This window comes from Cariama cristata, unplaced genomic scaffold (assembly GCF_000690535.1).
Source record: "Cariama cristata isolate BGI_N322 unplaced genomic scaffold, ASM69053v1 scaffold1550, whole genome shotgun sequence".
Classification (NCBI taxonomy): Eukaryota; Metazoa; Chordata; class Aves; order Cariamiformes; family Cariamidae; genus Cariama; species Cariama cristata.
The window spans coordinates 1-53,433 of record NW_009592726.1 but is presented as its reverse complement, the minus strand read 5'-3'; the positions used below and the strand labels follow the sequence as shown (position 1 = coordinate 53,433).

The window sequence follows — 53,433 nt, the reverse complement described above, 5'->3', positions numbered from 1 at the left end:
GCGCTGCCGTCCTCCGCGTTCGTTTAACCCCGTGTAGGAACGGCACGTCCCGAGGGGAAAGGGAGGCGCCCAGCAGAGGCCTGTCCCGCCGTGAATGCCCCTGCCTTCCGGCACCTGGGCTTTTGGGGAGCTGCCGCTCTTCTGGCAGAAGCGCAGTGCCTGGGAGATGTGTTGTCCGCATGGCTGTGTACAGCTTTCTCCTCACGTTCCTGTTCGCCCGGAGGCTTTGGTTAGGAGGTATCCGGTAACGACAACTGCTTTTAGAAGTACCTTAAATGTCGAGGAAACTATGCCAAAAGCCTTCCGAAGCGGCAGTGTGCTGTTTGCTTCTTGCTTGTAAATCCTTGTTATAGTTGAATACTAGTTCAACTATGTGAATAGTTCAGCCCTCGTGCCACTGGCAGGGCGTTCCCGCGTTTGTTCGTGAATGAAAAGTCTGCCTCTGAGACGTATAAAGAGACCAAATTATAAAAAGTTGTGTTTTTTTTTCTGAGTACACATTAAAAAGAACAACTGTTGCATTTTCTATGTCGATACACAAAGGACTAAAAACTAGGCTTGTCAGCAGAAAAACTTTACCAATGGTTTGTGTGAGCTTGACTTTGCAATTAAAAGGATTATAACTAGCTGCATAGTACATGAAGAAAAGGAAACGTAAAAACAGTCATGCAAAAGAGACGTTGCTCTTCAGAGCTATATAAGTTTATTTACATTATTATAAACGTTTTGAGGTGAAAGCTGCTGTGTAAATCCTCTTATTGCTATTGCAGTGAAGTTTATGGAGTGTTCACAGCTGCAACATTTAACATATGCTAAATATCTGTACAGTTAAGGTCAGCACTTATCAAAAGCATAGTTCTATGCATTCTGATTATGTCTTGAAATTTTTTTTGTATCAGCTGTGATAATAATGATGGTAGCTGCAGAAACTAATTTTCTACGGTTTAGGTGTTGCATATAGAGTGGTTCAATTATGTTATTTTAGTATCTTACACAAGTTTATTGAAAGTATTGTGACCTAAAAGCTTTTGTGCGAATCCTTTATCCCTATTGCAGTGAGACTTATGGATTACTCAAGCTACTGAATTTAACATACACTAAATATTTTTATAGTTAAGGTCAACACTTACACAGAAGGTATCAAATTATGCTTCTTATGTCTTGCTATTTTTATGTTATCAAATTCTGTTATTGAATGGTGGCAGTAGCTGTAGACTCAACTCTTTACAGTTGTGTTGCATAGAGAACGGATAAATTAAACTTGGTTTAATATCACCATACATATCCCGACCAAGGATGTTGAAGGTGGGCAGACTTCCAATGTGTATACAACGCTTGCCTAAACACCTATCAGCTGTGCTATTATGCATCTTCTAATGAAGATCAATATTGAGTGGGCATCAACATATAGTGGAGTAATTCAATACAGGAATTAGAGCCTAATTCACAGTTAAGCTTGTTATTTCTTCATTGTGAGTTGCATGCCTTTGAGGCTTCTTCCCAAGGAAACAAATATTTGTTGGGTAATTTGATTGTAAACTTTACATTAAGCAAAAATTCACTTGTCTTTTCTGCAAAGTTAAGAACTAGAGGCTGGAATAGTTGCAGTCTTGCACTTGAGGATACCAAGATGGGATGGCTTACTGCTGCACTCTGTTTTCAATCCTCAGACCATTTATTTCAGCCTCTGAAGAGATGGAAATACTTGGTCAGCAAGTGTGTATCTAAGCATTGAACACTTTTTCCTGGTTCTGAGTTGTGTACTGTGGATAAGAGGATTAACTCAGGACAGTTTAATTTCACATACAGCCTAAACACTCATTTTCCAGTGTGTGCGATTGCAGTAAATATTGGTAGTGTGATTTCCATTCAGGACTGAATTAGGAGAGCCATGAAATAGGTTCTCTAATAACCTGTGGTTTAAAATTCTGTCTGTATATGAAGTTATAGCTCTGTGTTATATGTATAAATGTATGCAAGTATGAAGTATAGAGATAAATTAATTGACTAAAGAACTGTGGGTTTAGCAAAGAAAAGAATGTTTATCTACTTGATTTTGTTTTGTTTTTCAGGTGATGAAAAAAGCAGACATGATCAACAAAAACATGGTTCATCAGGTCCAGGCAGAGAGGGATGCATTGGCTCTCAGTAAAAGTCCTTTCATTGTGCACTTATACTACTCACTTCAGTCAGCTAATAACATCTATTTAGTAAGTAAATAAACAATTGTGGTGTTTTATGATAGTGTTGAGAATGGAGTGCAGAATTATATTCATGTCTGAAAACATATTTTTATGGTAGTGAGTGGATATTCCTTAGTTGCTTTTACTTTCTTCTTTCTCAGAATGGTTGAACAAGATAAATGCTTTTCTCTTCCTGGTGCCTTTGAGATCTTTCCACTTGTGTTCCTTTTGTTTACGGGAGAGTTTTTTCCAAGAGCTAATCTGTCTTAGGAATATGTAGAAATCTTGGAAAACAAAACAAGAAACCATTCTGTTCAAGCAGAGTCCAAGTGACTGAAAGATACCCTGTGGCTCATTTAAAGGAAGTCTATTTTACTTGTTGCCTGTGCTCAAAATTCATTATGGCCTAATTGGCAAAATTCAGTTGGCCTAGATGACAAGAGGATAACTGAGCAGCAAAACTAAGTGCTAGCCTACATGGAGCACTGTGGAGTACAGTAGAACTTGAATACGGTTTTATATACTGCGTCCACACAAAGGTAGTATGGATTAAGACTGTCTGCAAAGGGTCTGGCATCATTTTGTCTGGCTTGCTGTAAGCACACACAGTGAACAGCTTGGTTAAATTCTGAGGCGAGGTTGCTATGTGCTCCTACAATGCATTTTGAGTGTAAATGAAGGCTTATTTTCCTGCAATCTCTAACTGTTGTGTGGAGTAGAGGAGTTCAGGATTAAGGATTTCTAAAGGAGATGTTAAAGCCATATGTATGGAATAGTATTGTATATTGGAATCTTAAGTACTGGTGAGATTCCTTGACCAAAACACCGTAAATTCACTCTTGTCATCGAAAAGTGAGTTTCTGAAACCCTGCTGCCTTTTTTATCTTGAATGTGACATGGGCCATAATAATGGTAGCATTTGCATATTTTTTAGATGTGAGTATTTTTTTTAAGCACTCTTTCATGTCTTAAATGCATAGTAGCTCTTGCTGTATACATTTCTGCAAACTTATGCTTATTTAACAAGGCTCAGGTCTGAATTTAATGTTGTGTATAAACAAACAAAATAAAATCATTGAGATACCTCTTCTATACAAATCAAAATATCAGTGGTCTTTGGCTTCGGGCCTTGAGTTTCACAGAATTACTTTGCAATTTATTTTCTATAATATAGGAATCTTTCAGAAGTTAATTAAAAAGCTGACTACGGTAGTTTTTTGAGAGCTGACTACAGAAAGTAGGCTAGGCAAATAACATAAAAATAAGTAAATGGTCTATTGAAAGAAAATGTTTCCTGTCATCTGAATCTTTGATTACTTTGTCCAAGTGAAAAGTAATGTGTGGGAAATGAAGTTCGCACAAGGAAGCTTCTGTAGCTTCTGCTCCTTGAAATTATATTTTCTTCGGGATGAAAGATATTTTATATTTTACTTGCAAATTTGAAATGTGTTTTAAAATGTTAAATTTAAAACACTTGAATGGCAGGTGATGGAGTACCTTATTGGTGGAGATGTCAAATCTCTTCTCCATATTTATGGATATTTTGATGAAGAAATGGCTGTTAAGTATACTTCTGAAGCAGCATTGGCTCTTGACTATCTTCACAGGCACGGGATAATCCACAGGTAAAACCTTCTTTTTCTTACAAATAAGTACTTAGTAATTTGGGTTTTTAATTGTTTTCACTCAAGCATGTAACTAGTCACCACTTCATAGTAACAGCTACCTCATTTGCTAGAGCTTCTTGAAGCTCTTTTTGCATGTGTATACTGCAGCAATGTCATGAAACAACATCTAAAATAAAATCTGTCCATATATGTTAAGCAGCCAAATAGACGCTACTTTCCCCTGCCTGCATGCTCTTCTCCCAGCACAGTGGTATATCAGCAGCTATGTGGCCTTCTAGGTCCACTCTCTCTCTGGCTTTTAAGTGACTCTTAGTTCAGGAACCCTCTGGATACTGCAAGTGTGTAACTGTAGGACAAAGGGACATTGACTACTCTAATGCTCCCCCTGAGGTGAGTGTTCTTTGCTGCATTCAGTAGTGCTACGGAGAACACACATGAACACTTTTACTACAGATTTGCTTGTCATGTGTAGGAGCTACACATTAGTAAATGTTATGGTAGTACTCATGAAGAACAGTTGTTAAACCTGCTGAAACACAAAATGTATGACTCTTGTGACATGCATCGTGGTTTTTACAAGGCCTGAGAAGTTTGTGCAATATTTAGTGCTAGATATGTTTAATTGCTTTGGTATATTCCTACAGTTGGAATCCTCTGCTCGCTAAGAGATGTTACTGAGAAACAGCTATAATCAATGTTTTGTATTGAGTGTTTCTGGTCAGTTAACTTTCTTAATATTTTTTGTTGTTGTTGTCTTTTTACTGACTTCAACTACATTCATGTCTTCAGGGATCTGAAGCCAGACAATATGCTTATTTCTAATCAGGGCCATATAAAGCTGACAGACTTTGGGCTTTCAAGAGTTACTCTGAACAGAGGTAAGAGTTTTCTGTATCCTTTTGGTTGTATTGGAATGTATTTTTGTGTCACGTTCCTGTATTTTTTTAATGCTTTACATGTGTGTGGAGGGCAGCTTTCAATTAAATAATCCCAAATGTTGCATTAATATCTGATTTCTAGTAGGTAAGTACCGATAAGGTACGTGCTAGTAGAGGGTCTGCTCTATGCATGGCCCTTGAGAAGCTAAAATATTTATTCTTTGGGACGAGGGTGTATGAAATACAATCCATTTCTCTTGAGGGGTATGGATTTCAAAGTTTTCTATGAAATGCCCTAAGAGAATTCAAAGGATGAATGAATAATTCTGGCTTTATTGGTGTTTCTCTGGCTATTTCTGTCTTTCAGTTCACGTTTCTCTGTCCTTGTATATATTAATTTCCAACCTGAACTGGGAGCTTCCAGACATTAATGTGAGAGATGGGGAGGTGGCGAGCCCCTAACAGAAGACTATAAATTGATGCTTTAGCAGATGAACATACTGTTTTCAAGTAGCAGAAAACATAGCTGAATAGTCAAATAACTGTTTGGCACAGGCAAGAGGCTGCAGGTCTTAAGGTGAATAGCCAGTTTCTGAACTAGTTTGCACCTCCAACCCCTTAGCTATATCAGCCAAACTAGTGCTGCACAGCAGCAGTTTAGTTTTAAGACGGCTGCTGGTGGGTACATCCTTTCTATATAGCTAAAGGAATGTAGAAACTCAGAGTTGTCTGTGGAGTTTCTGACTCATGGTTTTAAGAGTATAGAGGAAAATCCTAAGTATACTGTGTTTTCTATAATATAGTACTTTAAGTTCTAATGGAACAGATTATTGTGTCTTGTTGGACATGATACGTAAGCTATAAGCCTACTTACCTTTAGTAAGCAAAAAATAGCATCTAAGGTTAAATTTTCACCTGTGAAAAATTAATCTGTAGGTTTTTTTTGAAATGTCTTTGGGAGAGAAGGCAGCCTTTGAATCTTAGGCCATAGGCTGGAATTGCTACCTAAAAAACAAAGCAGGTATCAAGTTAGAAAATGTAACACAACATAGTATGTTGGAAATGAAATTGGACTTTTACAGTTTCTGTATTTATAAACTGTAATTTTATGATGGATGTATAGGAAGAAACAGCTTGTGTTGAATAAGAATGTATGGGTATCTTCACTTGGGTTTAGTGGCTTCTTTTGTATATTTGTTCAGTATGTGCCTAAATTTTTTTCCCATCTTGATAAAACTTTAGTAAATGCCTGTAATTTTGCTTGTTTAATAGCAAAAGGAAAACTTGAGCATCTTTATATTTTTTTTGTCTGTTTGTAGAGATAAATATGATAGATATCCTTACTACACCATCAATGTCAAAGCCAAAACAAGACTACTCACGTACTCCAGGACAATTGTTGTCTCTTATCAGTTCTCTGGGTTTTGTAAGTAATTTTCACTGTCTTTGGAGTACTTCATTCTTTTAGTTTACTTACTATCTTAAATGTAATAATAGGAGTGATAAGGCTACGTCTTCTGCCAGCTGGTAGAATGACTTATATGTGTCCAGTACCTTGAATTTCTGAAGTGATTACCTTGGACTATATTTTAAATTGCCAACTATCATTTGCGCTTCAAAAAACTTGGTAAATGGGCATGGCTAAGCTCCAATGCAAATATAATAAGAATGTGTGAAGTTACACTCTCAATCCTGGATGTTTTGTTCAGTCTCTGTTAACTCTTTAACTGTGCTTCCTCCTGCTTGATAGTATACTCCTGTTGGAATGAAAATGCCAGAGCGCAATTCAAGTCAATCTTCTGACAGTCTGCATGGAGTGGTTTCTCCCTTACCTATGGTCCAAAAGGAAAATACCCCTCTTTCAACTAAATTATTCAAAACATGTGAGTATACCAAGCCTTGTACTGAGTAATACTTTGACTGTAAGGTTGTGGTCTTTTAATTTTTATGTGAGTAGTTTGGACCCACTTAATAAAAGGTGTACTTTCTATCTGTGTCTTGCTGTCTACCATTTCTCTGGTACTTAAGGTCCAACATGTTTTCACCTACACTATTTAGGTCATCTTTTGATTTTTTTTTTCAAGTGTACAACCACTGTATTCAAAATGACTGTTAAGATTTTACAGAAGTAGTGTCAGTTCTTGCCATACTTTCATTGAAAATTATTTAATGTAGTGATGTGTGCTTTCATTTAAATTGTCTTATCTTGCTGCTTTCTCATTTCTAACCTGAAATGAGAAAGAAGGCTACTATGGTGCTAATGTTCATAATGCTTTTAAATTCTTGGCAAGTCCCTACTTCAAAAAATGAGTGAATTGACTATGCAGGAAAGATGACAAGAGAAATTATGATGTCACGCATAGCTTTCCATAACTTCCTTCTGTGTGAAAGCTTGACATAGGGTGAAGCTGTTAATATGTTGCCTATTTGTATCAACGTTTGAATTTTTTTTTTCCTCTCAAGATCTTGATACTTCTCAATTAACTCCTGTGATGCCAGTGAGAAGTTTAACTCCTGTTCTACTTCAGTCCAGAAAAAGGTTTGGTACCTCCAGTGCCAGTAGTCAGTCGCACACCTACCTGTCCAGTATGGAATCGGAATGCTGCAGCAGCCCCAGGTGGGAGAAAGATGTAGAGGTCAGGACTGTTTCATCTTCCCACTATAAACAAAAGTTAGCTTGTACTTGTATATGCACTGTTGCAGATCTCATCTACTTACTTCCCCCAGTTATTTTAAGTGTAGAGAAGCTTTCCTACAGGAGAAGGAGCAGGGATTTTAATCCTTGCTGAGTAGGAGTTTTGGATTAAACTAGTGTTTTTTTCTTCAAACAAATAGTAGTCCTGTGCAACATAACAGGAAAAGCAAATGCCGTTTAGCCTGCAGCAAAGGAGTGAAAGAGAAAGCTTCTACTGGATGGCACTGGTTAAGCCCTGTTCTTCAGAAGGTGGGCGATGCTGGGAGCACTGGCCCTTTGGAAGCTGACCTTATCCCCTACAGTTGTTTTTTTTTAAGCTCAGCATGCAGACAAAAGAATTTCTTTAAAAGGCAGAACTTGGGAAAAATAATAAACAAAATACTACTAGCTATTAAAAACTGAAAAAGTTTAAGGTTTATATTACTGAAGGGTTTTGTATCAAGTAACCTAATGCCAGTAACTATAGCTGATACAAAATAGTTTATTTTAAACTGTTAATGAAACTCTGCACAAATACAGACCTAAAAGAAAATACTGCTGTGCTATTTATTCCCTTGCCATGATTCCTATTTAGATCACACACAAAAACTTATGTTTAAAACAATTTATAATTCTTTGTTTTATCTGTTCATTTCCCAAGGCCTTGTTTTTAGTATTGTGTTACCAAAATAGTAGTAATACCAGATTTTCCTTTTGTCATCTCTAAAGTATAACATGTCACAGGGTAGTATGATGGGTTCTTTGGTTTGGGGTTTCTTGGAAACCGAGAACTTCTGTAGCTTAACTTCTAAACATAAAACTGCAAATGCAACTTTAATTGCTATATTTCTTCATCCTTAGGCATTTAAAAATACTGCATTTTATATTGTCTTCTAGCAAGCTTATTTTATGGTCTTAAGGTCAAATTATCCCTAATCTAGTTTTGAATTTTTTTGAATGTAGTTTGTCACTGCTAGTGGTTATAAAGAATAAGTAATGCCTGGCAATTTGCAGTTCTTATGGAAGTGGAAATAAGGTATTTTAAAGGACACATTTCTATAATGCTGTAATCCTGTCTTTCTTAATAGTCAAATCTTAATGTGCTCATTTGCAGCAAAGTGAAGATGAACTATGTTCTACAACAGGCAAAACAAGTAACAGTGGGTCAGCTCTCCTTCCAAATGTAGAATTACTGAATAGCAAAGGTATTAAAGTTTTAAAGAAAAAAGAACTGAAGTCTGCCATTTCTCCCATCAGCAGCAATGATTCTGGCAATAGGCAGAAACTGGGAAGTGAACATGCTGATAGAACAGATACTCCCGTGACCACACTGGATGTGAAAGGCATAGTCAGAAAATGTCTTTCTGAAAATAAGATTTGGGAAGAAAAACTCTTCGTAAATAAAAGAGATATGACTAATGAAACAGCAGAAACTTCCAATCAACAACAGTCACCTTCAAGGCAGAATGAGCCTGTCAAGCCTATCAAAGAGGAAGAAGTTTTTGAAAAGCCAGGTGTAAAAAGAAGCTTTGAATTAGTTGACACTAGTCCTTGTCAGGAACTTAACTATGTTAAGAAAAGCAATGCAGAATATAAACGTGGCTGTCAGATCTCAGAATTCCCAGTAAACAAAAGGACAGGTTTGACAACAGAAATTCGATCCTTAATGCTTTCTGATGATGGATACCTACGTAACACCTGCAAAAGCAAGGAAGAAATCAAGAGTTTTATTGGTAACCAACAAACAGTAGAAAGATCACTTACTACAACTATAGCCAAAAATCTTATGTGTGATCTGGATGCAGACTACGAAAAGGATGATAAAAAGGAGTACATGAACTCAAGTTTTCTAGGCACTGATGATGAAAAACCTTTAGGAATCCTCAGTGCAGATTCTGACTTATCATTTCCTGAAACATCTGTTACAGACAGCCATTTAGAAAAGCAGCTTTTAGATTTGGATAAAAGTGTTAAAGACCTCTCCTTTGAGGAACCAAAACCAGAAGGCATGCTAATAACATCACCAGAGTCCCAAGGTCCCTCACAAAATGGAGAGGAAGCACATACTATCCAGGACTGCAAGCCGTTACATGATGAAAATGATAGTGACCAAAAACACAGGGGAGAAACCTCCCTGGATACAGTATTTTCTCCTTCAGGAAAGATGATGGAAGCACTGAGTCTCTTTAAAAAAAATGCTGTTGTTTTTCGAAGTTATAATAGTCCAATTGATATATCCAATGTATCTGAGCCATGTAGCATGGCTTCCTTAGATATAATGGATATTTCACCTGCTTGTAGTGGCTCTTACCCAACAGCTCTTACTCCATTACAGAAAGGAAGACCATATAGGGTGTATCAGGTATGTAAGGAGACACGTAGAAACTGTGCATGCATTAGACACTAGTAATCTGAAATTATTTCAGTTGTTTAATTTAGGGAAAATTGAAGTAGTTTAAGGTAGTGTGGCGAAGTGACCTTTGACAGGCTTTCACTTCACTTACATGGGCAAAACGGTAATTTCTGTAAGAGCTTAGCAGTAACTGTGTGTCTACTGGTTTGCCTCTAGCTCAACATGCATTGTCTGTCCACCTCTCTGAGAAATCATTTGCTTTTACAGTGAACTGCTAAAGAAAGCCTATGCTATTTTGTCTCATCCTACTTTTAGTACAGTGTGGTATTTCCTGTGAATAATTATAGGTTTTCTGATTTAATAGGAAGTCTTTGATTTATTTTTTTTTTCTTTTTGTCCTGCATCCCTCCCAAGATAGTCTGCAAATGCTGTTCAGCTGCTAGTAACTGCTATTGTGCCTGTTTTCTTTTTTTTTTATCCTGGTAAAAGTGATGGTGTAATGTGTACTGTCAAGTACCAATTACAAGCCTATTACAAAGACTGATGTAAACAGGAGTAGCTGCTTGCAGGTTATGAAGCTTTTGCTTTGACCGTTTTAATCCTTTTGATATTCAGTAAAAAACTGATTGTCCTAAAGTAAATTAGAGCCATGATGTGGGAAAAGTAAACTTTTCAATCAGTGTTTCATGTTTCATTTTGGCACAGCTTTACAAGACCTTCATCCAGTTACCTAGGTTCTAGTTGCAGGATTAAAGCTTTGACAGAACCAGCAGTGTGTTGAATGATTTGGGGTACCAAAAGAGGACATTAAAAACGTTATTTTTGTGAAAGCCTTTTTTCTGAGGTGTTTGTCTGCATTGCTAGCTTCTGTTTCATCTGCATAAAATTTTAATTGGCTATGAAGCTTAGCTTGCATTCAGCTGAGCTGGAGTCAGAGTAGTATGCACTTCATCTCCTGAGAAATAACTGATGGCATTACATGGTTTTGTAACTTAAATTTGAACAAGACAATACCTTTTTTATATACTTTTGATTCTTTTTAAAATCACAACATTGCAACCTAATTAACTGTTTTCTATTTTAATAGTGGATTCTGTAGCCTTTATGGCGTAGTCATAATGAATTGATCTCTGCTGCACCAAAGATGTTAAAAACAGAATTATACCAGATATATGGGAATTAAGGGTATATTGAAAGATAAAGAATGACATTCTCTGCAAGATAATTTAGTAGTATCTCCAGGTCATGTCAGGAGATTTTCATTTGCAGTCAGCCTATTGATTGTGAGAATTTATTGATCTCTTTGCAGGCTTGCATATTTTATCTTCAAATAATGTCCCAAATTACCTTCAGAAGGTTTCTGTAACTGTAAACAGTCACTAAGTCTAACTTGAGCAGAACTTCATCTGCAGGCATTATACAACCCATAGGATACAGCTTAAACAATAAAGGGCTCACTTAATATGTTTTGAGTACAACTGGTATGCAATATGTGAGAAAACTGGATTTTTCTTGTTATTTTACAGGTATGTGACATATATGCATGTTTTCTATTGGCTAGTATTAAGAACTCAGTGCTAAAATTGAAAGCTATTTTGACGTTCTGTTTAGTAGGTTATCTTCAGATTTGAATTTGAAAGAGGAGTTTAAGATTTGGTTGCTTGGGGTTGTTTTTTTTGGGGGGGGAGACATTACTTGCAGATTTGATGCTAGAGGAGGAACTTAGGGAAAAGTTTCTTAAAGAGCAGACATTTTCACTTTTTATGCTTCAAGATAGTTGAGATAAAGAAACAGAAGCACACTTCACACATACTTTTTCAGGGAATGTACATTTTGTGACATGTTCTTGACTTCAACTTAAGTATCAACTGTTATACCAGTTACTAAACCTGGAGATGGGAGTTTCTCAGCTGGTTTTGTTTGACATCTGAAATCTTTGTTGCATCTTTTAAGATGCCTCATCAGGGAGATGCTGGCACACCATATAGGACTCCAAAGAGTGTAAGAAGAGGAGCTGCCCCAGTAGAAGGTGAACGTATCCTAGGGACTCCAGACTACTTGGCACCTGAGCTGCTTTTGACAAAGCCTCATGGTAAGACAAACCAAACATAGAGTTTGTAAATACCTGAAAGGTGACATACTTATATTTCTAAATGTCTCTAGAGCTCTAAACCTTAAAGCTCTAGAGCTTAAGTAATATGATAGTGAATTCTTTAAAAATACCTGGTGCTTAGCTTTTGCCAATATGAATGGCTGTGTTTGCTTCAGCTGCTCCTTCTGCTTACACTTTTTTTTTTCACATGACTGGAGGTTTTGACTGTCTAATGGTCTTGCCTGCTGCTAATCTAATGCATTGGAACCTGGATGTAGGCAGCCTGAGACTTGTATGTGGCTTAGGAATCACAACTTGGTCATCCTAAGTGTCCTTAAAGATTCTTTGCAGTGGGGTAGGGAGAACTTAGTGAAATTTAGTATGAAAGGATTAAGCCTCCAATTCTTAGAATGCATTCCATGTTTACTGATATCAAAGTGTTATGTGTATCCAGACAAGTTTGTAAAGTTGTATTAAAATGAGTTATTGAGTTGAGTGACCTCATGAAACACTTAAGATTTCTGGTAGGATATTCTATATAAGTGGACAGTGGTAGCCATCAAATTTTTTTTTGCAAAATACTGTAATAAAATAACACAACTTTGAAGTGCATAAATATCTTTAGCTCAAGTCCTGAGCTCCACGGAGATGAACAAAAAGTCTGAAATATTTTCCTGCTACTTGCAGGAACCGTTGACAAAAAATAAATGCAATGTATCCCTGATATACTTGTATTTATAATTACCTTTTATTTCCATCTCAAAAGTATACTTTTATAGAGCTAATAGTCTTAGGAAAATTATGAGATCTTCGTTGAGAAATAGTGATTACTAATCTGTGGAACAATAAAATTGTATATTGGCTGCATACAGCACATTAACTAAATCTCTTCGTGCAGTTTTAACAATTTTACTGCAATGACTAAAATTACTAAACATATATAGTTGTTGTTTCGCACTTCTATTTAGGGATCCTGCTTATTTGGCAGACATTAAAACTGAACAGTAGTTTGGAAATGTAATCAATGCTACTTAGACAATGTGAAACTTGGTTGCAAGGTGATGTCTGTGCAATTATTGAGTGTTTTCAGGACTTAAGTGATAACTTAGGTTTTATGTCAGGAGATGACAAATCTCCTGTTGCCTTCAGTGAAGCCAGGGTTTTCTGGCTTTGGAACTCAAAACTTTCCCTCACTAAATATTTCTGGTGTTGTTTACTTGCTTGTAAATGTAGTTGTAAATCTAAACTATAATCATATATTTTATTTCTGTTTTTAACTTAGATTTAACATTGCAATCTTTCTTTATTGTTGAGGTACTACCTTAAGAAAAAAACCTTGCATTCCTGTGCCTTCAGAGAATCATACTTGATGTTTGTAGTTTGTATTTCTTGGGTTTTTTGCAATAATTGTAATGTTCTTGCTTCGTTGTCTTTTCATATGCAGGGACTCTGGTCTCTGGTGAGTTTGCTATATTCTGTGCAGAAATGGAGTGTTCAGCATAACCGTGAACAGTCAAAGCATAACTAGATCACAATTTCAAAGAAAACTGTTTGGGTGAACAATGTTTCTATATAAAAAGATATAATGAGTATGCACTCCACATAAGAATGTGTGATGCTTCCACCAAATATTTGGGAAACATCAGTATCACTGACTGGGCTGTCAGAAATCACACATGTAAGCCTGTACTTCAGGAGTAAAGTCAGCATTCTTAAAGGCATTGTGTAACAGGAAATAAACCAGAGACACTTTTTCTCATTACTTCCTTTCACTTTATGCAATCAATCTGATTCACTTTGTATGAGTGAAAAAAGGCTCTGGTGCTCAAAACCTGGTATTTCTGTTTCTTGCTTTGCATATTGATCGACGCAATTTAGCAGTGATATGGTACGAGTTAGTTTAATCTTTTGTTAAACTTTGGGTGGGGAAAAATTGCGACTGAAACCTGTATTATTACATTGTTCGGAGTTGTGATCTTATTAGACTTTGACTGAAGCTGGGAATATTTTATCTGAACATCCAAGTACCTCTAACAACAGTGGATGTGATCTCACTGCTTTGATATGCTTAGCTTGATGGGGCACTCTTACTGCTGTTAGAAGTTGCTAAAAGTGAATTAGACTACTAGTTATACATTTCAGTTTTCAGCATTTCTCAACTGAGTCAATAGTCCTTTTGAAATGGCTCAAAGTGCTTGTTTTCTGAACTTGGAGGTGTCTTGGCTTTTTTGGCATATAAAAAAATTAAGAAAAATTACACTTATTCTTCCAAATAGTTGTTTTTTTTTTTCTCAGCAAGTGTGACATCTCTTCTTTATACAGTGGAGGGGGCATGGCTTGAAGATGCAGGAAGCTTAGAATGCCTGCAGTTGTGTTTGGGATTGCTTTGCCTGCTTAACTAGGTTATCCTGGAACATGGAAAACCAAAATTACTTAATAACAAAGGAGAGATAGCTAGTAACTGTGTGTTGCCCTCGTCAGTTTTAGTGTAATGGAAAGTAATTCCAGCTTCTTGCATGATGGCTTATCTCTGCAAGCTGTTGTCAATATTTTGGCATAAATTTAGGCAAATGAAAATTAAGTTCAACAGTTCAAATTCTTGGAGTCTTCTCAAAAAACTAAGAGAAAGATACAGGTTACAACATGGAGCACTCATCCAGGCTCTCAAGCAGGTGTTAGACAACTGTTTCCTATCACAAAACAAATCTTGGAGAAGTCAGCTCCTGGATTCTCTGTGATGGGAGCTGATAATTAGATTGTTCTCAAGAGCCTCCTTGCTCTTATCAGTAAACCCCAGTATTATCTATGATGAATTAAGGAGCAGACTGGCTTTAAAAAGCCTTTCAATATATTTTTAATTTTCTGCATGATTATTAAGTACAACTTATTTTGTCTCTTCTTTCACTTCCAAGAAATTTTGCAGGATTTAAACACTCTTCAACTTCTGCCATAGCTAAACTTCAAATCTTTGCAAATATCATTTGTGTTGGTATAATGACCTGGATTTCTCTTATCAGGTTCTGCTGTAGACTGGTGGGCCCTTGGTGTTTGTCTGTTTGAGTTTCTGACTGGAATTCCACCTTTTAATGATGAAACACCAACACAAGTCTTCCAAAATATTTTGAAAAGAGGTAATCTGTTTCAGTAATTGGGGACAGTGTGTATTTCCAACACTTGTCTTATGGTTTGAGTTACTGACTCACCTGCATTTTTGTCTGTAGATATTCCATGGCCTGAGGGTGAAGAAAAGCTGTCTGATAATGCCCAAAATGCAATAGATATTCTTCTAACAATTGACAGTACTAAGAGAGCTGGACTGAAAGGTTAGTATTAAAATTCTCTTGTGTTATTTGCAGCTCATTAAAAACTTCAAAGTGGTGATGTCCTCCTCCTGAAACTTAAGACTACTGAACTTTAATGCCTTTTTAGGTTCCATGTGTAGTACCAGAACACTTAAGAAGTTGTGGTATTTTCTGTATTTCTTGTGGGGTTTTGCCCTTTTGAATGAGGGAATTTTGGGACTGGGGGGGGGCGCGGTTTATTGAACTTTTGTTTTGCTTTAATGCTGTTTCAGTATGGATGTTTAGTGTTTGTCATCTGACGTACCAAAGTTCGCTCTTATCTAACTCAGTAACAGGTATTTGGGGTTTTTGACCGAATTGATTTTTGGGAACCCTGATTAAAAGCCTATAGTTTGGGAGAAAAGCCTCCTACAAAAGTTAATTCAAAGGATTTTTTTCTTAGGAATCAGCCTGTCTTTACTGAACGTATAGGGGAACACAGAGTTAGACAATATACTATACAAAGTCTCTGTATTTTTTTTCCCTTTAGAAGGACTTAAACATTTACTGTTGTAACAGTGACTATATTTTATTAAAAAAGAATGTATAACATGAAGGACGCTTAGTGAGATCTTTTGGCAAAAAGAAGTCTTATGAGAAAACTGCCCAAGAAATCACTAGAGAAGGAAACTATTATCGAAATGCTTACTCAGACTAAAGGCTAGAAGCTGAAACCAGACCAAATCAAATTAGAGAAGGCACGTGGTTTTAAATGAAGATCATGATGTCAACAGGGAATTCTGTGGCTCCTTAATGTCTCCCAAAAAGCATCTAATGTCTTAACTAAAACACCTTCAAATTAAACACAAGTTACTGTCTTTATTCCTGGATATCAGGGTGAAATCTAATTGCTTGTCATGGATAGAAATTTAAACCAGATGATGTAAGTTTCTTCCCATCTGAAGTTCTTGGAAATTCATTCTTTGTCAGGACCTTTAACTGTATCTGATCTCTTTATCCAATTTATAGGCCATTGAAGTGAGGTTGGATGAGTAGCTTTTAGGACAACCATTAAGTTTTCCCACATTGTAATTGAATTTCTATCACTGTCTGTCATCTTTGCTCCCTTCCCCAAAACACATGCTCTCCCTCTATTTCTCCAGTGTGAAGGAGTTATTTCTCCTAACTCACTGAGAAATCCCAGTTATGTCATGTCCAGATGTGCTTCTGGGAGTTCAGTCTTTCCAGATAACAGAAGCTTTAAAGCACTACTTGGCAGAGAACACTGGTGTATCCAATGTTTGGGTTTGTGTTTTACCCCCTTCTTTAGAGATGTGGGCAAGAGCGGACTGCCAGCTATGGTACACATTAATGCTTCTAGGGAAAAGACAAGGAAGTGCACTCGCCTTTTCAGCTGAAGGCAGCTTTCAGTACGGGAGAACTGAAAGAGCAGAACTACATATAGTTCTGAGATAGCAGATCTGTGCGGTGTCCTGTTGCATGTATGGTTGCTGAAGCTATTAGAAGGAGTTAGTCTAAACTCTGATTTATTGCCTTTTGTCCAGAATCAACTTTAATATTGTGTTATATTTGATCAGGAGATGTAGAAATGATAAACAAATGTCAATGTCTTACTGGCCATCAGCTAAATGCCTGTGATCTCAAATTGCGCCACAGGAGGTTCAGGTTGGGTATTAGGAAGAATTTCTTCACTGTAAGAGTCGTTAAGCATTGGAACGGGCTCTCCAGGGAGGTGGCGGACTCAGCATCCCTGCAGGTGTTCAAAAAACGTTTAGATGTGGCGCTTCGAGACATGGTTTAGTGGGCATGGTGGTGTTGGGTAGAAGGTTGGACTTGATGATCTTTGAGGTCTCTTCCAACCATAACGATTCTATGTGCTTAGAATTAAAATTTGTAGTGAGTGTTTGTCTTGGTCAAACTTCCACCTCCTCCTAAATGTGACTTTCACCTGCCCTATTATTTTTGCTTTTGATTTTTGTGGTGCAGGTGATACAAACCCATGGTTTTATCCCACTCAGCTGAAAAGGTGCTTTCTTGTATTGAATCAAAGTAGCAAAGCCACTTTTGTCAGGGAGTGGTGACTCCAAGTTATGCAGAAGATGCATCACATCCTGCTTGCCAGGAAGTCACCTTGTGGCCAGAATGGACAGGGAAGGGGAGTTCTTGAGTCAGAAAGCTGTGCAGCTTGGTTAGTTACCCCACCTTCACCAGATTCCTCTCTTCCAGCCTAGTCTGGTAACTTCACCATAAGTGTGTTCATTTAGACTTCTGTGTCTGGTGGTAGGCCAAAGGGGGCTGTACAAAGCGGAGGAGGACTGCTCTGTGAGCTAGCAAAAGGCAAGTGGCCTTGAGTGGAGAAGGTGAGAGTGACACCCGTGTGTCTGCTCAGCACAGAACTCTGGCAAAATTAGGAACAGACTTTGAAGTGATGCTTAAAATTTCTGTGGTGCCCTATCATGAGAAATGCCCTCTGATCCACTATGTGCACTGTGTAGAAGAGGTTCTCCAGCTAGGGAGAGACACCGAGTTGGCACAACAATAGTTTGATCCCACTGAGGTTGGGGGTAATCAAAACCCAATTGCAACTTGCACTTTTGTGAATTTCCAAAACAGCAAAATAGAGCAAGTCTACTGAACTATGGTGACAGAACAAAAGGACTGTGGGGCTTGGACAAAAGTTTATATAAGCATTATAAACTTCCTTCTGTTTCAGAACTGAAGCATCACCCCCTCTTTCATGGTGTGGACTGGGATAATCTACAGAATCAAACTATGCCATTTATACCTCAGCCGGATGATGAAACTGATACCTCTTACTTTGAAGCTAGGAATAATGCTCAGCACCTGACTGTGTCTGGATTTAGCTTATAGCGTTGAGATAAGTGAACTTTCTCCATGTTTTTGCACACTTACAGGTTGTCCTATAACACTAGTTTGGTCTTAACTAAGTTTCACTTGCCAAATTTAGTGTGGTTTAAGTTATCAGTCTGTTTTTATTATTGTATCCCTTATTCTAAAGTGAAACTACTGTACAAAACTTAGCTGGGATCAAGTGCCTTCATGCTACTTTTTATCTTGCTTACCGCACCTTACTAAGAGGCCAGACCATTGTTATTTCTTGGAGCTAGTAACACTTGGCAATGATGGGGGCTTTTATTAATAGCAACAGGTAACTCTAGGAGGTATGAAGTTATTTCCCAGTTAAACTTAATAGGGAAAGGACATAAATGCATGCTAATTGTGTCTAACTATAGCTTACCTATTGGTGGTTCAGTGTGACGGCAGTCTTGTCTGGGAGTTTCTGACCAGTTTGAATATATAGCCACTGTGCAACAGTGATGTTTCTATTCAAGGTGGAAAATTGAAATCTTAAACAGAAGTAAAATGTTTCAATGCTGCATTATCTTATCCCAAGAAGGGCTAAGAAGAAAGAGACAGTTGTTCAAAGTTAACTCGGCTAAATGTGGCAAGTGAGACTGGCAGTACTTCCACTTCTTATTATCCTTTCCTAGACAAATGGGGCAGGGAAAGACCACTTGGGCAAGTCTGTTAGACCAATGCTCTGGTTAAATTGTTGCATTATAACCACTTACACTATTCGAAGTTGGACTGAACAGCATACATTTTAGCAATTACTAGTTTTAAATAGAAAATGCTGAGTATATGTGTTTGTGCTCACTCGTGTCAGATGACAGAAAACAAAAAAATCACCTGTTAGCTAACAAGTGAAGTGTTATTCATACTGAAGCTGCTACATATTAAAGACTATAATGTATTGCAGATTAACAGACTATTCTGTAAACTCACAACCGGATCTTGGATTTTACTACAACTTAAGTTACAAGTGTACGTTCAGTATTATATTTCCCCTGATTAGGATTTGTATTTAAATCTATTTTTAAATGCAATACAATACTTGGATCTACTAGGTTTTAGAGGTTTATTTGTAGGTATTCTGTTTAAGTCATCTTCAATATTTTTCTTGCATAGGTATCTTTCTCAGCTGACTTCCTGAAGATTTTTGTTTTTCAGGTTTGTACTTCTTAGATAAAGATCACTTGTGCTAGATGGTGGTGCCAGCCAGTGGCCATGTGCCAGAAGTCAAGCATTTTGCTAGCAATTTTTGCTAAGTGGCTTTTGGGTTTCATGAACTGACCCTTCTTGCGAGAGGAGTGAGTTGTCCCTTCATTGCCCTGGTTCCTGGAAGGCAGGATTTATTGATGGAGTTCTGAGTAAACAGTGTCTGGTAGGCTTCCTGCTGTGCCCTCAGGTAGCTGGAGAAGGAATGGGAATGGTGGATAAAAAGTTTCCTAGAAGGACTAAAAGAGAGCTAATTCTTAATAGCTTAGAATGACAAATCCCAGCTTTAGGTGTGGGAGCTCAAACAGAAACAGAATCTTGGCAAGCCGCAAAACATACAGTAACTCTCGCTTCCTTTGCTAAGGACTTTAGTTTCAGAAAACTTCTAAATTGTTGAAGCTTACTGAAATTAATGTTACATGAAAAAGGTGGAAACAATCAAATTTACAGATAATGCTCCAGTAATATATTGACAACATTCTCTGAATATGATGAGAAGTTCTTTAGCATTTTTCTTGTGTGGAGTTAGAATATATAAACTGGGGGAGGAAGAATACCTTAAGTAATCATTGCTATTTTATGCAATTTATTCTTCTGTTCCTAGTAATCTGGTTTAAGAAAGCTAGTCTTACAAGAATGAATCTGTTTCATGCTGAGGAAAATACTCTAAAAATGTGTCAGGAAATAATAGAAACTGAACACCACAACAGCTCTTTTTCTTCAGTACTTTACAAATGGTTGCAACCTGTTCCTGTTTTGCAGTATAATGCATTCCCCACAAGGTAAAAAAAACTACTTACATTGGTATGACATTTTAGAGATAACCTCTAACTCCTTGAAATAATTCTTAATCAGCTGCAAGGGTCAAGTAAGCTTCTATCTAAATTTTTTTTCTTAACCAGTCACAATGAACTACAGAGCTGCTTAAAAGCCTTTTAGGTAATCTAATGCTAGTGTATACAGAGATAGAGATCATAGTACACCAAAACATTAGGCATAAAGAATCTTGTTAACTTCCTGTTTTTTTTCTTATAAAAAGTTCAAACCTTTGTATCAAAATGTTATTCTAGAAGAAAATTATGGTGGTTCTACCATAGTTTTATAATGCAGTACAAAAGCATGAATCCTGTAGAACAATCAACAGGCCAACTGACAAATCGTAATGTTTAATGTGAACAGCTATCACTACACTGCTGTCTAGAACTGCTCGATTCTGCACAGTTAGCACTGAAGACTTGCAATATCCTGATCTCTTCAGTATCTTGCCTTTATCCTGATCCCAGCAAACCTGGAGTTGAACTTCACATGTTGATTGTTGGGGTTTGTGGTGTGGTTTTATTTGTTTGTTGTGAGGGCTGGGGGGGGAGTGTTTAAAAAGGTGAATCCTAGCTTTATTCTTCAACGTGCAATTTCTTGCCAACTCTTAAGCCACTTGTTTTGACTTGAAATACTACAGGCAAAAGTACAAAAAGCTATAATGTAGTAGCTGAAAGAGACTTAAAGTTCCTTCTCGTTGGTCATCAACAACAGATACTTGTGTAAGCTGGCAGAAGTTTCTGGTCCTTAGAAGCTGTGGAATGCCACTTGGCAAGTATTCTAGCTGTTACACGGTGTTTCTCGAAGGCTCAAATTTTCTTTATGTGCCAAACCTACCTATGAATGCTGTAGCTTCCAGGTTACCTTGGGAGACAGCGTATCTGCTATTAGCTGGACAGAGGTGTGCTTAAAACTGTAGAGATCAGTAACTGTCACACTTCCTTATACAGAGAAATAGCAGTCTTGGACAACTGTTACTACCAATAACGTGCTGTTAGGCTCACCTATACACTGCGCAATGGCTGGAGGCCCAGATACTGAAATGCTGCTGTCTGTTCTTGAGCTAGTAGGTTCCAGTTTCAGCATGAATAGGTTTATCTTTGGTTACTCTTGCAGTAAAATGCATTCTTCTCTCTACTACATTCTCAAAAAACTTACTTTTCACAGTTTTGTGTAAATATATAAAATAAAATATTGCAGTCTTGCTGGCTTCTGCATTTTTTTCTTTAAACTGTCTTATACTTTTGACCCTGCTGCAGGGGGGTGGATTTTTACCCAAAGAAACCCTGACTGCTTCCCCCTACCCTAGCAAAGAGAGTGATGGTAAGTAGGGAAATACCTAATACTGTCTAATATGGGGGGTGTGTGCCCTTCAGTTCATGACTTGCTGATGCCTTCCTGCGATCTTTACTACAGGCTGCACTTATGTATTTAATGGCAGGGAGTAAAGAGTCCTCAGATGGTGTGTGATGCCTGTGGGGCGTCTGTGCCTCTGTGGTGGCCAGAAGGAGGCAAAGACAGTTAGCGGCTCCGTTTCCATCAGCGCTCACTTTGCTGCCAAGAACCAGAGCAGGAACGAAACTGAGGGCCCTGAGGACAGAACAGCTGCCCCCCCACACACACACCCCCACTTACACCTGGCTCTGCTCTCTTTCCCACAACTGAATACCTATTTGTAGGTGCAGTGTCTTCCAGGTGGTTTCATCCAGAGCAAACTTGTGCTTTTTAATGAAGTTTGATTCACTGCAGGAAAGTAGCTGGACATTTGCTTCACAAGTGCAATTTTGAGCTAGGACTAGATATTTCCGGTGCTATGCAGAACTGTTTTGACTGCAAGCTCTCCTGAGGAGAGCATCAGCTAGATCAACATGTCCCAGTTCTAAGCTCCACTGATCTGCTTATGCCACTTTTTCCAAGTTAAACCTGCGTCTCTTTGTATCTGGGCAATTTATAGAAAAAAAATATTTTTTCCTTACCTTTAAGAAGAAATACCAGCTAACTCAAACTGTGTTCAAGTTATGGTGAGTTTGAGATACCCCAGCAGCTGAGGCCCAGTTATGAGTTACAAGTAAATGGTTATAAAAGTGATGTTTCGTATTACAACTTTAAGATTGAGACTGCTTTTTCATAAGGTAGCCAGCAGGCTCTTCTGTACAGCCAAAACATTCAACATACAGCATTTACTAAACATTGTAAAGTCTGAGATAAACATACAAAATATTAAGGGATTGATTTATTGAAATATGAATAAATAACAAGGATGGCACATGCCTACATTTATTTCAGTGAGAAGTTAAGAATCTTTGAGAACATCTGTACCACCTCTAAAAGCCAGATGCCTACATGTAACATGGTTATGAACAGGGGGAGGAGGCACTCCAGGATGCTTCATTCTGTCAGAAGACATGCTGCTTTAGGAGGTTTTTTGTTTTAAAGTGACCTTCAAGCTACAGTATCCTTCCTATGTTATCATTTCATGATAAGAAGTCAATCATTCTAGGAACTTTAAGCTACAGACACAATGGCATCAGGTCACAGCAGAACTTCCCTTCCAGCATAAGCTTTGTTCAAGCCTGAGTTTTTCAGTACACCTCATGCCAAAACTCATCTCTGGCACACAAAACCACCTGAGTGTTACAGCAGTCTTCAAAGAGCTTCTGACTGTTTTATTTTTTAATTCAGCTTTACAATAAGAAAATCAGAAGAGAAAAAAGTAACTCAAAAAACCCTACACTTAACTAAAAACAAGATTAAAATTGCTCTGGTAAAACAAACATTAAATTCTGTGATTATGTTTTTATACAGTCTAACTTGTATGAAAAATGTTTTCCAAACTATAAGAGATTTTCAGGAAGGACAAAAAATAATTTTCCTCAAAACTTATTTGTAATATGTACTCCATGTGGAAAATGAAAGCACATCAATAATATGGTGAAATTTCTGAATATTCAGGTCTTAAACATGGGATACGTTATGACATAATTCTTTACAGCAAATGAATGTCTTAGTTTTCTGTCAAATCTAATTTTAGTGCACTTCCTTTTCCAGAAATTTAGACAACTTCTATATTAATTTATTTTAAAATTAAGTGTAAAGCATGTTTTAATCAAGCAAACTTCACAAGGTTGTAACTCTAGCTGTATATTGGTTAATAAATACTCCATAGGGGAAAAAAAAAGAAAAGAATCAGCAGCAAAATTAGCTGAATAGTTTTGTTTTGAAAGGAAGTAGAAGGGTAAGAGAGAAAGAAATACCAGAACTGATTTTTCATAATGTGACTTGGGAAAAGTCCACAATAGATTAGGGCTAGATTAAATCTGATTTTAATTTGACATAAACTGACAACAGAAAACTTACAGTACACTGAGCTTTTTAAAATCTTGGAGATATACTTACAGAGCTACCGTTCATCTCATTTTACAGCACCTTGTGCCTAAACTCTGTATTTCAGTTCAAACAAGCTGTTGTCAACAAGAATACAACTACCAAAGTTAAAAATGTAAGGTGCAGCCTCTGCAGATGGATCCCTTGTACCACACACAGTTCCCAAACATATTTGACAGTCCCTCTGTTATTAATGGCTCTAACTTTCAAGACATATCAATTCCCAAATCTCCTTTACAATGTTAAAGGGTAAGTGAAGGATTCAGCTTAATTTCATGGAATTAAGCTTAATTTACATGGAAATTTGACCCACATTGGTTTAGCAGCAAAAATAACCAGCTGAATTCCTTAGAGCTATATTGTATTTTTCCAACAGCTTACAAGGTATTGACTTCATACTTCATTAGTGCTTTCATCTGATAATATGTAACCCCGTGGAAAAACAGGCAGGGATGTTGCGATTGTAAAATTATTTCTATGTTAAAGTGACAGTTTTACATATTTTTCACTTATTCTTTTACAAAGATGATATTCTTTTCATCATCTGACATCAGCAAGACCAGTAACTACTGAAGGCCCATCCACAAGCACATTCCAAATTAATTAATGTTCATATGGTTTTGAGGATGGAATTATTACATTTATTTTATTTGTAACCTAGGAGCTGTGAATCATTCAAGTTTCAATAATGTTAGTCCTTAAATGTTTAGCTCAAAGGTAGTACAAAATATTACTATAACGGAAGGAACATCATCCCAGATTCTGCGATTCTATGAGAATTCAGAATTCCTTCGCTCTCCAAGGGCCATCTTCTCCTAGAAGTCTTTAAGCAAAGTAATGAATTCTCAGTTCAGTTTTCTAGAAGAGAAATCAAATAAATTAGTTTAATGTACCTTCACATATGAGATGATTTTTCATTTGTCTAAATAAACAAATCAATTAAGGTTACATGTGAATGATTTCCAATCCATTTTAAAATGCAACACTGCTTCACAATAGCTGAAAATTTGCCATCTTAAGTTGCAAAACAATCTGCAAGTTCACAGAACTGGCACACCTTACACTGAGGAGTACAAAAGATCACTAAGAATTCTGAACTGCAAATGAAAGTCCTCAGAACGGTCCCCGACCACATCAGTCACTGGTTTGCTGGCTCACGGCACAGCAACATTTACAAGCTGGTTTTCCAGGGACTCCAGAAAACGTTCTAAAATCATCAGCTGAATCTAAACAACTCTCAATTATTATTAAAAATATACTTCTATCTGTGATCTGGTTTTAGAGTCCTTAGAATTCAGGTTTTCAAGCTTTCTTCAGTGAAGAAGACTCCAATATGAGCCCCCAGATTTTCAGCATTAAGTTCCCTATAAAGGAATGAGACAGGTTAAGAGGCTCAGAAGAAGACCTAAACCAGCCAACAGCACCGCAGAGTAGGGTGCTATGAACCCCTTCCCAGATACATGAGCTAAGCACAGAGCTGCTGGCTACAGAAGGCCTTCCCTCCACCAGTTCCACGGAGTTTGCTCCACTGTGCAAAAGAGTTCAGAGTCATGGATCCACAGCTTCACGGTGAGAAAGACTCACACAGTACAGACTCCTGGCTTCTGCTCCAGGAGAGTTTATGTATTTTAAAACCAAAAGTACATAGATATGGTCAATATATGCGCTGTGAACAGTCACCTAAAAGCTTACACACCTTAACAGAGTACAAGCTGAAACTGGCAGTGGGACAACAGAGAAGGACTCTTGTTTTGCAATTCCATTTTCTCTCTGAGTGTACTCGATCAGCTTCCTACCCATTGCTAAAGGAGATGGAACTCCAGATGGAAAGGTGATGCAGAAGCAGCCAGCCCTTAAATTCTTGCTTCTTCAGAAACAAAAAGGAAAGCTGAAGAACACAAGAATTTCTTTAGTTGTTTCTGTTCTTGAAGTTCATCTCATCTCAATACAATTTATGAATGAGTAAACAAAACGAGGACTATCTGGGGCTATGCTATCTCTGTGTCTCACAGAGATACCGGTATTACCATTAGTAGACTGTGAACCAAATTCTGGTGCCCAGAACTCAAAAAGGATGTTGACAAACTGTGGGACATTTGGGAAAGAGCCACCAGAATCATCCCAAGACTGAAAAACAACTTTAAAATGAGATTCCAGTTGCTCCATCTGTTTTAAGCAAGGGATTAAGAGATGATTTGGTGACAGTAATAAAGTACCCATGGAAAACACATCATGGGCTCTTTGTCAAGTAGATGAAGATCTAGGAAAACCCAATGGATGAAAGCTGAAGCTAGACAAATCCAAACTAAAAAGAATGTACCATTTGTTTATTCATTTAAGCTCTGAATCATTAGAACAATATACTAGAAAAATTGCTGGTAACAGCACTTTTCTAAAACCTGATTTCTGACTGAACCTGTGAATTGATTGAAGGTGCTACAGAGGTCAGAACAGATGATCAAAAGAGGTTTACAGGAACAGCATACTGGTCAGAGACAGTGCGACAGAACATGGCCATTTGAGAGCTATTAGCTAAACAACACTAAAGTTCATAGGAGCTTCACATAAGATACTAAAAAAATTGTATGGTTTTAAAAAAGTTTGTCCTTGCTGATGAAATGGAAATCTCCATGGAAATCTCTATTTACCAGTGCAGAAAATAAGGAAAATGTGTGTAACTGCCTAAAAACCTTAGTAGTGAAATCTCTGGCTCATCAGACAGTGCAAGCAACACCAACGCTGCTAATGACAGCTCTGAAACAGGGTAACTCCCTGGCAGACTTGCAGCCTGTGTGGGCACTGTATTGTTTACAATACCATGGGCCGGGCCCAGAGGGTGGTGATCAGTGACAGAAGTCTAGTTGGAGGCCAGTAATTAATGGTGCATGCCAGGGGTTGGTACTGGGTCCAGTCCTGTTTAGTATCTTTATTAATGATCCAAATGATGGGGCAGAGTGCACCCTCAGCAAGTTTGGAGATTACACAAACCTGGGAGGAGTGGCCAATATGCCAGAGGGTGGTACTGCCATCCAGAGGGACCTCAACAGGATGGAAAAATGGGCTGACAGGAACCTCATGAAGTACAACCAGCAGAAGTGCCAAGTCCAGCATCTGGGGAGGAACAACCCCAGCCACCAGTACATGCTGGGTCTTGCCCAGCTGGGAAGCAGCTTGGCAGAAAAGCGCCTGGGGGACCTGATGGACACCAAGTTGAACATGAGTCAGCAACGTGCACTTGCAGCAAAGGCGGCCAACGGTATTGCAGGCTGCGTTATCCCTCCCAGTAGGTCAAGGGACATGATCCCTCCCCTCTGCTCAGCACTGGGGAGGCCACACCTGGAGTGCTGTGTCCAGTTCTGGGTACAAGACAGACATGGAAATACTGGAGAGAGTCCAGCAAAGGGCCATGAAGATGACTAAGGGACTGGAGCACCTCTCCTATCAGGAGAGATGAACACTGGCAGAGGTTTCCTGGAGAGGTTGTGGAGTCTCCCTCCTTGGAGATACTCAAAAGACGTCTGGACATGGTCCTGGGCAAGTGGCTGTAGGTGTCCCTGCTTGAGCAGGGGAGCTGGACTAGATGACCTCCAGAGATGCCTTCCAACCTCAACCATTCTGTGATTCTGTGATTCATCACAGGAAAGAAAACTATACCATGAAAACTGACAAAATTAAAAAGCTAGAACAATTTAAGCTAATTCTAGTAAGATCTACACATATGCAGGGTCTCTGCAGACAGACAGAGAGGAAAACACTTAAAAGGTAAGAGCATGCTATGCTAACGAAGTTGGGTGTGAGGCTGAAGTAAGTAAGTAGCAATTAAAGAACATTCACTGGATCTTCTGATGCTTAGAGAGTTGAGAGAGTACAACTGTCCTTCAGCTGAAGGAAGTGAAAGTAGATGTTAAAAAAATACCATAGTAAAGTGCTAGTAAATATTAAATAAGAAATAGGTGACAGATGGGACTCTGCAAAGGATCTGATAGGAAAAAAATGTCTTGTGGCACAAGGGGACTAAGAAGTTTAGATGCAGTGAAAATGGCTCAAAAGGATATTGGGAGTGATGGGGTCAAAGAATGTCATGGAGACACTTCCAAGGTATCCAGCCTCACTCACTCGTGTATTCTCACTGAAATTATTTATCCTGCATCACATTTCATGGATTTAACCTAAATTGCCACATATAAAGCACACCACATATAAAGTCAAATTAACCAATACTTTCTTATGCTGAGAAACTTTCAAGGCAAAGAAAACTATACATGGCTCTTCCTAGAATTCCCAGCTAATGGAAAGCACTCCTACTAGCTTCCAGAACAACTTGTTGTGCATTTGGCTTGAGTTCTGGGGACTGAAACAAGCACCTTCCTATCATAACCATTACCAAGGACTCAAGTCTACAATCTGCTTTAGTTTGGTATCTTCAGAGCTATGAGTCACTGATACATACAATGGAACCTTAAGCAAGACAAGTCCTGAAACAAAGAACTCAAGGCAACAGGATTTATCAAAGCAATTATTATTGAGCTCCCCATTTTGATACTGACCTGATGTTTCAGACAGACTGTCAAAGCATTATTGAGAGCGTATCCTTGCATTCTTATGCATGAAGGCAGTATTTTATGTCCTGTCTAAATAACATGATATACTACATATTGGTTTAAACAGATGAAACACAGTATATATGTCCTATTGAATGCACATCTTTACCTTCGCTTTCTTTGAAGATACACATGTACCAACCACTGGGCAATAAATGGCCATACAATAGCAAAAGCTAAAATACCAGGAGAAATTTCAAAGGGCCACCATGATGGTTTCTAAGGAAAACAGAAAAAAATTCTAGTCAGCAATCTGTGTGCACATATTGAATACCACCACGTATACTTCTCAATCATTTCAAATACTATAGTATCAAAGTAGAAAATACTAGTAAGACCAGAAAAAAAAGGATTAATCTACCAAATAACTTTTCAGACACAGATTATTTTTTATCTCCTAGTCAAGGGAGAGCTAATATGAAAACCACATATTAAGAGCTAGATATAAAAAATTAATCTCGGTTTTTTTCACCATTCACACTGCTTTTTACCAACAGAAAAAACAATATTTTACCTTGACAGAGGAGGTGGGCTGATAATTTGACTGTAGTGTTGCAGATTTTGCCTTTAAATACAAACAAAGGCTGGTAAGTATAAAAGAGGAAACTGCAATTAAAATTTTTCTGCTTCACAAAACATGAATATGAAATTTTTCATGTGGTGAAATCTTTGCAATCTGTATATATGACAGTTTAAGGAACAGAACCACCCCCATGCAACCTCCCTTTCACCACTTAAGTTTCCAACTTATGTCTTATGTTTCCATTACCCTTTATAGCATTTTTATCATTCTGTGTGTTAAAAAATGAATCAGTTGTCACTTATTGGACCTCTTTACAGTTTTTCAAGGCCCCCCTGCCCAACTTGTCATCGCAACTTCCTCAACTCTGGACCAGTCCCATCAGTTGCAACCCAGAGTAGAAATCACAGCAGCTTAATTTGCATGATTACATGTTTCAACACTAGTCTATACAAAGGCAAAAAGCACCATTTTAGTCTGTCCTGAACTATAGCTACAGGCATGTCTAACAGCATAAAGGAAAGAGAATACTCTGTTCCAAATTTTCCAGGCAATCCAGAAAATGGTAAGTACCAGAAACTTTTCAAGACTATTCACATACACTATTGTGGTTCTTCCAAAAAAACAAAGCAGTCAGTTTTCTAGGTCTTTCTTAATTTATGTAAGTGTGAAACAGAAGTTTCTGTTTCTCTTTAGGTAAGGGTAGCAAGCACAGCATGAATTGTTGGGGAAGAATTTTTTACTATTTCTTCATATATTGCTCAGGTAAAAGAAGAAAATCGATCTGTATCCAAACATCAGATTCTTGAATAGTTGTGACGGAGTAAAATCATGGTTTTAATAAATCCTTTTCCCTGGCTGCCTTAGATTTGGAGTATGTGCATCCCATAGGATGGATACTGCTTGTACAGCTCTCATTCTCAGGGAGATCAAAACGCATCAGCAAGTCAAACAAAACCAAACATGTTCAGGTTGCTGGTTGAACTATATTCACAGCATATTCTATTCTCCTGAATATACAGTATTTCCATTGGAACAGAAGGAAAAGGAAACACTACATCAATAAATATCTACACTTGCTTAAGACTTCTTTTCCCTATCTTGTATACATGATGTGAAATTCCAACAAAGCTGGATTACTTTGCAGGAAAAGAATGCTATGAAGAATCAGTCTTCTGCTAACTGAAAAATGGAATCAGAAGTTCCGCCTGCAAACATTTACCAGATAATTTCTCACTTCCTTTGAAAGTGCTTTGAGATCTACTGATGAAGAAATTACCTGGGATCATGTATTACTAACATTAACTATGGAAACTCCATACAGCAACTGTGTAATGTGTATCAATAACTATGGCTAAGGTTAGTCTGATCAGAAAACAGTAAAATAATACACAGTTAATTTCTAGGTCAAAATGCACGTTTTCACTTGAACATACAAGAGTCTTGAATTGTGTTCCTGACAGTAGGTACCAATAAGAAATTTTAAGTTGCAATAAACTACAGAATATAACTGAAATGTCTTCACAGCTTAAGAACATATTGTCTGAAATTTTAATCTGAAAAAGCACTAAAATATCCAAGGAAATTTAACAAAAAGTAATCAAATAACTTCAATGAATAATACCTGTGATGCTGTAACCGCCTCCAGCATATGCAACCTCTGAAGGACATTCTGCATGTCTTCTTGCAACCGCATCAGCACTACTGCGATCTGTTCATTGAGGCTACCTCTGGGTCCTCTCTCTGATCCCCAGCGCTCTCCATCCCCTCCACTACCCATCTGTCCACCTTGTGAACCATCTCCTAGAGGCTGAAGTCTATGCCCTGTTTTGAGGGAGAAAAAACAGATACATAAACCACAGAATGGACTACCAACTCTATTGAAAATGTTTGATTTTAACAGTTCAGTTTTCTCCCTCCCGAACAGAGTGTGGTACTCCTAATCATAGGCTATATTCAGGCAGTTCAAAAGCACTGGGAGGTTACTGCAACATCATTTGAGATGTTCCCCTACAGCCTCAGTGTGACAGTATCATTTGAGGTCCTAGAACTGCATAAACATTTAGCAAAAAATTAATAATTCACGTCCAGTCAAGTTCAGCAGCAAATTCTGCCCTAGCAAAAAGAAAGTACAATCTGTCTTATTATCAAGGGTAGCTGTGTTTTAAGTTTGGCACAGTTTCCAGCTGGAAAACAAAGAACACTGGAATAGAGTGATGAGAAAAGATAGTTGTTTGAAACCTACAATACTCCTTTAAACTCTACACAGCTAGCCTATCATGTTTCTGCCTGCAAGTAGCAAACTTAAGTAAAACAACAAAAGAGAGGAGGGGAGATGGTTAAACTATAATATGTTCTTCATAATAGTTTTCAACATAAATGTTATATTTGGATTTTCTTTTTAATTTTTCCATCTAATTACATGTAAGTGCCATACAAAAAGGCATGCTATATATATAAATAAAATACTTTCTGGTTTTTTTTTTTAGTACAAGAAGAATAAATTTTATCCTTGACTTTACAGATCATACCACTGGAATATGGTGCTCCTCCTCAGTGATAGAAATATTATGGAACTAAAAAGAGCAGAGGTCCAACATAAATTGAGTATCTGGACTATTATGTGATTAGAAATCATTACGTTTTAACAATCATAATAGATAGTATCAGAATCACTCAAAGGTGTGGCTAACACTCCAATTATACAGAAAACAATGCGTCACTGATACCTTCCCAAGATGTTCCATGGTTTCAAATAACATACCATAGAGGTATAAATGCATATCCATTTAAAAATAAATACGTAACTTGTAAAGAAACTCTTCTCATGCATAGACAGGTTCTGAAGACTACATTTCTAAAAAGAGAGGCGCCACAAACAGCAGCTGGCGTTTAAGGTAAGACAAAACATAAGAAGCCAATATGCTTATACAAGATTGCTACAGCACAAGAAAATCCTTTTGTAATACTTACTATGAATGAAATAAACACTCCGAAGACAAAACTGATGGCTACTCACTGTAATTACAATTTTGTTATCTATTTTTAGTGTGAAGGACAAAAGCACTGTATAGCAAAACTATCTTACTGGACAATGTTGACAAGTGCTTCTCGGACACCAGTAACTTATGGCAGTCAGGAGGGTGGGGAACACAAAAGCAGCGTGCACAGTACCTCTCCCTCTTCTGACATTGTAGAAATCCGCTTTTTCTCCACCTTTCTTCTCCTTGTGAGGGCCCCCATTACTGGCTTTGCCATCTTCTCCTCCGCACTTGACTTCGCCCTGTTCTTGAGCTGCTTCCTCTACCGTATTTCCAGGTTGGAGATTCCCATAAGTCATGCAAGTGCGCCTTGGAAAATCCGTGTTTTCTAACAGAAGACTGTGATCTACATCCAAGAAATGGGATGAATGCTTTAAAGATCCTTTAGCTGACGTGATGATCTCCAAGGGCTACAAATTAACATTAGCAAGTAATTAAATTCTGTAAAATGTGACAGTCAACCAATAAAAAGGAAGAAGCATCATCTCTACTTTCACTTTAAGAAAGTAGTTTGCCCAGAATTAAGACTTTTCTTTTAACAGGAGCCATTGTTTTCCTGTAGAATGTGCTTACTATTGTCTAAATGTCCTTTTCAGATTGAAAAGGCATTTGAGGCAAACATTCTCAAAACAGTGATACCACTTGGAATTACTTTAGACATTTCCAACATATAGTAATACTCAGTAATAACTAAAATAGAATATTAAGATCTGAAAATGTTCTGTTTTCCCTTGTAAAATTGGCTTTGCTTCCTAGACAGTGAAGTGGTATCCTAACTTGGATTTGTGAGCCACACTGTCAAAAGTCATGTGTTACTAGTAACCTTGAGTAGGCAGTGTTTACACCCATGGCAAAGAGATCACGTTGTTTATTATCAACGTGTTCAAAACAGCTTGGCTGCACCCTGTACCTCACACAAAACAAAAAAAGGCATAGTATTCTATCAACTTCTCACTCAAAATCAGTGGTACTGTAGGAAGATATTAAAAACAGATGACGTATGTGTTGATCAGGTCACAATTACATGTTGTGCAACAGGACAGCTTTAAAGTGGTTCAAACCACCGCTTGTTCAGTGCACAGACAAGCACTTGCACAAGTATATGCTGAAACAGATTGGGGATCTCAGCTAGCTGAAAAATAATTCCACGAAAAAGCCAAAATAACCAAAAGGAGGGCAAAGAAATGGAAATTGCTGCCAAAATCCTGTTTCTCAAATAGCAGTTCATAAACCTGTATCATCAGAACTGAAGGACAGAGTGCTTGCTACATCCTTTCCAATAAAAAGCTGTATTTCATTCTTTAAATGAACCTCTCCTAGTTTGAATTAATCCATGTGTAGTTATACTTGTATATTTATTAAGACATGTTCAGGTATATGTAATTTTGTTCAAAACTAGAACTTTTCTTATGCAGGTTGGGAAATTCTGACAAATTATCCACCCACTACAATTGAAGAATCCCAAACAAGTTCAAATGATACACAAGATGATTGGGAAATCACCTAGATAAGAGAGCTTGCAGCACTCTACCAAATCACCTTTCCTAACATGCTTCATTACTGGATAAAATTTTGATTTGCTAAAAGGAATTCTCTAGATCCTCAATAAACAGCTAGACAAGTGACTGGTGCAATATTAGAGTGCTTACTGTTCTTTCTGATCCCATGCATCATTCATATATTCCTCCCCAGAATCAGGAAACGACGTGTTTGAGTACAATCTAGAAAGTCCACACTTAAACTGGACCTTTGAAGGAGGTCCGAGCCAGTAAGTCAACTAAGACCACAGTTAATACAATGAGCAGGAGCACAAATTCAGTCAAAACTAAGCCAGCACAGTTGATGCCCACCTTTTATATGGAAGTCAGAGATGTACATTACGGCTAAAGAGAGTACAAGAGAACCCAGAAATCACTGTCATCTCCCACTTCTTTAGACCTAGGCCACTTTCAGGCACTGGTCTATAGGCCACTTGCTAAGGCTTACTCTTTCTTTATTCTAAGAAACAAACGCAGGTTTCATCAGGCCAGGAAAAGAGCATGCAAAAAGCTCAGTGTTACAAACACACTCCCTACTTCTTAGGGACCAGAATCTAGCTATCTCTACAGATGTTGCAAGACCCTAAATTCATTTGTCGACACAGCCCTTAGTTTCTCTGTACTGTTGTTTTTGACAGTTGTTTCTTTGTACTGTTGTTTTTGATACCTTCCCCTCACATAAATTCTCTGAGGGCAAAAATTTCAAGGCTTTTAGATCAGTAGTAACCAAGTTGTAAAAGAATGACAATAAAAAGAACAAAACCCAATAGTCCAAACAGGAGAAAGTTATGCATGAGTTACTTCATTCACCTCTGCATGCCCGGGTTCACCTGACAGATACAAATCTATTTAAAAACAAGCATACCAGTTTCAAAATACACCTAGGAATACTAGAATACCTCTTCTAGTCCAAGTTGCTCCATAGAGTCACAATAAACTTCACTGTCTGAATCACTGGTTAAGTGCTGAGCTGCTGAGACCTCTTCAGTATTTTCTTCATTTGTACCTGTATGGAAAGGAGATATGCACACATGCTTTGTAAATGTGAGCCAATCCCAGCAAAGAGTAAAGCAATGAGTTAAAATATCTAGGTGAGCTTCAACTTATGCCCCTTTTATCTACAACTGTTGTCCTAAAGTTAGATTCTGAATAAAGAGGTACTATTAATATAGGAATTATACAAAACTTTTACTAATGGGAAAACTATACCTCGTATTGGCATATCTGCATTATTCCTGATTATTCTAATTTTACTTTGTTCATTCCACTCTCCTTCCTAAGGTCAGTATAAAGCACTTTTGCCTGAAGTTATCTGTTAGTTTTAAAATGACATATTTAGACATCAGTTTCACCAAACTGGCATTATAATATGTTCAGCCTTTGAGAATGACAAGCAAGATATTAGTGATTTTCATTTCACTACAAATTAGTTTTCAAAGGCAAATAGTATTTGCATAGGTAGTACAATGATTTTCAAAGAAAACAATTGTATTTCTGTGGTTTTGGGCCTCTCTGTCTCTGAATTCATCTCTCTCTCTGTAGGGATCCTAAAAAAAAGCCTTATTTTAAACTGGTATTAAATTTGACTTTTTTTGGAGTATTTTTTCTTCAGGTTTCTACAACTGAAAGACACCATTGCTACTCTCTGAATCCTAGGATTAAGCTTTCAACAAAGAAATATTTTCCATGAAAAACATGTGCAAATCAAAACGTGGTCTTGCAAGGACAATACCTTGGTGAGCACTGTTATTGGCTATTTCTAGGCTTGGCTCTGTTTTCTTTACTTCGTCCTTTGGGTTCAAGCCATTCAGGGCAGATTTGGTCTGGATGCCATTCTGCATATCTGGGATAAAGCTGCCCTTGTAACAGCCATTAGTAACAATACTTTCCAAATCCTTAGCAGCTGCTGATTCTGGTTTCACATTCTTAAAGTCTGTAAAAGAAGAAAACCTTGCAAATAGAAAGCTACGCACCTAATAGCTCAAAATATGTTTCTTCAAGTAGCTAACTTTCTAACACATTATATGTATAATGTATCTGCAGAACAAAATATATAAATGCTCCTAGATTCACATTCACAGAGATTGCTCTGTTCTTATGAAAAGCGTACATAAAAAGTTTAATTTGCATAAAGAGCAGATAATATTTAAAACATAAGTAAACAAATCCAAAGTAGGTGTCTCTGACAAATTAAATAATAATCCTAATGTCCTTGGAAGAAAAAACCTGTGTAGAATTCTAAATGTGTAATTTCATCTGGTTTTCACTTGATGCTGGTATTTCTCAAAACTCTTTATGGAGCCCCTAAAGGAACCTCACTGAAAGTTCTGTTTTATTTTCTCTGAAGAAAAAAAAGTAATTTTCAATTCTACTGTTATAGCCCCATGTAGCCATTCACAGCTCTTGCAAACAGCACTGGCAACAAAAACCAAACCAATACAGGGTATAGACTTTGAGCTAACCTACTGACAGAACTTTCTAGCCAAGTCAAAAATCGTATGGCACAGCTCACAAATTTGTACTAGTTCTGAACCTTATAGCCGAGGTTGAGAGACTGCCGTTTTTCACACATGCATCCATGTGTATTTGCATCTAATTCTCCTGAAGAAGTACAGCATTCATGATCCTTTGGGATTTTCTGCCACTTAGGTGGTTAAGAATAACTTCAAAAGAGACAATGGTCCAAGTGCAGAAAACATACCCTTTCCATTTAGCTGGAGTTCTTTTTCTTCTTCTTCACGAAGCCCTTCTTCTTCTGATTCTGCTCCACTATCACTACTTTCAGCTTTTCCATTCACAGCCTTTATATTTGGAGTAGAATTCATGACATTACTAAGGTCTAAGAAAAAATTCAAAGAGGAAAAATCCAGATGTATTTTAGAAGAAACAAACATACAACCCTCCCCCCTCTCAAACTATTAGTCATAGTTTACAGAAGTATTTCCATATTAAAAGGTGTACCAAATAATGCCAGCTTTATTTCTGTAAGCTCTTTCTTAATTGGTTTAATGTTTCTCTTTTGTGGTTCACCACAGAGTGCCTGACTACTGGTGAAGAGATTCTCAGTGACTCTGAGGAAGCCTACTAGCAAGAGACAGCAGGCCATTTTCACTACCCAGTCTCAGACCAAGACCATTACCCATATTTATGGTACAGCTGCAGCAACATCTTATCTAAGATCAATATGGCCATACTCTTTTAAACCCAGAAATCAGCATTCTTATAGAAGTTCCCTTTTGGACTGAAATGCTTCAAAACTGCTCTCAATTCAAAGGCAAATTTTGAAACATTTTGTTCAATTATGTGAGCAACAGGATTCTGAAGAAGGTAAATATAATATCCCAGGCATCTCCTGCAGCAATTTAAGATGCAAGTGGTAAGAAGACACAAGTTTATATGGATCTTTATCTAGCAAAGGGCATATGGAAATAAATTCTCTGATTTCAGTGAAAAAGATGATGTAACAAATACACTGAGCATTTGTTTGCATGTCCAATTACATAAATATTTACAAAAAACCCAAATATTGAAATAGACAAAGTAACTGTGAAACCCTTGTTTTCTACATCTTTGATCACTTCAAGGATCACAAACAATTTACTCTGACTGTACAAAGAACTGCAAAGTAAAGATTCTTCAAAAATACAGAGAATTTAAGGGACAATACTACCACCAACTATAAAAAAGCTATGGTTAAATACATCCTGATGATCATTTAACCCTCCTACATTAGGACAGAGTGATTAAGGGACAAAGAGGGGACAGTTTCTGCAAGACACTTGCACAGTTTACATGTTGACTCCAAGGCTGAATTCTGACTGTTTTAATTGTCACCACAGCATTCCATTTGCATAATTTCTACATTCCCTTGTCAGAACCTTGAAAGATTAATTCTTACGTTTAGGCTGAACATTAAACAGCAAAATGATATCCAATTATACTGGAGTTGCCAAACCAGCTCCGCTACTTTCTTTGCTGCATGATAATTTAGAGCTAAGGGTTTTCTACTTCAATCTTGCAATGAAGAGCCCTCCCATGTTCCTCTAGTTTCACAGTTTATCCACAGTGCTTTTTTTAAAAAAAAAAAAAAAAAGGCACAAAATAACTTAACTTCTTCTATAGAAAGAATGAATGTGTTAAATATCCTGTTCGCCTCAGTTACGCTGCAAGGCAAGGTTTCTGTGGGCACCCTGGATCACTGTTTTGGATTGATTTAATCCAACATTTAACTGAAGATTAAAAAAATTACACTTCTTTATTGTAAAAATAGAACCGGAAAAGCTATTGTCTGTCTTGTAGACTACAAGAATATATGCAATCACATGCTCGTTTTCTCCTCACTGAAGAACACTTCATATTTGCAAGGACATTTGTTTCACAAAAGAAAAATCCCAACATATTCCTAGTTTATTTCTCATAAGTATGTTTCATTTATTGTGAAACCTAATTCTCGAGATGTTTTTTCTGAGAAGTAGCAGTGTGAGGAGATTAAGGTAGCAGTTAAGTCCTCACAGCCTGAGCATTAAGCACAGACACAGCTCCCTTGGCACAGTAAGGCAGGCATCACCTTCCCTTTGGAACAAAAAGGGGTGGGGGCACAGTCATCTCTGTGTCCTACCCAGTCGTGGGAGTAAACAGGAAAGACAAGACTAAGAGGAACATTTAGCTGTGAAGGAAGGTGGATCAAAACTGTAAACCACCTCACTCTATAAAAAGCCCCAGCTATACCATAAGCTTTCTTCTTAAGATTGACCTTTTTTCTTTTTGAAGGGAAGGTCTTTGAACATTCAAGCATGTTCTCCACTTAATTTCAGTAAGGAGATTATTTGGGGAAATGTCTAAATGATATATCAAGTATATTTAAATAAAGAGGTGGAACTGAGAGGAAGTATCAACAGTAACAGATTTACAGTATCATGCCTTGGGACACCTGAATAACTGAAATCCATCAGGATCGTATTTCTTCCAAAAAGTCATTCTTGGCAACAGCGCTCCTGAAGATCATAAAGAGGCACCACTTTGATGCAAACTCCAAAGAACACAGCATTGTACAGTTTTGGCCACTTGAAATACCACACTTGATTGTGTACTTTTCCTCAGAACCCTTACACTGCTATCCTCATCAGGTCCATCCCCAATTGCTTTTACTACATCGTAAAACCACGGTTTGCTGCTGTCTTCCTCGTTGCTCCAAGTATCTGCTAAGAAACCAGTAACAATGACCAATACTGGGGGTGATAGGGTTAAAGACTAAACAGAGCCAACTAGTAGTGACTTCTACAGTCCCCGTTGGTAGATTAATGGTTACTCTCTCAGAAATTTATCTTCTAATATGAATGATACAAGTCAAGAAAGCTTTTAAAACCTTATTTGCTTTGTGCTAATCCCACCCACCCCTTTATGCTTTTCTGTTTACCCACTTCAACTTGCAGGCAAAATGTTAGTAGTTTTTTTCTATTGCCCTGGTTTAAATACTATAGAATCCCTCTTGTTTTATTATTTTCATCTCACTGCCGACAAAATCAAACCATGGTATTTGTGACAGAGTTTTCTAAATCAAAGCTGTATTGCTCTGTAGCTATACAAGGAGTTATATTCTGTAAAGGCCTAGATTGTTTGGGTTTTTTTTTTAATGCTATATAGTAATAGCTGTGTAACAGTAACAACATGCAAACAGAAGGAAGAAGGATTTAACAAAAGAAAATGGTGAGATGGAAAGCATGTGCAGAACAGACACACAGCCTCTCTACAAGCTTTCACTAGGTGTTTATTTTCTTGTGTCAGCTCTATTAAGTGATTTCCTAAGAGCAATTCTAAATACATTTCTTTAAAGGCAGCACTACAATTCTTCTCAATGGCCTGTATAATGGAGCCAAGTTCCTCAGAAAAATATGTATTTGATTTCTAACTCCCCACATATTTCAAGGCAATTTTTGTTACCCAGATGGGAGTTAGGAACTTAAATGCTGCGGTGGATCTGCCCCAGTTTGAGGGTCATTTTACAAAGAAAACCTAGACTAGCAGGTTTTTCTCAAATGCCTTGTATTTTTTGTTTTCTCAAAAGGCACACATAATTCTTATACAAAATTAACATGCACTGCTGGAGCTGTACTGATGGTTGGCTCAGCACAATACAGCATCCTCACACAAGTCCTACAGCCTCTTACGCTCTTTGCAAATACAGGTGATCAGGAGACAGTCTACAGCAACAGGTGAAATACATCATAAAATATTTAACTAGCTGTGTGTGCCCTTATAATTTAATAAAAATTATGTGCTTTTGTAAAATACCGTAACTTTACTATCTGCTCCACAGCAGCAAAATCTTAACCACTAAAAGATTATTCCCATGGCCTACACTTATATCATCTTATACAGGGATCTCTTCTCTTTGCACTCCTATGTTTAAGTAGACTCAAGCTTTGTCAAAATTTTTATGTTAAGTCTCAGACAGACATATATGCTGTACAAAATTGTTTTGATAATCAGGTAACTAGAATTCTTTTCTTGCCATCACAGCCTGATGCTTCATGCTTGTTACCAATCCAAGTAGGCTCCCTGCTTCAATTCCAAGTTTATGCAACCATGTTCTGCCATTTCCCCATATGCTTAGTTACACAAATCTCAACCTCCTTTTTGAAACTGATGTATCCAAACATTGCAAGGAGCAATTGCAGTGAGAAAGGAGGGACACATGCAAGCATGTGGGAGCAATAAGCCCTTCAGCTAGAAGAACAAGTTTCTGTACCCTCATTTCCTTCCATTCTTTTTAATATAGCACACTACAAAGAATTTGCAGAGGCCCATCCTCCTCTGTAACATCTGTTCTACAGTACTCAAACGAGCTGCCATCACAAATAAAAAGATACTGTAGACGAGTCTGTCAAAAATAGAGACAGAAAAATATAAAATTCCTTACTTCAACTACCACTGTTCTATCACTTTTAAGTGCATTAAGTGCATGCTCTCTGAAAAATGTATTCCCTATGCACACCAAGCACAGCAGCCACGTCTTCCTCTACACAGTTCTCCTTTTTTTTGTTTAGTCTTCCTAAACTTTACTGTAACAGAAAAAGAAGCCTCTCCTCCTTTTTATTTTTCTTTTAATATACTCCAAAAAGACTACAGCCTTGTTTGGTCAGCATTCCTCTCTGTTTATGTGCTTTTCAAGCTGTTACATTCAAAGAGATGCCACTGTATTTCATAAAACAATTTAATCAACAATATTCATGTCTTTATTTACCATTTATAAACATCAAAACAATAGTTTGTGGATAAGAGCACAGACAACAGCAGCTTTTCAGACATTTATATTAAGTTGCAAGTATGGTATTTAGGATTACTGGCTAGTCATCCTGGACCTTTACACTTTTCTCTTCAATATCTATGGAGTTTCTCATCTCCATCTATATCACCAGTTCCTGTCCCCCTGAATTTTCAGAATACATTCCATATAAATAAGGTTACCAAGTTCTTGGGTTGACTTAGATACATTTCCCTCCTCCCTGACACTCCTGAGCCTTCTGCCAATCCAGACAACCTGCCTGGGATTTCCTGATGGAGAACAGGCCAGGGAGAACAGCAGCTGCCCCACAGGCATTCCCACCACTGGCAGGTAGTTCCACCAAGGCCATCAGACATCCAGAGTACAGGGCCACCAAGCACATGCAGCTCAGCTATATGGTGCATGTGCAGCAAGACCAATGGATCCAGGCTTTGTCAATGCCTTAGCCAACAATCACGTCTGAGAATGAACACAAAGAACAGCTGTTTCTTCGATATTTATAGTAACTTGCAAGAAGAGTAAGATCATTCCAGGATCCAGGATGTCCCCATGGCTGGTACTACTTCCCTCTGGGAGAATAAGCAGGACTTGCTAAGCTCTCTTCTGTGTGGAAGAGATACAGTCAACATTTGAAACCTTTACTTTGCGTGGCAAGTAGAGAAGAGCATTACACACTGAGTTTTGTCCCAAAAAATACAAAACATGAACATAGTGAACTCAGAACCCCATAAAGAAAACTGAATTATGCTTGAAAGCACCAGAAAAGCATACTGACAAATCATTCATATTCCAGAAATTCTGGTCTATAATATTGTAGCCTGAATCAAAAATTGTTTTGCCCCGTACAAGAAAATAAACAAACAGGAAATAACATTAAATTCTCCTGCCACCTTCTCCATGCCTACCAGTTGAATAGCCTTTTATAATGCCCATATTAAACACAGCCTCACAGATAACACAGATGGCTTTTCCATACATCTTAGAGGCTATGGTGAAAGTAATTATTTTTGCTAGAACAAAGTTATGCATGAAACACCAGCCCATGCCCCCTGGATGCTTTTGTGAGAGTAATCAAGATAAGACTACCTAAATCTGTTCTTCCCCAGCCTCCCATGCCTCTGTCTACTTCTTTGTAGCTTGCCTTTGTAGAACAGGGCTGTGAGAAATCTGGATTTCAGTTCTCTCATCACAAGATCTTAACTACAAGCGAGATCTCAAAAATGTAAGACAGCAATATTTTACAGCAAGTGGGTACATTGCTAGATTCTCAAAGCCTGAAGAGCTTTTGACAGTTTATTTTCACTTTTGCAGGGAACTGTTGTCTGATTGGAGGAAAAAAGTCCCAGTCCAATGACCAACTATGCACAAAAACTGTTACTGCTGACTCAATTTAGCATGAAACACCACACAGCCAGCCTTTTCTTTTCATGGAAGAAAGCTTCTCCTAGCTCCCTCCACTCTGAAAGAAACAATTTTTCCATCTTACATTCTCACATTTGGATACTCTGCTGCTCACCCTGTGGTGATATATTGTCTACTGCTCCGTACAAGAGAGGAGCCGTTGATATCCTCAGGCTTGAGCCATACTGATGTTCTGCCCTAATTTCCAACATTGTTAGACAGGACTGACACAAAACCATCAGCTTGAAGTCGAGTCACAAAGCAGGCTCAGATTTGAACTGGAAAGCCTGAAGCAGGCATATATTGCAAGAGGATAAGCCACAGCTTGTTGAGACACTGATCCACACCTCATTGAGACTCTCCACTGACTGTGGCACCTGCTGGCCCAGCCCTTAATCCTATAATAACCCCATCCTGCAGTAAACACTGTAGAGAATGTTCTGGATGCTTCTGAAGGTAAGCTATTAAACTACTGAGATATTAACAAAAATATTTGTATAGTAAGTTTCACACTAGCCTCCCTGAATATACTCTGTAACCCTGATTATAGCTGTTAGCTTATCATTGGAACCTAGAAGAGGAGAAAGAGTTTAAAGGATGGAATTTTAAAATCTTCTCTCACCCACCCACCAGCTCCTCCTGCCCCAAGCTTGCCCTGCCTTAATGCACCTCCCAGCTGCAGTGCTGCCACCCATTTAACATAACCTACTAAAGCACAGCAATTTCAGAGTAACAGGGATTTTGGCTCTCTTACAAAGCATTAAGAAGATTCACAGCCATTGAGTTCCTTAAAAATCCTAGTGAGGAGAAGAGGAAGGAGAAGGAAGGAAATCAGTTTAGCAAGTATCTCTGAAGTCAAATAGAAATGAAAAAGTGAGCTTATGAAGCAGAGGGTGTTTCACAATAGAGGCCCACACACAAGCAGGAAGAGCATGCCACCAAATGCTCCATTACAAAGCAAAGATGTTGAAAATAACATGAGAAACTCTTTGAGAAAATAAAAATATTTGAATCCACAAAACAACTATTTGAATGCAATCTACAGCAGCACAGTTTGAAAATATACTGCATTTTAAGAGCAAGAAAAGTATTTCTACCTGGAAAGTAATAATTAACAGACTTTTTTTTTTTGAGTGCAATCCTTCCCTCCAACCTGACCTATGTCCTGTACTATCTACTGCCTTTGACATAGAAGTGTTTACATGTAGTTGCTTGTTCTAAAAGCACACAGTCCTCAGCGAGTATCATCTTTTAAACCTGGCTCCCATATCCAATGCAGGAAGACATCGAGCAAATTGTTAAATAGCCATATTTGCCTGTGAGCCAGGCCAACTTCTGGCTTTCACACAAGCTGGTACTGAGGCAGTGCCCTGTACAGGCTCCTAGTACAAACATGCTACACTGCAATCAGCACTGCCCAAAGCCAGCACATGCAGCAACATGAGGCACCTTGCTTCAACAGGGCTTCATCTGGTGCAACTGCAATACAGCTAGAAGCAAAATTTTCAGGAGAGAAACACTCATTAGAATGATGAAGTTTAGGAGTATTGTAATGCTGAAACTTTCCACAGCCTCTGCAGCATGTAACTTGTCATTACTGGAGGCAACATTTAGTCTTCACAAAAGCTTACAAAGAGTACTACTACTCAGCATAAAGGCAAAGGGTCATCTTTATTTAGTAGGACTTTAAAACAGATTAAATGCCTTGTCATAAAGCAGAAACAGTACACAGGAAAATTCTACTGAAGAACTTGTGAACGATTTCCAGATAATTCGCTTAGCTGTTGAGATAACTTAGTGCAGGCCTATCTAGTTGGGATTTTCTTGCCCCCCTTTGGATTTACTCACATTCAGAACAAAGGAATCATCCACAAACATTCTCAAGCAAACATTCAGAAGAATGAGTTGGCTCTGAAACTCTCGATATTTTTCACCCAGTATCAGATCAGCAGGGTGCCAATTCTAGTCCACCTTTGGCTTCTTCAGGTATAACAAAACAAGAAAGCTTGAATGCCTCTTCTGATAATTTCAAATTCACTGAGCAACGATATTTTGAGGCTGCTTTGTTTTTTTAGCATTGGCTTGGACATCAGATTCCTTGTGTGTTTATTAGCAACTGCAAAAAGTTAAAAGGTTGCTCTTCTAATGCACACCCCACCCCTTACCTGACAGTCCTCCCTCTACCAGCAGCTGCAAACAAGAGTCCTTCTGTAATACTGCAACAGTTACCTATTCTCTTCTGCAGCACTATGACAGCTAAGAACCCACTTTCTTCTTTGATACCTAGTATTTTATGTACCAGAAAAATAATCTGTCAATAATTTTCTCTGTAAAGAAGTACTTCATACATGCCAGAAAGAGACCACTGACTGAACTTTCCAGAGAACCCAAGCTTCTCACACAGCTGCAGGGTGAGCTTTCAAAACACTACCCAGGTTACATGTTTTTGAAATACTCCTCAGATTAGCTCAGTCTATTGGAGGAAATCCTCTATTTTCCTTTCTTTACCAGCTCCTCCAAGTGTGGATATTTGTAACCTGTGGATCTAGCAAGTTTGTCCTAGTTGTCTAGTAGATGTTACAGATCATTTCAATGCTGGCATCTCAGGCTTCAGTGTTCTTCATTAAGGAGAGGCACAAGCTCTGCTGATTCAGGAAGGCAGTATGTCAGTAGTTTGTATTTAACATTTTCAATGAAACCACAAGGAGTAGAAATTCCATTTTAAAAAGCTACACTAATCTGTTGAGGTCACTCTGCTAGAGACAATGCACCAGCCATAGCTAATGTGCATGAAACTTCCAGAGAATCTCTTCCACTAATTCAAGAATACTGTTGGTTTTGAGGAAGTGGCATGTAATTCTTAAACAACTAGATAACGATCTTCATACAGATCTAATGGAATAAGAATGGAAGGTGGACTGAAAACCAGAATGAGCCAGAAGATGGGGGGAGTACAGTATGAAGTAAGAGACTCAAGAGACTCAAGAGAAGGGCCTAGTTTCCAGAATATACCAATTGCCTGCCCATGAAAAAACAACTTCCTCAACAGAAGCTACAGCGAGTAGGGGCTTGGGGGCAGGGGAAGAAACAGGACTGGAAGAACTATGATAATCAAAACATAATCATCTGTCAATTTTTAACAGTGTAGTTACCAGTGTCTACACCATCTCAAACACAGACCTGGGCAGATTGGTTCTATTCTTTAGTGTGTATCTGAAAGACTGAAGGTACTCATGCTCCCATACTTCTGTGAAATATTTTGACACCTGTACTGTAAACAACAATAATTATTTCCAGCTTTACTTTAATTGGGAAAGTGGTAAGAGAGCTCAAGAAAGGGTTTCAAAGTCTTAAATGCAATGGTAAGTTATAACACACAATAGACTTTGTGAAAATTCTGTCTTAATTCATTATGGCATAATTAGATGTTGCAGCTTTAACCTGTACGAATGACAACATATCACCAGATTTATTGCAACACTGATAGAATAAGATAAAGCTGAAATTCGCTATTCTGTTTTACTTACACTGCCTTATGTTTAAGGTGCCTCTTTAAAAAACAAGCATGCTAAATTTGTTATTGAAGCAGGTATGGTTTAACTTCTGTGATTCTCCATTTGCCTAGATAAGTCACTTTTTTAAGTGGCTTTTAGATCTGGTGTCTATGGCACAATGCCAAGTAAATCCTTATTACACAGTTCACTGACCTGAATCTACTGATACTTTTACAATCTTGCCTGTCAATCCAGCTGTCAGGCAAGCTTATTAAGTCCCAGTCATGAAGCATACACAATTTCAGTTGAGAAAAAGTCACACAGCTTTCAAAATGGCCATTTAAAATTCCTACCATTATGTTTCCTCAAAAACAAAGAAAACCAATTTCTGTTTCTCTGAGACTTGATACCAAAACTCAAAACTGTTCCTTTAAGGTCGAAGGAAAAAAAGCCACAAACAAAGGCAACTTAACCAGCTGACTCCTACTTTTTAAACACATTAAACCAATTAATTTGTGCAATGGTTTGTTTTTTAAAAACAGTTTCAAAAATTGAAATGCAAGAGGGCAAAACTTAACTGCAATTTTAGGTCAGATTTAAACAACTGTAAGCCTTATATTACAACCTTAAGAACACATTACCTGTAACAAAGTAACTTATTATCAAAACATTCTCACAATGGTATTGCTAAATAAAAATCACCACACTGATTCTTATGCAGCTATCACACCACTAGGTTTGCCACTTGTCAGAGATTTTAAATGTTTAAATAGATATTCCCTTCATGAACTTGAACCTCGGAAAACCCGAGAGTTCCAAATCCATTTTAGATTCTGTATGTATTAGAGAAACCATGATTAAAAAAGTGTGGATTTTGACTGTGGGGTTTTATTTTTTATTTTAGATCAGATGACAGAGCTGGATTATCAGCTCTGCATGCAGTTTGATAATCCACAGCTACATCAGGATGTAGCAGTACACATTTCAAACAGTTTTTCATTTTACTAATGGAAAGGCAGAAACTAGATTTGGTTGGGGGAGTTGTTTGTTTTAAATGCTCTCCTTTTTTCAGGAAGAGGCTTCCTTCAGCAGCTCAAAAAGCTCATAGAAGGATTAAAAATGCAGCTTCCTGGGTCTAACTTTGTTTTGTAGCTCAAAAGCAAAATAAAACCAAATCCAGCCTGATAAGGTGGCAAGCCCAGAAGTCACAAGCATTAGCAGGAAGTTACTACAGCACCAAACAATGGAAAAGATGGACGTACACATAATTTATTATTCCTACCTTCCAAATACTTAGAGACTTTCTCCATTCGAACTGCCATATGGTAAAGAGAATGAACAGAAATATGCAACATTTAGCTTTAAAATCATTTATAGAAAGCAAGCCCCAAAAAATCTTGAGTTGTGATTATTAGTAGTACAAAGGAAGTTATTTGTCCGAACCTGAGGTTAGGTCAGATCCTCTGTTCTTTTTATCTTCTACTATTTCATAGAACGGGCCTATTACTTGTAGTAATTCTTCAACTTTGTCCGTCATTGGCATACTCTCAAGAATCTGCACAAGTTCAAAATATGGAGCATCTTATGAAACAGCATTTCAATGATTCATTTTAACTGATTTTAGAAACTGTTGGTCATTTTAAAACTCAGTAACATTTCACTAAGTCACTTAACACATTATTTTAATTTTTTAATTTTTTTTTTTATTATTAAATGAAAACAACATAAACTTAATTTACCAAACAAGAATCTTAGCTAGCTGTATTAACTTTTTTTAGGTGAAGAGATGGGAGAGCTAATGCATTTGTCACCACTAAATAAGTGCCTCAGCACAGTATCAGTAGACCTTGGAATCCATTATTTCAGCAATTTCAAACTAAACCAACTCAAAGTTCAACAGGCTGCTGTTATCTGATGCAATTTATTTTATAGACAAGTCTTCCCACAGAAAAAATGAAACCAAAAGACGACTTCTTAGAGGATTCTTCAGATTTGTCAAACCCTGACACCTTCAAAGGAATGCAAGGATCACACCAAAAGTACCCTATTGGGTCCATCTAAACACAAACAGCAAAATGGACAGAATACAGCAAAACTGGGACAGTGCAAAGATACACTTAGGGCAAACTAGAACCAAATTCTGCTCTTGAAGTCATTTGGAGCTCTACCTTTGATAAAAATTTCTTAATTTTAAATTACAAAACCAATACCTTTGATCATCTGATAGGAATGCAAAATCTTAAATCTAATATAGATCAAACAGAAAAGACTGAATAATATAATATTATTTTAAAACATACGATAATACTCTCCCATTTAGTTTAAGTCCTTTCAACCAAGCTTTTTGCCAATAGTTTTGTTCCTCTTTCATCCTCTACCTTTTTATTTATTTATTTTTAAAAGAGACAACAGCTATAGGAACAGATTCCAGTAGAAGCAAACTAACAGCTACAGTACACCTCCTCCTCCTCCAGGACAGCACCAAGAAAGCAACACATAGAGGTGTAAGTCGCCCCAGAACACGCTGCTCAAAAGCACCAACACGTCACTAAGCAGTAGAAGCAAAAGCTACAACATTACTTCACAAAGCAAGAGCTCCAGGCAGGCTAGCAGGTAACGAGTCAACACTTGCAAACCAATCAAGGATACCAAGAGACTATGATCCTGTCAACCTGCAGTTTCTTTGCCACTTCTCTGACCTATGCAGTGTATAGAATTCATTCCGTATTTGTTAGAGAGAAGTACTCAGATACAGAGCTGGATGTGAACCAGAGACAGGACAGTTTTTTGATTTTTATTTTTTTTTAACTTCAATAGCATTGAGAGAAAAAAATAAACTTATTCTAGAATAATAAAATTTGTATTTGCTATGTATTTACTTCTATAGTCTGCACTGAAAACTGTTTCAGATGTGTATTTCGATGACTGCACATAACTGCTCTTCCTCTATTCTAAACAGACCTCAATATACATTCTGCAACTTGGAGCAATTCTTAGAATCTTACCGCACAGTTTCTATTAAAGTAAGAGTTTTGCAACTGCTAGCTTTTCGGTGAGCAAGAAAAGAGCAAATACTTCCACAAACAAAATCAACTGCTTACTTATACAGCCACTAGGCATAATATGCAATCTTAAAATCTGAAAGTGCAAAGTAAGTTATTATGTATCCTGAATTACTGTTTTCTTTGGATGTCAGACAATTCATATATAAAGATTTTTGTTTTAAATTAGAAACATCATATAGTGCTAACACTTCTTTATGCTATCATTCATTTCTAGTATATAACAATATCTCTGAAATGTAAATAAATTAAAAAGTATTGCAATATAATATTTCAGAAGTGCTACCTTAAACAAAATGCACCTGAGCTCAGAGTCATCTTAGCTAAGACTAAGATATGTTTGGTCATCTCCCATCAGCACCGCAAAACCTCACCCAGACACATTCCTTAACAGCCGCGATTTTCAAGGCTACCACATGAAGGGAAAAAAAACCCACCAAACAAGTTTACAGTAAAAGTATCCTGTGATAGGGTCATCTTATGCATGTATAGCCCCAACACAACACGCAAGTGCTAGGGACACGTCCCAGAGGCGGGGGGGAATATGGCAATCTTACATACCCTTAAACACAGTCCTGTAATATCAGTATACAAGCGGAGGTTTGACCCCTCAGACACAGATACATATGCAGCAACAGGGGAATGCCCACAGCAAGACCGCAAGGATTAGTGCAGTATGTGCTGACAGAACCACCCAGTGCATCCATTTTAAATGCACCTCCATTGACATTCCAAGTAGAATCAATCAGACGGGAGAAGTTGAAGCTAGTAATTTAAAAGTGAGAGCTGAAACAGCACCAAAGCAGGGTAAACAGATTCCACAGTTTCAAAGCTGAGAAAAGGAAGAAGTTATTTGCTCTCCAACCCCTACATGTAATCTGTACAGAGGAGGAATATTTGTGCTTCATTAGGGTCAACTAAGTAGACTTCCTTACAGTAGGCTTCCTAGGGTTCTTCTAGAACAAGCATTGCAGTTTCACTTAATTTTAGTGTCCTGACCAAACCAATTACTGCACTGAAAAAAAAAAGTAAGGTACTCTACTGAAGTATTAACACATTTTGAATCCAAGATTTGAAATGAAGCACTAGATCTTGCAGCATGCATTCAAAAGGAATTACTAAAATTTAGTGGGATTCTTCACCAAATGAAAAATTCTTGGGCCTTCTGTGTTTTCTGGACTTGCTTATTTTTCATTTTAAAGCAGCTACAGTAACAGCAGCAGGAACTAAATTACCAAAATTACAGACAGGAAAAAGAAGAGTAGTTAGACTCCAGCTCCTTGCCTAGTAAAATTTTTCTTGTATCACTCATTAAACACATTAAGAGTTCAATGTCAAGATACAGGCCTAGGAGAAAAGCAAGTGTATTTGGAGTAGAACTTACATTTTCTCTCCTTGAAGCTAACCTCATTATAATAATAGATGACAATTATACTTTCATCTGGATAGACAATAAATAATCTTTAAACTAGAAAGGCTACCTAGAGGAGCGTCAGTGAAAAGACTGCAGTGAAAAGGGTTAGTAAATAAGAGACAAGAAAACTCTGAATGTTTACTTTAGTTAATGCTGCAATTCCTGCTTAATACAGTAACTATGACTGTTTACAAGTTACATATCTATTCCAAAAAAGACAGACCAAATTACTCAATTCTAACTGTTTGACTGCAAATATAATATACAAGGAATATTTTCATGACAGGTACAGAAAATTCAGGTTGCCAAGTTCTTCCTGAAAAATCAAAGATTATTAAGTTTACATATTTAATTACACTCATGTCTCTAGTCATGACAGTGAGACTCTTGCTCCCGAAATCCTTCTGGAGGGTTATTATTTTCCTTTCCAAGACAACGATCACTTGTCCCTCTCAACCCTGAGAACTGAGGCAGTTTGCAGTAAATAGCTTTTCTTTTGTTGTACTGTTCCACTGTTTTCTCCATTGCACCCCTTACCATGATTTCAATACTTCACTTTCTTTAGTGTCATTTAAGCTTCATATCAGATAGAACTCTCATGTTTCTATGAAAACAACCCAAATTCTATAGCTTTGGAAGGAACTACATAATCTTCTTCTCCCCACAGGTCAAACGGCATAGTACTGAAATGTAACAGTTCACACAGGGAGTAACTCATTTGGAGCTTTGACAGTAGTAGTCAGCAAGAACCTCCTCATGTTCCCTAATTTATTTCTGGAACATTTGCTCTAGACAAGCCCTTCCACTCTTTAGTAAACTTACCTTTTTCATTTCTTCAACATAGGCTATCATGGCTTCTTCTTTGGACATGTTTCCCAAGGCACTCCAAGCATCCCTAGGAAAGAAAGTCATATGCATCCTCAGTATCCTCAGGGCCTACTGGATTTTTTTTCAGCCTGGCCTTAAGTAGGTCAGTTACGTAAAGTTTCTCTGATACAAACAAATGCAACAACCATTCATGAATTCACAACTTTTTTTTTTAAAGCCCAAATACATAATTTGCTAGGATAATCACATAGTTGTACAACAACAAAGAAGTAACAAACTGAACAGCCCGGGGACTGAAGAGCTCCTCACTGACTAGCTATCATCTTGTACCCGGTAAGTTGTTAACAAGCCCATATATGAGACAACACATTTCCCTTTTGATTAAGTTGATTTTTTTTTTTCTTTTTAAGACCCTCTGCTGCAGAAAAAGAGTAGTCACAGACACTTCAGCCAGCACATACAAACAGCTGTCAGCAAGTTAGAACAGGCTACAAGAAAAATTTGTCCTTTTGAAGTTTAACAATTGTTGAAAGACACATCAGCCTAGTAGGCAAATAATTTAACCATCACCCCCAGTCACCACAGCAACTACTTAAGACCTAAAACCCAATCTCTTCCTCTCCAACTCTACAAGACAGAAAACTCTAAAAAAAATTATCAGTATTGCACAAGGAATCTGACAGAGACTGGAATAAAACATTTCCTTAGTCTTGCACTTGCTTTGACACTGTGCCTTCCTCTCGCCACAGCATGTGTCCCACTTACAGCAAAGCCCCAAGGTTGGTAGCTCACATTTCAGCTACAACCAACCAGGTGGGTGGAAGCTTACTGCCCTAGTCCTCCGCAAAGATACCCCCTTCACCCTGACCTGGGGACACTGGGGAGGAAGGAAGGAGGAAAAGAAAAAAAAAAAAAAGAAGAAAAAGTACTCAAAGGAATAATTCCACAGCTCCCCAAAAGACCATGACCATAACGGCAGCAATAATACTTGTTCTTCAGAACAAATCATTACTAAAATATAATAAGCAAAGCATTCACATGACTTTTCAAACAGATCTTAGCAATTTGGTGAATCGGAAGTCTTCCCAGTACCAGGAAAATACAGACAATGGGAAGCCCTGCCACTGAGCAGACAAACCACAAAGACAAATAAACCAGATGTCTCCCCGAGAGCTTGAAGCTGTATCAATGGCTGTCAGTGAGCACTTATTTACTTCAGGCTCACATCATACATGAAAACTTGATAAGGAAGAATTACAGACACTCATCCACATTACTCATTCTGCAGATCACCTATACTTGCATTCTACAACATGGGATAAATGCTGCAGAGGTACCGTGATGGTGCTTGCCTAAGAAAAACCTACCCATCTGCAGAACCAAAGGGAATGTTTTCACCTGCAACTCCGAGAAGTTATAAATTGTCTGAGCTACAAAGCTGGAACGCAAGACAGAAAATGAATTCAAGCATCAAAGGTTGCGAATGTTCTTTTTTTTAAGAGATAAATAAACTCACTAAACTCTTTCTCCAAGTGCCACTCTTCTAAACATCTCCACTCTGAGCACAAAAAAAAAAAAAACAAAAAAAAAACACAAAAAAACCACCAACAACTGATGAAAAGTTACCATTTATATCTACCAATTGGATCCCAAAATCCAGGTCGTGGAATGTTACAGGGTCCTTGGGTTGCTTGCTTATAAAAGCTATAGAACTTGAGCATCATTTCATTCGTTGGCTGGAACGAACCTAGTGAAAGCATTTTAAAATACAATTAAATTGTAATCAAGAATATTCATGAGTATTTTACAAGCTTAATACTTCTGTGAGAAAGTAGCCTGCAGTTTGTTACAGCCTGATTCACAGCAGTACAGTTTATGTCAAGGGAGAACGTATTCACTTTATCTACAGTGAACTAGCACCACTGACAATATTTACTTTACAAACAGCAAGTTTCAGATTGAGTTTAAGGGACTATAACCTTTACTACTCCTACGGTCAGACTCCACAATTAGAATTAAAAAAAAAAAAAGTAATAAGTAACATAAAGCAAGTGTCCTTTCACTCAGTATAAAGGGACAGGCTAAGCTCCCAGTAAACAAAGTATGTTGCAAGTCACTTTACTGTTACAAACAGTAACTTATTGAAAGAGTCCAGAACTTAAACCAAACAAACACACACAACAAACCCAAAACACAGCCTTCCATGGTGTTTTTGTTTACTTTGGGTATTTGACAGCACTTTGAATAACAGTTTCACTGCATCTCCTGGTTTTGTTTTCTCTTCTTGCTTCCTGGAACACACTTTTGTAGAGGTAGAAAATGTAAATACAAAACTGTAACAGCTGGTAGGGAAGACTCATAACCAAACCATTAAATCAAATACTTTAAGGTTCGATTCTAGCCCCTAGGAGAAGTTTACACTAACCTTTATCTTAGTACCTCAACAAACCCAGTTTTACTCACAGAAGACTTAATGATGTATGTAATAACCAACTTTTATTACTTTTATCAAAGAGATACATTCTGATTTTTTTGCTTTTCCATTAACTGTTTCAGCAGAGGGAATTCATGATAACAGCTCTGAAGCCATCAAACCAACTTCAGGATTTCAGGGAGGCAAAGGCCCTTCCCCGGCGTTCTCCACACCACACCACGGCGAGCTGACGGGCCCCCTCTTCCAGGCACCTGACGGGGAAACTTCTGCAGTAGGCTCGGAAGCCCCCGAACAGGCGTTTCTTCAGGAGAGGCAGACGGCAACACTAAAACCGAGGTTTCCAAAACGGTCTCCAGCCGCCGCCTGCTGACAGGCGCCCGGCCCGGGCGACTGAGGGAGAGCAGCCCTACTGCCCCGGCCTGAGG

At 37.8% G+C, this 53,433-nt stretch overlaps 2 protein-coding genes across 4 annotated transcripts; one reads left to right on the top strand and one right to left on the bottom strand.

The window, feature by feature from the left end:
- The first annotated feature begins 94 nt into the window (after window positions 1-94).
- Window positions 95-17,981, top strand: MASTL (microtubule associated serine/threonine kinase-like). Its single transcript, XM_009697487.1, has 12 exons — window positions 95-244; window positions 2,073-2,210; window positions 3,669-3,808; window positions 4,601-4,689; window positions 6,009-6,115; window positions 6,440-6,572; window positions 7,153-7,325; window positions 8,478-9,725; window positions 11,670-11,808; window positions 14,826-14,939; window positions 15,030-15,131; window positions 17,824-17,981. Exons 1-12 carry the CDS (start codon window positions 95-97, stop codon window positions 17,979-17,981), a joined length of 2,691 nt encoding a protein of 896 aa, XP_009695789.1.
- A 6,032-nt stretch (window positions 17,982-24,013) lies between these two features.
- Window positions 24,014-52,316, bottom strand: ACBD5 (acyl-CoA binding domain containing 5). Of its 3 annotated transcripts, XM_009694903.1 has the most exons (11): window positions 52,201-52,316; window positions 50,569-50,641; window positions 46,714-46,825; window positions 35,792-35,929; window positions 34,823-35,023; window positions 33,990-34,096; window positions 31,686-31,962; window positions 30,136-30,335; window positions 28,506-28,556; window positions 28,101-28,210; window positions 24,014-24,248 (listed from the first exon to the last, which is right to left on the bottom strand). In XM_009694903.1, exons 1-11 carry the CDS (start codon window positions 52,296-52,298, stop codon window positions 24,236-24,238), a joined length of 1,380 nt encoding a protein of 459 aa, XP_009693205.1. In that variant the 5' UTR covers window positions 52,299-52,316; the 3' UTR covers window positions 24,014-24,235. The 3 variants fall into 3 exon arrangements, with proteins under 3 accessions (XP_009693205.1, XP_009694682.1, XP_009693949.1); XM_009696380.1 differs by lacking the exon at window positions 24,014-24,248 and having other exon boundaries at window positions 28,097-28,210; window positions 28,512-28,556; window positions 33,990-34,124; window positions 34,833-35,023; XM_009695647.1 differs by lacking the exons at window positions 24,014-24,248; window positions 34,823-35,023; window positions 52,201-52,316 and having other exon boundaries at window positions 28,097-28,210; window positions 28,512-28,556; window positions 50,569-50,616.
- Window positions 52,317-53,433: the final 1,117 nt, after the last annotated feature.

Excerpts from the sequence above, each read along its gene's own strand:
- MASTL (XM_009697487.1), top strand. The coding sequence starts at position 95 with ATGCCCCTGCCTTCCGGCACCTGGGCTTTTGGGGAGCTGCCGCTCTTC. Across the intron at positions 9,726-11,669 it reads GACCATATAGGGTGTATCAG|ATGCCTCATCAGGGAGATGC; the intron begins GTATGTAAGGAG and ends GCATCTTTTAAG. Across the intron at positions 15,132-17,823 it reads TAAGAGAGCTGGACTGAAAG|AACTGAAGCATCACCCCCTC; the intron begins GTTAGTATTAAA and ends CTTCTGTTTCAG.
- ACBD5 (XM_009696380.1), bottom strand. The coding sequence starts at position 52,298 with ATGATGCTCAAGTTCTATAGCTTTTATAAGCAAGCAACCCAAGGACCC. Across the intron at positions 35,930-46,713 it reads AGGATCTGACCTAACCTCAG|ACCTTAGTAATGTCATGAAT; the intron begins GTTCGGACAAAT and ends ATTTTTTCTTAG. Across the intron at positions 31,963-33,989 it reads AGCAACTTGGACTAGAAGAG|CCCTTGGAGATCATCACGTC; the intron begins GTATTCTAGTAT and ends GTTAATTTGTAG.